Source organism: Calliopsis andreniformis, chromosome 10 (genome assembly GCF_051401765.1).
Source record: "Calliopsis andreniformis isolate RMS-2024a chromosome 10, iyCalAndr_principal, whole genome shotgun sequence".
NCBI classification, from domain to species: Eukaryota; Metazoa; Arthropoda; class Insecta; order Hymenoptera; family Andrenidae; genus Calliopsis; species Calliopsis andreniformis.
Window position 1 is genome coordinate 7,543,344 of NC_135071.1, and position 71,791 is coordinate 7,615,134.

General features: G+C 30.7%; 8 protein-coding genes and 1 long non-coding RNA gene across 10 annotated transcripts; 4 read left to right on the forward strand and 5 right to left on the reverse strand.

Moving 5' to 3' along the window:
• The first annotated feature begins 4,582 nt into the window (after positions 1-4,582).
• Y-y (yellow-y) lies at positions 4,583-10,407 on the forward strand. The gene is made up of 6 exons (XM_076386568.1): positions 4,583-4,721; positions 7,511-7,640; positions 7,917-8,079; positions 8,567-8,926; positions 9,539-9,727; positions 10,128-10,407. The coding sequence occupies exons 1-6, from the start codon at positions 4,583-4,585 to the stop codon at positions 10,308-10,310; spliced, it is 1,164 nt and encodes a 387-aa protein (XP_076242683.1). The 3' UTR covers positions 10,311-10,407.
• An 11,326-nt stretch (positions 10,408-21,733) lies between these two features.
• On the forward strand, positions 21,734-22,513 carry LOC143184395 (uncharacterized). The gene is made up of 2 exons (XR_013002765.1): positions 21,734-22,108; positions 22,315-22,513. It is a non-coding gene; the product is annotated as an uncharacterized LOC143184395 (long non-coding RNA).
• Positions 22,514-22,560: 47 nt separating this feature from the next.
• Emc4 (ER membrane protein complex subunit 4) lies at positions 22,561-24,102 on the reverse strand. Its single transcript, XM_076386590.1, has 3 exons — positions 23,907-24,102; positions 23,444-23,715; positions 22,561-22,797 (listed from the first exon to the last, which is right to left on the reverse strand). Exons 1-3 carry the CDS (start codon positions 23,969-23,971, stop codon positions 22,601-22,603), a joined length of 534 nt encoding a protein of 177 aa, XP_076242705.1. The 5' UTR covers positions 23,972-24,102; the 3' UTR covers positions 22,561-22,600.
• Positions 24,103-24,472: 370 nt separating this feature from the next.
• Positions 24,473-27,270, forward strand: LOC143185074 (EF-hand domain-containing family member B). Its single transcript, XM_076387799.1, has 10 exons — positions 24,473-24,535; positions 24,793-24,957; positions 25,038-25,218; positions 25,369-25,489; positions 25,555-25,728; positions 25,815-26,043; positions 26,125-26,317; positions 26,425-26,502; positions 26,615-26,724; positions 26,833-27,270. Exons 1-10 carry the CDS (start codon positions 24,473-24,475, stop codon positions 27,001-27,003), a joined length of 1,485 nt encoding a protein of 494 aa, XP_076243914.1. The 3' UTR covers positions 27,004-27,270.
• Positions 27,215-28,464, reverse strand: Mpp6 (M-phase phosphoprotein 6). Its single transcript, XM_076386591.1, has 3 exons — positions 28,111-28,464; positions 27,928-28,028; positions 27,215-27,645 (listed from the first exon to the last, which is right to left on the reverse strand). The coding sequence occupies exons 1-3, from the start codon at positions 28,156-28,158 to the stop codon at positions 27,348-27,350; spliced, it is 447 nt and encodes a 148-aa protein (XP_076242706.1). The 5' UTR covers positions 28,159-28,464; the 3' UTR covers positions 27,215-27,347.
• A 155-nt stretch (positions 28,465-28,619) lies between these two features.
• Mic26-27 (MICOS complex subunit 26/27) lies at positions 28,620-31,069 on the reverse strand. The gene is made up of 6 exons (XM_076386589.1): positions 30,894-31,069; positions 30,472-30,653; positions 30,208-30,332; positions 29,786-30,019; positions 29,399-29,535; positions 28,620-28,908 (listed from the first exon to the last, which is right to left on the reverse strand). The coding sequence occupies exons 1-6, from the start codon at positions 30,906-30,908 to the stop codon at positions 28,873-28,875; spliced, it is 729 nt and encodes a 242-aa protein (XP_076242704.1). The 5' UTR covers positions 30,909-31,069; the 3' UTR covers positions 28,620-28,872.
• Positions 31,070-32,343: 1,274 nt separating this feature from the next.
• On the reverse strand, positions 32,344-35,433 carry Wwox (WW domain-containing oxidoreductase). Its single transcript, XM_076386588.1, has 7 exons — positions 35,083-35,433; positions 34,900-34,964; positions 33,853-34,089; positions 33,597-33,792; positions 33,301-33,486; positions 32,954-33,209; positions 32,344-32,885 (listed from the first exon to the last, which is right to left on the reverse strand). The coding sequence occupies exons 1-7, from the start codon at positions 35,175-35,177 to the stop codon at positions 32,676-32,678; spliced, it is 1,245 nt and encodes a 414-aa protein (XP_076242703.1). The 5' UTR covers positions 35,178-35,433; the 3' UTR covers positions 32,344-32,675.
• Positions 35,434-41,647: 6,214 nt separating this feature from the next.
• On the forward strand, positions 41,648-46,969 carry Dlic (dynein light intermediate chain). 2 transcript variants are annotated; one of them, XM_076387441.1, is made up of 10 exons: positions 41,648-41,762; positions 42,362-42,435; positions 43,106-43,222; positions 43,305-43,535; positions 43,647-43,857; positions 43,936-44,124; positions 44,199-44,313; positions 44,377-44,517; positions 45,231-45,384; positions 45,460-46,969. In XM_076387441.1, the coding sequence occupies exons 1-10, from the start codon at positions 41,674-41,676 to the stop codon at positions 45,573-45,575; spliced, it is 1,437 nt and encodes a 478-aa protein (XP_076243556.1). In that variant the 5' UTR covers positions 41,648-41,673; the 3' UTR covers positions 45,576-46,969. The 2 variants fall into 2 exon arrangements, with proteins under 2 accessions (XP_076243556.1, XP_076243557.1); XM_076387442.1 differs by having other exon boundaries at positions 44,377-44,493.
• A 4,261-nt stretch (positions 46,970-51,230) lies between these two features.
• LOC143184670 (E3 ubiquitin-protein ligase MIB1-like) lies at positions 51,231-58,143 on the reverse strand. The gene is made up of 6 exons (XM_076387068.1): positions 57,928-58,143; positions 56,261-56,571; positions 54,089-54,263; positions 53,368-53,572; positions 52,470-52,627; positions 51,231-51,861 (listed from the first exon to the last, which is right to left on the reverse strand). The coding sequence occupies exons 1-6, from the start codon at positions 58,141-58,143 to the stop codon at positions 51,721-51,723; spliced, it is 1,206 nt and encodes a 401-aa protein (XP_076243183.1). The 3' UTR covers positions 51,231-51,720.
• Positions 58,144-71,791: the final 13,648 nt, after the last annotated feature.

A 71,791-nucleotide genomic window follows, 5' to 3' on the forward strand; every position in this document is an offset into this window, starting at 1 on the left:
AACATGCTCTAAATATCTTTATTTTCTTAATAAAATTAAATAACAAATGCCTAAATTCTAAATTAAGTTCAAGCAATAAAATAATTTACTTTTTAAATAAATTAATACCTATACGAATAATATTAATTGAAATAATGTAACCGAACATTTAGCAAATAAAATACAAATTTTATTTCATTAATCATTTGAATCAAAATTTACTTCGATAATGTTATTTGAGCATTTAAAATTTTAAGTTTTGATTTTGACTATCTTGGGAAAATAGTTTTAACAGTGAGGTCATTTTACTTTGAGTCAATATGCGAGTAAGTACAGTATCCCCCCGTTATAAGCCCGCGTTATATTTATCACGCCTTAGAACTACTTAGAAACTGCTGAAACAAGTTCTGGTTTTACATACTTTCAAGTTACATTTTCGATCAGATGAAAACCAGTTATTAGCATATGCAATGTCACAAACATATTCCTCGCTATAAAATTAATCATGTGTTACTATGTAACTATGCATATATATCAATCAGCTTGCACAATGTATATTTTCGTATTTCTCAGAAGCTTAAGAATAAATGAATAGTCCTATCAATCAAGTCGACTAACATGTTTCCATCTAAATTCATTCAGGTATGTAGTATTACAATACAATATCTTATTACCATCCAGTGTGTGATAATACCGTAAAATACTTTTACTTTTCATGGAAAAAGCATATGTAATTCTGGTTATGAGAAATAGTACACATCAAATATGATAATTGTATTTATAAGTTATTTAAAACATTAACAACAATACAGCAATTGCAACATTATACAAGCGAGTGAATAAATATTAATATCTATCGAATTTCTACATGTAACAGCTATTTCAATAATGTTAAAGCTACTTACAACGTTGCAAAGGTATTACAAAAAGTACCTAATTATTTATGCTAATGCCAATGTTTCGTTCAAATCTGTTTCAAAAGCTACAAAAAGGTAGTAATGATTTTTTATTGTTAAGGTACTTTATATTACTATATTGCCACTATAAACTCAGCTTATTGATCAAAATATACGTCTACATATTCAACTACGAGATAACTTATATCGTTACAAAACAAGGATACAAAATTAAACAGATCTGTAAAATGTATTAAAGTTCGTAAATAAATAAAAAATTCTCTTGAAAGAATTTTTAGCAAATCTGCTACTTTCTAGAACTCAAACTTAACTTCTCAAAAAGCTTAAAATCTGAACATTTGATATTTTAAAATAATTTATATTTTATTTTACTTTTCTTATAAATGTATTTTGTTTTTTTCTTATTTGTTCTGCTATCCAATTAAGAATATCTGTTGTATTTCTATATATGTATCAATAGATATAATCATTTTATCACTGTAAAGTCAATTTATTTATAGAAAAATGCTTTCATTCATTCAATTATGTGATAATAATTCATTTATATTCACTTTTAAGAAAAAATTGTATACTTTCTCAGTATCCTAGCTACCTTTCATGATACCGTACATAATACCACAAATAAATAATAAAGAAGCACTTTTTCTAGAGTCAATTAATATCAGGTGAACTCGATCCATTACGCCGTCAGGCTTTGCCATAAGACCGATAATTTCACGAGATACGTCGATTCTGACAGCGCCTAGCCATCCAGACATGTGCTATTTTCCATTTGCCTTCGCGGAAACATACTTGAAGATAGTTGCCACTGCATATACCGCGGGTGTAGCATTAACCATTACCATGAGTAATTTCCAGAATCCCACTATGCAAACCGCTTTAGATTGAATCGTGCCTTATAAAGAATATTGTGAATAATATGACACAAATGGTTTTCAGTAATTTAGTACATATGTTACATTTCACGCCGACATGTATCTCAAATGGTAATGCCAATTTCAACACTCCTGAAAGGCAAACCAGTTCCTATGACTGCTTATTACATTTAATATAAAATCTTTCAAAAGAGGTTTTCTTCTGGGTATACGCATCTAAGTGAAATTCCGTATTGTCTAAGTGCACTTGTACATGTGGGAGAGATTAAGCGTTTTATGTTCTGTTGTAACTAATAATAATTATTAGAGTAAAACATTCTTGTCATTTGTTTCTAATTTCTATATGGTGAAAATAGGAAATACTTCTTTGTAACGTACTTTCGTTCAAATGACATGTTTACCTCTTTTCAAATATATCTACATATAGTATTTATCTGTAATGAAAATGTAATATCTCATTTGACCACTTACAAGCAAAACCATGTTAACATATTCATACTTTTTACGTAATTGTGAAGATAAAATTATTTAAGTTTCAACACTATTAGTCTATAAGTAAGCAAAATGTTCTATTTCTGCTCACTTTGGTAGTAGTAGTCTAACATAGGATTAATATAAAAACAGCAGACAGACAAAATACAAATTTTTAATACTTGGAGGTTTGAATATTTAAATATCTAAGATTATGAATATTAGGGTAGCTGAAAATGTAAAATTTTAAATATTTGACTGTTTCAGTATTTGAACAGCTGAAAACCGAAATTTTGAAATATTTTAAAATTTGTTGTACATACCAAATCTGAAAGTCTAAGAACTTAGAGATCTAAAACTTTAATTTCAATATTAGAATATTTGAAAGTTTCAATTTTAAAGGCACGAGTTCTTGAATTTTTTAATATCAGTATGTTTTTAAGTTTGATATTTTTGATGCTTAAATGTTTAAATATTTGAAATTAAAAAATTTTGAATATCTAAATACTTGAATTTTTAGAAATATGCAATTTCGAATGATTGAATATCTGAATATAAGACAATTTTTTAATTTTCAAATTTGAATACTTAGAATGTTTAGACATTCTAAAGTTAACATGTTTGAATGTCCGAATTCTTGAGAAATAGTTTATCAAAATAATTGAAACATCTGAAAATTTAAAAATTTGAAAGATATACAAAATATCTGTTAAAGCTTTCTACCATTTAGTGTACTTTTTCAACTCCTCAACCTAGGAACAACATTTCAAAACAAAATTTCTATGTTTTTATGGTTCATCATAGATAGTATGAAGCTATTTCCCAAGTGCTCGCGTGCGTGTTTAGTTGCGCGACACTTAAATATACAGAAAATTCGTGATATCTACTAATTATGTACTTTTCTCTATACAAACAACGATTAAAACGAACAAGAATTTACATTCAAGTATGATTACCACATTCATTTGATACTTAATTAGAACTTCCGTGCTGTTGTTTACATTTCGTGGCTACTGAAATACTTCTTATTTGCTTTACCTTTCATTACTGTATAATTAAATTATCATATAAAGAAACTCTCGTACATGTACTTCTTTTAGAGTGATTAAACCAGATATTTATGTTGTTAATATGTTCTTATATCGAATATATCTACATACATGAAATACTGTAGTACAATTTATCTTTCAAGAAAGATTTAAAACACTGAACTTTCTTAAAAAGAAAAATATTTATCTATAGTTTTATTTTTTTCAATTCACTCAAAGAGAAGGGCAATAATATTTTGCATAGTTGACACTTTCACTGCCTGCACCCCATACTACCCGTGTCATTTATTCTTGCGCAATAGAGTGGAATTATAAGTAGGAGTGCTAGAATATTTGGTAAGCATTCAAGTGTTACAAATATTTATACCCACTAGCGATAGACATATTTAATAAATAATCCTAATCTTGGTTCAAGTACTCTTATTTATTTAAGAGTCCAAGTGGATCATACTAATTTATGTACGGTTTAAATTCTGAACCCAAAATTTTGGTGTATTTATCAATCTTTTCTATGCTTTATCTTTGAAAGGCTCACATACATATAATAATCCACTTTTTCAGAGATAAAAACGTGAAAGAGACTCGCACAGACGCACAGCAGGTTGCATATCTTCTGGCGTTATCTCACGTCTTTACAACAGGAACAGGAACAACATTAAAACTCTAATTTACTTTTTTAGTATTTTTGTCTTAAAATAGATGAACTTAATATTCTGAATCAAAGTTAAATGCATTTTACTCTTCAGGGATATGAAATATAAATATAAGTTATTTAACATAGTTTTACATATCAACTCTACCTGCTCAATCAACCCGTATCTCATTGATCATTTTTAAATGATTTTTAATTACCGAATAATGATGAGGTTGGGAACTAACTTCAAAAAGTATTTCAAACTACGGTAACAAAAAAGTTTTACGATAACATAAAACAAGGTTCTTGTAAAAAACTTGATTTTCGCAAGACTATATAACATTTTTGTATTTTGTAATGTAAACGTGATTGTTTGAATTTGTTTGTATCATATTTGAAAACCTACATTTAATTAGAATTAATAAAATTCGATGAAAATATAAATTCCACTATGAACAAACGATAAAGTCGACGATTTTTTGTTTTTAAGATACAACCACATCGAACGCCAACAGGCCATCACCTTCAATCATCGTTAAAATGATTCGAAGATTACTTTTCCTAAGTTTACTGTACTTGGAATGTGCAAATGCGCTCCAAAAATGGGGCGGGCAGTTTGGACAAGCTCCTCTGTTAGAAAGATTTTTCTGGAGGACCATGGATTTCGCCTACCCGGATGAATCTAGCAAAAAAATGGCTATGATGAAGGGAGAGTATATTCCAGAAAATGCATTGCCTGTTGGTATTGAAATTTGGAGAAACAAACTGTTTGTTACTGTGCCAAGATGGAGGAACGGTAAGTTGAACAAATAAGTTGGAAATTTTAAATTGAACAGTAACACTTTAACAACTTTATATGTATCTTTTATATTAAGTTTTATATTTTACATTTTTATGTGTTATACGTACTTATATTCAAACTACTCAAAGATTCTCCTATGTAAACACTGTTTAAGTAAAATATATTCCACCTATCAGTAAAAATTGTCATAATTATTAAAGCTGACAAAGTGGCAAAATTCGAAAAATTAAATAATAATAAAACAGAACTCGAATGTATCTATTACTTTGAAAACCCTCTTTTAGCTCTTTACTTTGAAAGAGAATAATTATAAAGTTAAATAAGCATGCCACAATTTTATCGTCGTAGCAAATGCTAAATTATTATCTACTTTGAAGATCTGATAACATCATTAATATTGTATGTCTAACACTTTGACTGCCATGTCACTTATACGTATTTGACAATTTTTACATGAATGTGAATATTATTAACTTACACGATTATGAATAATACTAACAAAGAATTATGGTGATTGTTATTAGAAAAAAGAACCTGCGTAGAATGAATATGAAAATGAATTAAAAAGAATATTTGTTAAATTAGAATCACAGCCCAAGTGACAAAATTATTAGTAGATTTAATTTATTCAACTGAGTAAGTTTCAACCAAGTTCTCAAGTTTTCAATTTTCGAAGTTTCCAAATTCCAAACCTTTCGAGTTTCCGTCAACTCGAAGTTGATCAACTCAGGTTCGAAAATTTCCAATTTCCAAAATTTAAGAAATTAAAACGACAGCTACTGAATCGAACTACTAAATCGAACACAATTTTTTTTATATTATGGGGTCAATGTATAAGTTTATGTCACATAATTTCTTTTTTCTTCGTAAAACTGTTGATTTTCATCGCAGTATGTTATTATTATAAATTATAACTATTTTGTAGCATAAAGAATATTTTTCATGCATGAGAAAAAGGGAAAATTGTCAAGGCACGAATTTATGCATCAAATCGATAGAATCATCGCCAACGTGATAGAATGTTTAATATATTTAAAGTGATATTTAAAGTGTGAAAGAGTGATACTCCAAAAATATCGCTAACAATCGTGAATTTGTGAGATATCAGAACACTCTGAGGCTGAAGCAGGAACCGGAAGCTGCTATGAACATAATGTACACGAAATCACCGCGGGTGCGCGTCTCGAGGCTCGTCTGGCCAACTTCCGGTTCGCGATAAAAAGTGCCGAAAATCGTGTGAGCGATTTCAATAGAGCATTTCTGTCTCCGTCGACCTCCGCCTCCGCGACTAAAATACTAAAATCCTGCCAACTTCAGAAAGGAACTGGGGGTGAATGGGCTTATTCACTCTCGCGCTCTCTTATTTCCTACTTCTCTTTGCTCTCGTGTTTATTATGCGCGATGGCGCGAGTCAACCCATTGTGCGTGAAATAAAAAAGCCTACAATGCCTGTCGCACACCATGCAAGGTATCCCGCGAATCGAGGCTTAACCCTTCGTATCGATACTCCGGACCTCTTTCTTCATCTCTACCCTAGGTTTCTTTTACCCCTTTACTTCTTACTGGAACACTGAACACTTTTGTCTCTCGTCGTACTTTTACTTGGTTCCGTTTACCAGGCTTTTGACTTCGATTTCTGGTGCCTCTTTTCCTTCTAACTTTAAATATTTACGTTTGGACATTGGAGTTTATAAGAGAATCGTGGCCAACGTTGCTTTATACTACCTAGCTTTCATGGAAGACTTAAGCACTTCAATGTTAAAATATTTGATTATATTTATATCGATGAATCTATGATTTTTGAATATATCTATATTTGAATTTATGTGCTTACAAATCTATCAACCTAACGTACAAATATTTGAATCCATAAAGCTATGAATATTTAAAACTATAAATATTGGGTTATCTGAATATTCAACAATTTTTAAATCCAAAAATTTGAAACGTTTTAAGTTTTTGAATATGGAAATTGGAAAGTATGAAAAACTAAAATGTTAAAAAATTTTAATATTTTACACTTATTGCACTTAAGGAGCTCTCCTAGTTAATAGCTTCAAGTGATACACAATTTTATAATCGTTGTTACATCAGATTAATTAAAAAATTAATAAATATAACATATCGACACGACCTCTGTGTATTGATGATTAATTCAATGTACTTTCGTATTATACAAGGTGCTCCAGTTTTTAGATATCGCTAGCGTAATCGGGGCGCAAAGCCATATTAAAAATTTAAATGCTTCAAAAGCTGTGTCAGAATTATGGCGTGTCGTGCGTGTTCAAAAGGTCAAAATTCCGTAATGTAACCGATCGAATGATAGTTTGGTCATGCAAAGGTGATATGTCATAAAACTGTTTCATGATTATCATTGCATTTCCAATCTCTTTGTCCAAGTCCGTTAAGATACACATGTCAAATACTTTTTAGGCTAACGTGAGTTCCATACCTTCTTGTTAGACACGCGAGCGAGTGACACGGTTTAATATCGATAAATCAAAAGTACTTTCTACACTGCAACTTTATAAAACTTAAACTTGACTCTGTAAAAAATAGAACATTCAAAATTTTTAAATTTAGATATTTAATTGTTTGAAACTCTATTTTTCCTATTTATAATAAAAAATATTTCATAGGAAAATAATTGTTTATAACTAATATTAATAACTAATTACTAATTACAAAAGAATTAAATGCATATGACTTAAGAAATATCATATGAGTCTATAAATGTAGTAATTAAACCTAAATGTTTATTATATGTATAATAATTTTCGCAGGTATTCCAGCAACGTTAAATTATATATCGCTTGACACGAATCAGGGTGGTTCACCAAAACTCACTCCTTATCCAAACTGGGCACAAAATAAAGCTGGAGCTTGTGGTACTGCAATTACTACTGCTTACAGGTACACTACACTGAATTTAGAAGTAAAAGAATATGGTCTAATATCTAAATACTTATTTTCAATTTCTTTTTTGTATTGATTTTTCTTAATATGACTGTATTATTACAAGCATCGTAAATAATGAAATAAGTGTTTGAGTCCAGCTGGATCTGAATATTGTTCAGTATACTCGATTTCAGTTAGATAAGATTTCTACTTTGTGTCTGATAAATATCTATGTTTAATAAATTATGTAGCTTCTACATGTACATTGTTACAGTAACTCTATTGTTACAGAATACACGTCGACGTTTGTGACAGACTTTGGGTGCTGGATACTGGCACTATAGGTATCGGAAATACGACAATACAGGCCTGCCCTTACACACTGAATGTCTTCGATTTGACAACAGATAAAATTATGAGGCAGTACAGGCTTAGAGCTGAAGATATCAATATGGTACATATTGCACTATATAAAGTTATAAGACATTAAAAGTATAGTTAAGTAATTTAAATTGAAAGCTTTCTATTTGTCAAGTTTCGAAGTTTCAAAATCTTCAATTTTACAAATTTCCAAGCCCCTAAGCTTCTAATTTTACAAATTTCCACCAAGTGCTCATATTTTCAATTTCCTGAATTCCAGAATTTCCAAGTTCTTACATTCTTAAACTTCTAACTTTCCCAATTTCCACCAAGTTCTCAAGCTTCCAACCTTCCAAATTTTCGATTTTCCAAGTTGTTAACGTTTCAAGCACTCAACTTTACAAGTTCCTGAGATTACACATTCTTAAATACACATTCTTAAACTTCTAAACATCTACCAAGTTACCAAGTTCACAAATTTTCCAATTTTTAAACATTTTAATCTATAAAAATGTTTCTATTCCTCCCCAATTAAAGAACGCTTTACATGTCATAACTAAATATTAAAATTTTGTTCACAGAACACTTTCATTGCCAATATCGCTGTCGATTTAGGAAAGGGCGGTTGCGAGGACGCTTTCGCCTACATGTCGGATGAGTTAGGATACGGTCTAATTGTTTACTCCTGGCAACAGAACAAATCTTGGCGGGTCACTCACAGTTATTTCATGCCAGATCCTTTGGCTGGTGATTATAACATCGGTGGTTTAAACTTTCAATGGGGAGAAGAGGGTATTTTTGGCATGAGCCTGTCACCTATCAATTCAGACGGATTTAGGACCTTGTTCTTCCATCCTCTTAGCAGCAGGAGAGAATTCGCAGTTTCTACGAAAATCCTAAGGGATGAGCAATTGTCTCAGGACAGCTACCACGAATTCCAGGTAAGTATACTTTGAAATCATTATTATAAGTGAGAACCATAAATCTAGTTACAATTTTCAGGCTTATGAATTGAATTTAATTATTGAATTTATTTAAGGAGTTATGTTTTAAAATTATTAACCTGAATTGTGTTATCAATATTATACTGTAGCGTAATGAAGAAAACAGTTTTTACCTAACATTATGGTCCTAAATTTATTTTTATTACTTTTATCTTAAACAGGTAGAATTAAATTTTCTCAATTTAAAAAGTTTTTCATAAGTAATTCAAGATTTAATTACCTAAAAGGAAGAATTTTATTTGTTATGAAATATTATTCGAGCTCTTCGGTTTAAATCTTCAATAGATATTACTTAATTAATGTCGCGTTATTTATAATATTTTAGCTACTGTAATTAGATACTCTTATTTTCATCTTGTCATGAAATTATTATTATGCTTATAAATAATTCAAGGTCTACAGCCTCAAAAAAAAATGTTATCCATTATCAAACATTTTTTAGATCCTTTAGCTATAGAATAAGCATAATTAGTGTTAAATTGAAGATAACTATTTTAGGTAATCAACATCCCACTACTTATAATTATAACTTAATATTATTCTGTTAAGGTTTTGCCTGAGAGAGGGCCACTAGGCCATTGCACAGCTTCCGTCATGGATGAAAACGGACTGCAGTTCTTTAATTTAATCGACCAAAACGCAGTAGGATGCTGGAACTCTTTGCTGCCGTATGCTCCAGAAAATCACGCAATCATTGCGAAACACGACGACGCCATTATATTCCCAGCAGATGTGAAGGTAAGACGCCTTATTCGTATAAACGTTCTATTTTTGTTTCTCTAGAATCTATAAAATACTCCTTCTATGAGTGTCATAAAACTAAGTCTGTAATTAAGATTACCCTCGACTGAATCAATTCGAACCATACTACTGTTAGATAATATTATAGTATAAATGCAACTTCTAAATTCTATAATTAAACTGTCTGATTTTTTCGTTAACAAAGAAAGAAAAAAATGTGACAAGTTCTTCTGAAGGAACATTCATTTTTTACAACAATGAATTTGAAAACATCTAACTGTTTTTGAATTAACCGTAAAATTGAATTCGTATTTTATTTTCATAAAAAAATTACATATATATATATATATATATATATATAATTCAATACTAAAGGAACATAAACTGTTATTTTTAGATAAGCCGCGGGTTATTGTGGATGATCTCAGACCGCATGCCAGTTTTCTTACTGTCAACTTTAAATTACACCGACATCAACTTTAGAATATTGACAGTTCCTGTTCGAGATGCTATTGCAGGCACCGTTTGTGAAAATTCTCCATGGGGATACGTTAGCAATTCCATTTGGTGGGAGAAATGACGTTCACCTAAATGATATGTTCGTTGTAATAGCAAAATAAATGTTTAACATTAACTAGCTCTTTTCAAAAATGAGCTGTTGAATACGAAATTAAACATGCAATGAATTATTTCCTTATTGACTATGTTATTTCTGCCTTTTATATTTTGTGTATTACATTAGTATATGTGCAACCATACACCTACTTATAAAGTATTAGAGTCTAATTTCTCAGAAACCAATGAAAACATGGATTTCATTTTTTTTTTAATTAAACGATTCAGGTAGTTTAATCTTTTAGTATTCAAGACACCTTCTTAGCAACATGTGGTTGCTAATTATCCACCCAGGTGACTGCAACTTAAAATAGTAAACTAAACCGTTCACACTTTAACGTTTCCATAACTTACAACATTCTTCACATTCACATTGACAAGAATGCGCACGCGTAACCGTAACAGGTAGCCACCACCTAGAACAGTAATTACTCTGCAAATAAATTCCAATCATGAGAAAGCACATACCGTGACCGACTTTTCTCAGCTGATGTAGCCACAATTTAACCAACATACGTGCAAATATACATCCTACCTTTACTTTATCTTTTTAGTGAAGTGAAAGTCTCCAAACGTATGACAAAAACAACGTCAGGAAAACTACTTTTGCTTTCACATAAACCCAGTCTCTAACTTCGAGGAAAACCATTGAGGTAATTACGATTAACGAGTTTCGTGATGAAAGTAATTTATCTACTTCCTTCAATCGAACACATTTCCATCTAAGATTAATTAGATACGAACAATTTGACGATAACTTAATGCCTTTCAGTTCCTCGGTTCTCCAGGCACAAAAAGAAGACGATTTCTAGAATGTCAGGTAAAAGATACAGTTCATGCTTGTTCAGGGCGATTTGAATGCCTTAAGTTGAACTAGCCTGTGAAGATCTCGAAATGTAGTCTCGTTCTAAAATATTAAAATACCTCTGCTAGGAGATTTTGTTCAATGAATTTACCTTTGCAAGGTAAATTATCAATATTACAATGTGATTTTCCAGAGTCGAGCTCTGGACGTGCCAAGCGGCCGGCACATGCCCCAGTAAGGACTCGACGCTAGATGCGTATTTCAAGTAACATTGTCAGATTGTGTAAGCCAATCGGATCTCTCTTTCTATCTTTAGGAGTAAGTGCGTCTTTCTCAGTGACTCGATAAACCAAATTCTTTCATCAGCAAGACACCCCATGCTAAATTGATCACTTTTTCGTATTCGTTTATCAATCTAAAGGATTCTAATACCAATTATACGGGCCTGTAAGAAGATACGAGGTAGTTTAAGACACTGTTTAACCTGTTTTGAATTTAAATTAAATGAAACTGAGTTATCCCATCTCTTTTCTGTGCGACACGAAGCTCCCTAAATTGCCAATAGAATTCGACACCCTTGTCAACCGCCATTGAAATAGCGCTAAGTGGACCCGCTGAGAAGGAAAGATAACAAACGCCAAACAAAGATAGAGAATAAGCAAGAACCTGTGAGGACCCACGACTAAGTACATATTCATAGATAATTGGTTAAGGCCCAATGAGTAGGACGCGCATCACGTGGGAGAAGCACCATTCACGTGTTAGAGAAGCAACATCGCAAGTTAGAGGATCCGGCTACAAGTGCTCAACTCTAGAAAATGAGACTGTATATCGCTTTTTTCATAAATTCTATTTCATTCTGTTCGCGTATGAGAATAATTTAACTATCTAAATTCTCGAAAATGTGAAATATTTGTAGAATACCTTCCTTATATTTCGTTTTGATATCCCTTAGAAATTAATAACTAAGAAATTCGGAAAAAAAAACAATGAAAAAATGTAGCCCAATCTAATGCAATACAAAAATTAGGCGTATGAATGAAACCATCGCTAATAACTTCGATGTCGATGTGACGTTAAACTCTTACACAAAAAAGGTTATGTGAAATACAAACAGTGGACCAAATAAAACGTCTCGAGTTGTTTTCTCAGAAGCTAATGAAAATATCGACTTAATTTTTGTTAATCATGTAGTTCAGAGGGGGTAATCTTTCAAGATGTAATACATTTTTCCGGGATGACTTTTAGAGGGATTAAATTCCCTTCCTTAAATTTTTTCCAAATATAAGATGGTATCCATTTTTGTTATTCAACCATTTTTTTATTATACATAATTTAAAAAATTATGGCGAAAAATTGACTGAATTTGCTAAATTAGCTAAATTACTTCGGTTTCATTTACAGATATTCATTTCTAACTGTGTGTTTTGTAATGGGAAGGGGGTTTCTTGGGGCATTTTATTAACAATATTACTTGCTTAAATTTCGTAGAGAGATGAACAGATAATGTCAATAGATCTAAGACTTCTTCGCGGACGAAATGTGTATGGTGAATTAAACTATTGGTGTTAATCAAACTAATTTTCTAAAATGGGTAACTTTAACGTGAGTGCTGATATGTTATTAGTCTTGCGTTAGGTGAATGCCTTCGTATCGCCAATAAGCTGCTACAGTTATTCGCTGAGTATTTCCACGTGAAGAAATCGTATATGGAATTTTTACGTTCAAAAAGTCACACTTAAGAAACTGGATCGTTTTTTAACAAAGTGCGCTATAAAACGATACGTATTACATATAATGACAATGCTACGGTAGCTTCGACACTAGCACGTGATAGTAGCATTAATGGTACTTTAATGTTAAGCATATTAATTTCTTGAAGGAGACTGGCATTAATACATAATTTTTACTAAATTCATGCATAATTATTATAGAAGATACAGAAAGCTCTTAAAGATAGATACTCCTTAATAAATTCCCCATTGTCTGTTGTCTTTGATTTGTTTGAATATAGACATTTTAAATAAATGTATCTTTTTCTCCCTTGCAATTACTCCTACAAAATTTGATTGTATACTAAAAAATTAATCTCTGACCCATTTAATCAACAAAAAATAAAAACGATGTTTCCATTAGTTTATAAGAAAACAGTTCATATCTCCTCATTTGGGCCACCCTATAGAGATGTAAAACATTAAATAAGTACTATCTAATATCGATGATAAGATATTTAATGGACTATTAAAATTGGACAATAAACTATGAATAATATTTATGGACCATAAAATTGGTAATTTCTCACTAAAGAAATAAATTAAATAAATGTCATTTTCGAATAAGGATGTAAATAAATAAAAACTGTTTATAACTGTGTCTAATTCACATTTACTTGGCATTGAAAATGTATACAGTTAACGCCGTTAATTTAACAAGCTTCTTGAAATTCTCAGAAAAGTACAGTACTGTTTTTACAGCATCCATGTACCTATGTACAAGCTCATAATAGAGAAACTGAGTTCGTGAAAATAACAAAATAATTTATGACCGTTAATAACATGCATAGAACATTTGTACTGGCACACGTCAAGTTTCCAAACTGATCAGCGAAACTGGTTTGCGGAATGATACTCTTTCCAAACCATATATTGCTCAATGCGTATTGAAGCCTGTAAAACAAGTGTCGAGTAGATTGCTATGAGATTGACAAGTACCAATTATAATCACAGGCCTCAATTACCAATTGTAACTAACTGTCACTTTTTCACTTATAAAAAATAATCGCTTAAGGCAATTACAATAGATCAACACGAGTGATTGTGCACATACTCCGTCTAAAGTGTTACAAAATTAGAAACTGGTTATCGTAAATCATTGAAAGTAACAACCAAGCTTTGTTCGAATATTTAAGAGATACTAAGTAAATAGGCTTAAGAACCAATTTTTGAAATATGAGTTCTTCAATAGTTTGTTCTAAAATGCTCTCGGTTTCTTCTGAATTTGTTTATCAAGTTCCTAAATTCCTCTAAGTTTCCACCAAGTCTCAAAGGATACAAATTTTCAAATTTCCGAATTCTTAAGCTACAAACGTTTCACAATTCCACTACTTTTATAGGTAGATTTCCTACTTTCAAAGAATCCTATTTCTTAAGTATTCAACATTTCGAGCTCCTAGGTTCTCAGATCTTTAACTTTACCAATTTCTAAGTTCCTCAATTTCCAAATTCATGAATTACGCTCTCAACTCTGCAACTTTCTACCAGTTTTCAAGTTTTCTATTTTTTAATTTTCCAAACCCTTAAATTGCAATGCTCCCAACTTTTCAAATTTCCACCAGTTACCAAAATTAATGAGTTTCTGAATTTTTAATTCACCAATTTCCTAATGCGTAAATAAAACACACAGTGTTCGAATAATTGAATGAAATTTTCGAGTCGTTGTTAAGTCAAAGTCAAAATCAAATATCTTTTCCCGAAAAACCTGTTTCTTTTTTTTTTTTTAAGTTGATGGCCACGGTTACAACAACACCTAATATGTCTACGAGATACACGCTCAGATGATTAACAAGACACGTTAGCAAAGGTATATTTAACACGCGGCTAATTCATGTGGTATCCGCGGGATGAAAACGGTAAACGAGTTGGCGTGAATTGGCCAGGCCCGTGGTACCAGATGGTTCGATTTGGCCTATTAGTTTGGCCCTTGTTTCCGATAATTTGAAGGCGACCGGCCGTTCTGTGCTTTGATATACGATCAGGTATTGCTTTCTCCCTCCTTCGAAAATTATCTGTTTTACACCGCCGACCGTAAAATATGGCCACGCGCCACCCTCGTATCTCGGAATAAACGGCTGGCTAGCACTATCTCTTATTTTTTTTACACTTTTTTTCTGGGTAACAACTCTCCTACTTCTAACACTCTCTTTGGTAGGAAAAGTCAGACCTCTTGTACCAACGCAAATAGAATCTTTGCTAAAATGGAGCATTCAATTTTTTAAACTCGAATACTGTTTAATGCACTCGATATGAATAGCATAAAGGATAGAAATTTCTCATCCTATATGAGATAACGTGAATATCCATGTCATCCATTCTCTTGTAAAAAAATACTTTTTTGTAAAAAATCTTGTACAACAATATTAACCCTCGTACATCGAATGCAGGGTTACTTTGACTATAACCCCAGTACAAGATAATATATTATACATATATATAATATGTCTATAACCATGGTACAAGAAAGCACATAATGTTCAAAGTACATTTTCCTACATAATTCCTTTCTAAAACTAGTTTGCAATAAAAATTCTATTGGGGGTCAAAATGACCCTGCATTCCTCTCCCGCGTCCGTCGAAAACTATTTACTTTTCGAGGGTTAAAAGTAGCACAAATGATAACAAGTTTAATGAGATAAAGCTGTATTTTGTAGAAAAATTGATCCATTCAAGAATAGAATTCCCCTTCCATTTTTGGTATCATATTGAATGTCTTAATCAACTTTGAGAAGCATATTAACTAAGAATACTCGAAGTTTACAGAAGTTGAAACTTGTTTTATAACAAAAGGTTCCAGAATACAGAATCTAAAAATTATTGTCATATTTTTATTTCAAAACAAATCTTTCAGAACAAAGAATAACGCAGACTTCTTGTAGGTCTTTCCCACTAAATTCCTCCAATCAACTGTTTTGTCCTCGCCCTCGCTGAAAAGCAAATAAAAAGTTCCAGAATAGAGAAACTTAACGATATTCCAAAATATTTATTACGAGAATTATTTCTGAAGAAAGAACATAACTTGTATAGATGCTTTCCACAATCTCCTACATCTCCACAATGAACTACTTTGTATTCTATTATATGTATATTATTCACTTCCAGAAGAACAGTAATTCACAAATAACGAGAGCATAGACCGCTTAGATAAAAATTAACGATTATAAATCAAAGCAGATCTCTCATCTGCATAGACTGCATGTAGATCTTCGCTTAGGGGGGCGAGAAATAGCTCGGAAAGCTGCTGGTGGGTCAACGAGATTCAGAAAAGTATTCATGGCTCGAATGCTAATTTCGGGGATCAATAGATGGTAGATCGCGATGCTTCGCACCTCTAACTGGTGATTAGAGGGGGAGCAAAGATACGAGGAAGATCAGTGCCCGCGATACGACACTGTTTTCAATTTGGAAAACACACCTTTTGGCATACGCATGCGTTCTCTCGATCATGATAAAGCAAAACCTTAATGAGCTCTCGAGCTGTCTCGTTAAGGTTCAGGTAACGTGAATCTTCCGGTGTGATACAGATCGGATCTATAATTGTTTCAAACGTGTAATAATTTTGAAAACCGTGTCTCCTTTACGTTTCGTTAGTATATACTGCATAACTGAATTCGTAGCATAAATTGCTTAAGATTTATATCTGACCTTAGACTATACTTAACAAAGTTAATTTACAAAAATTATATAAATCAGCGATAAATGATGTATGCGTACGATCTAGTGACTGCAAATGGTGCATGAAATGATTCAATTTAATTTAATATACATATAAATAATAAAGAAGAGTCTAATAATCTAACGTTACGCAAAGACAAATTAAAAAGTTACCTCTTTTCGATGTTACTAACACAAATTCCACGAAGTTGTATTATACATATAAATAAAGAAGTGTTAAAAAATGTGTCATTTTTTCATACTAACTTCATTTGCATATATTCCTCATAATATTTTAAATTAAAATTTGGTTATACAAGATTTATATTTATAACGATTTAACTTCCTTTTGTTATAGAATCTCTTACCTAGAATAATTGTCTATTGATTATCTATTCGTTATAGCATAGCCTTCCGAAACTAATTTTTAAATTACTATTATGATTAATATTGTTAATTGAAGATAGTCTATGCTGTCTAAATATATTTTCTGTATTTTTTCCGTATACATTAAGTCTCGATGCACACGAGCGACTTTTTGACGTGCGATCTCACTGCGATCATATATTTTCTTCTCCCAGTTATAAATAACGAAGACATACAACCGCAGTGAAATCGCACGTCAAAAAGTCGCTGATGTGCATCGGAGCTAAATTCTATTTACTCAAATCTGAAGAAAGCTAAATTAACAAATAACTAGAATTCCTTATGTATGTTATAAATTTCAACGTTTACTTGCGAAATCTAAACAATTACTTTGCAGTCACCAGTAGTAGAGGAATGTTATCCCATAAAAAAGAAAACAACGAAGAACGTAGTGGAATAGAGAATCCAAAGGTTCGCCCGACAGTTGTTACAAAAACAATGATCGAAATCTTGCTAATTACATGGTTCGCAACAAATCTACAGTTGCAGCGACGTCTTGCCAGGTCACAAAACCCATGGCACATTTAACAATATTATAGTTAATAACCATACAGGAAATTAGTTATTATGTAATTTATAAATGAAATTTTTTCACGATAAAGATTTAATCCCACATGAATATAATTTCGCAATAAGTTCGTCAACTTATATAAAGATTTATTATAACATAAATAAATTAAAATAATACCATTTTTAATATATCATGCCTACGCTAAACGTGATTCAACTATTTTAACTAAAGTAAGATATTTGATGTCAAAGTGAACGTTCGGTTCATTCTGTTCCTTTAATTGATTTAAAATTTACCTAATGTATAAATGTTATTCTTGCAAATGCATTGTTACCTATTTCGAAAGTTCTAGAGTAGATGTACATATACATATATCTACTTGAAAATACTCTAATATCTTGTGTAACCTGATTTCCAAGAAAGTTCCGCACAATAGAAAACCACACTAATACGTTACTGCAAACAATAGGTAATTTTACTTTTTACACTACTAACTATATATCACGTTTAATCACACTATTAGTACATTTAACCTTCTAATTACTATTAACTTTCTATTAACTTTCTACTATCTTACTTTAAAAAGTTTCAGATTTGTCTTATTGTTACGCTTGTATTATAAAACATTATAGCTGCTTAAAATTGCATTATATAAAGTACTACTGTACTTCAAAGTAAACAGCAAAATATTTTAACAATAATAACCACAATTAGTTATACTATATACTCAAAATATAAAATTATTATGCACAGGAATTACTAATATATGAAATATACTGCGAAGTTTCAAAATTGCAAAGTAAAAATAAAAGTATTCTAACGAAAATTAGCATACTTGTCTATATGTATAGTTATTTGAAAATTTTTGAAGAATTACAAAAATAAAATATATAAAAATTAATGTACACGAATATATCCAAAACCTAAAATTATTATACTAATCTAAACTATTGTAATTCCAGCTAATTGTAATAGCTAATCTAATCTATTGTAATTCCAATATACACACGAAGGCACCGTAAATTTCCTTTTTCTGCTTTATTTCTTTCACTCTTATCCTTCTTCCTTCCTCGTGATATTAGATATAGGAGGAGTATGTTGTTTTACGTATCACATATTATTGCAAAAAATATAGTAGTTATAGTGTATCAATTAAGCATAATCATTGGATATTAAATAAGGTCATAATATGGTCATAATAATAAAGACAATATAGTCCATCCTAAATGCTTTTAATTTCAATGTGTTCCTCGATATTTATTAATCACAACATTTTCACGTAAAAATATAAGAACGAATTCTTAATGGAACCTTTACAAAAATCCTATAAAAAGTTTTGCAAAAATGTTTCACATAACTCCTATTAGATTCATTTTTAGACTGCCACTCGAAATTTTTAAAGAACATTATATGTTTCCAAGTCCATTAAATTTTTTTTTAAATCACCTTAGTGTCTACTTGTTTGATACGCTACTGAAGAATGTGCCCTATTATCGTAGAGGCACAGAACAGACAGTCCCCTTAGGATTTCAAGTCGCGGCTATCCTTTGGTTTGTTTTAAATTAACACCTAGCGGCATGCTTTAACACCTTTTCAAAAGGTGGCTACTCACCGAGCCCCGCTTCCTACACCGGCGCCGGTAATTACGGGTTTGGAAGACGGTCCACGTCGACATCGACGTGATTCTCGTTACGAGATCCTCGTGGCTACTTTCGGATACGGATGTTGCTCTTTTTTCGACTATGATCCTATCGTAGTCCCCCATTTCTAATATAAATTTCTACACTGGAAAGGAAAGATTAACGTTTAACGCGGTGCTCCTATTAAGAGACTCGATTCTAATCAAATTTTTGGCAACTTTTTTGTATACTGTAACACGTAATATTTTTAAAACATTCTCTAACTTTAAAATATGTAGGGAAAGATTGCCAAACTTGGACTACTAAAATATTTTTTACTGTAGGCGCATAATAAAATGTGTTAAATATTTAAGAAATAGCGGAAAAAATGTTACTACTTATACCTTCAAGATAATATAATTGATTTTTTCCAAAATATAATACAAAAAGTTAGACACATAGTTTTTTATAATTGTAACATCAGTCCACTTAAAGCAACCGGTTTCCTAGGATGAACCTTTGGTTTCCTAAATTAGACTACTGGGTGCATAAACTCAAATACAATATTATATGTACTTTATCATATTTTCTTCCTTAATTTATGCACATAAGATACAAAACCACTCAGAATGCTTGTTTTGCCTTTTGAAATGATATTGCTCTTGTAACATCCTACCATTATGTATATTGAACTGATCTAATGTAAGCAACTACTTTTCGTTCAATCTAGACAGCTTGATCAAAGAATTAAAAATATTTTACCTAATCTTAATTTTAGGTAAAAATTTAAAAATGCATACAGCAAATTGTAGCTTAAAAGTTACCAATAGAATTCGTATGTCACCTAAATGGATTAGTCCTGTCGCTGTTGCATAAATCGGAGATCAAAGATTTAGGAGTACATTTTTCATCGCTCTTAAATTTTGCAAATCACTATCAACAAATCGTGAAAAAAGCCTTACTAACACTCGAGGTTTTAATCCGTATCTCAACAAATTTTACTAACATCCAAACAATTCGGCTTTTTTACTGTACACTTGTAAAGCTGCTTCTCGAATATACGTCTACGATCTGGTCTCCTGACCAAATGAAATACAAGCATCTACTTGACAGTGTGCAGCACAAATTCCTCCAATATGCATTTTATAAGTATACATTCCCAATATGCATTGTGCAAGTATATCCATAAGTACCTATACATATATACGGCGAATATATGTAAGTACCTATACATATGTACGAACATAATAAAGCGTCGATTAACATCGATTTTCATTAGCTTATAGTAAAAGTTATTTTTGTAATTATACGTACAAATGTGTAGTTAATCACTGCGGAAGTATAAAAATCGAAGGTTCCGGAATTCGTTTCTTCCAGTGAGTATTATATTACTTTCAAATTGTACAAAAAAGTTTTATGTTACACTTTACTTGAAACCTAACTTCTTGCGTTGGAAAACTTCAAGATTTTCCTTAAATGAATCGTAATTATTGTTAGCATTGATGGCAGCAATAAACAGAAAAAACTGGTAAATGCATGAAGTATAATTTGAGCGAAACATTTTACATTTTAGATCTACGTAGAATTTAGACACCACAGAATTTAACCCCTTGCCCTCGGTTGTCTCCTCTAAGGGGACAAAACGAATGGAAACTCAGACCCTCAGAGTGCAAAAGGTCAAATTTTGTCACAGATACAATAACAATCTTTATTGATATATATTATAAATATATTATATGTATAAATGTATTAAACAGTATTTATTACACAATATGGTTACAGCAGGTCTGCATGTTTTAATATCACAAGAAAGTCTGTAATCTAAATAATGAACATGAGAACGATGAAAATATTTGAGGTATATATTGTAATGTATGTGAATTGTAAAGTTATTATTATTTGTATTGTATTGTATACACATGTATTGTTATTTACATTCCAATAAAAAACAATTTATTTCTTTTACAATAAAATATGATATTATTAATAATAAGTATTACTTGCATCCAATATTTTACTACGTTATAAAAAATTGACTTTTAACATAAATACATATTTGAATGCACGTTCAAATTTTAGCGCTTCTTTTGCACTTTCTCGCCGCGCATGCGCTTAGGCTATATACCAATTCATACATACATAAAGGTTGGAACGCCTCACAGCAAAAGCTAGCAGTCTACTCTATTATATAGAAGTTTGTCTATTCTATATCTTGTAAATGGTAAAATTGTTAGAAATTATACAGATTTTACTCACTTTCGCTTAACTTTAACTAATTCAAATTTTCAATAGAATGTCAGCCTAGTGCTACACTGCTCATCTAATAATGTCAACGTCTATGGTACTAAAAACAAACCAATCATCGCATCTAAATTTTTTTCATTAATTTATGTATTATAAAGAAAGAAATATTTCTATAAATATTATATATTTATATTCTATAAATAAATATTTATTCTGCAAATATATACAACTTTTATTGAATATGACCAAAAGAACGCCAAAATTCGAATCAACCTTAAAATAATTTAAATATTCCCGCTTTTACTCAAGAAAATATGGATACAAATTATCTACATAGTAATACAAAGATATTTTTACCTTTTTGATAGAGAATGATAAACTTTGCAAAGTTCCATATTCAATGAATTCGCGACTATTTTCTCTTATAAAAATATATATTTTCATGTGATTCAAAAGATTGTGTATTTTTAAAAAATCAGTAATCTAATGAAACTTTAGTTTTCCAATTTAAGTAAATAACCTCATCCATCAATTTAATTGCTTAAAACCATAAGTTACTGATTTTGCGTAAGAAGTAACATCAAAAGAAACATTTATGTCAGATTGATTATGTACAAGATACGAGGAACTTCAGTAGAATCTACTTCAGTGTGCTGAAGCTACATGAACGACTAAAACGCTGTGCTGAACCAGCGTTACGAACACTTCGATCAAAAGATGTTGAAGTTTCTGGTACGATTAAATGATCATTTTCATAGCTACTAATATTCCACGTTAAATAGGAATATTAAAATACGATTTCTCTTTTAGATAACCTTTAGCATTGGAATTTATACTGGCATATATATAAGTCAAAATTATGAAGTATGTTTAGAAATTTGTCATTTCCAAAAATAAACTATACTTGTAAACATAAAGCTAATTTATTAACATTTTAGGTACCTCGTGTCGACGATCCGTCTAAAATAATCGAACGGATAAAAGAATTTGTAGATGACTATAAAAAGAAGTAATAATTAGCCATAATTTATTTTAAGACATGTACATTATGTTTACAGTGTTTTAACACAATATATTATACACATATGTATATAAGCATGTAATACTTTTGATTTCAATAAAATCTTTTTTATGCAACCTGTGTGATTCCTAAATAGATAAAATGTACCAAAATTCATAACAAATCTGGTGTTCATAACATTTTCAATTTTATTATACTGTAAGTCATACATATATAAATCCACCACCGGAATATTCTAATCGAGCTTGTGGTTCTACAAATGCCAACCAGTCAGATGCATGTGTGGGAAGTAACCCCATTGATTGACATTTGTATAATGCCAATACAATATTTATTAATTGTCCTAGGAAATATACAAACTTTTGACCAAAGGCATGTGTTCCCTCTATCACTTTAAATGCTGGAAAAACAATTTTCAAGATATTAATACTTTTCTTTTCGAAGACACTATTTTTAGAAGTTATACATTAATTTTAGGAAAAATTATATACAGATCGAATTTCTCTAAGTAACTCTAAGTAGTGATTTTGATTCTATAACTACAGATACTTTAACTCTGGCTACACGAATAAGAACTCTTAACATAAGCTGTGCGAGGAAATTTGCTAAAAATGAACCACGATGGGACAGACACAGCTTTTCTCTTTTTTTCGTTCTGCTGTTTCCTCTCACATCCACTGCCACTTCTTCAGATCTGGCATCCTTTGGTGCTGCAGCTTCTTCTTGGTCTATGTATATATATATATGAAACATATATTATTTTTTCGACCATCTTTTGGACAGATCTTTTGTAGCGTATGTTGAATAGACTATCGATGTCCAGCTGGTGAAAACATAGAAAGGAGGACCTGTAGCACCAGAGGTTGCCAAGCTTGAAGATGTGATGGTCGGTGTAGGGAAAGTGGCAGATAGGAGGAAAAGAAAAATCTGTTCCCAGAGCAGCTCTATTTTAGTTATATGCATTGACTATATATCTCGTACATGCATATATGCGTCCACAGTAGTCAAAGAGCTAACAATGACTAAAATGAATGAACTATACTTACTCTGTTGAAGGGTAAAGAGTGCTTTCACTGGTCTGATGATTAACATACCAACCATCATAATAGGAAATATTGCTATGGAATTACCAGCCATGTACATAATAAATAGATTCATTGGAACTTGTTTAAGAGGACCCAAAGCTAAGTCCCATGATTTTTTCATTATTAAGTGATTAGAATAAGTTTCTCTAATTGAATCCGCAACATGAGATAAAGCTACAGCTGGTGTGTAACCTGGTGGAGAAGGCATATCCACATTTTTATCCTGTTTGCTTCTAGAAACATCAAATTATAGGTTGTACTTATAATATCAGAAACACTAATTATGATATAACTACAAATGAAATAATTCATATCATATGGTACTGAAAGCATTTATATATAATTCTATGTATTCTATAAAAATTGTATTTAGTAAATATAATGATTTATACTTTAAACTTATAAATCAAATTAAACTACTAACCTGTGAGCGAAATCCAAGGCCCATTTGGATCGTTTTGCGTTCTGTTTAACTGCCGTCATGACCATTAGTTGTGTTTCACGTTTTCGTAATATTATTACTTTTATTATTATTATTGTTATTATTATTACCTCTTCTCAATCTATTACTACTACCATAGACAAACTATAGACTAAAATGCTTCCTTACTACAATCTCATCACCCCAGTCTACAATAAGATGGCAACGCTACTAGAGGTAGGAATTTAAATTAATCATTTTTAAATCGAATTCTGTACCTACAAGTAAATTTCAAACCAAATTTTAATTTTAGTTATGTTATAAATTCTTGCAATACAAAAAATGTAATATATGTCATTTTCTTTTAATAGAAGTATACAAATTTTATCATTAAAGTGAAACACAAAATCTAGAATTTTTTTACGAATTGATTAAAAATTATATAATAAAGTTATTGCAATTATTTTGTTTTTACTCTTTCCTTGTTATATTATTAACTTTGATTACCTTGCTTATTAACTTTGGTTAACACGTTAATTAATTTATTATTTATTTAATAGAGAATAAAAATGTATTGCATAAATAGACAAAATGGAATGTTGGATAAAACTGAAGAAAAGAAAAGTTCTTTCGTAAGACTGCGTCAAATTAACAAATCATAATTATATTATATTATAATTAAATAATTATTTTACAATTACACCTATTAATTCTATTAAGATTATATAATTATTTTATAATTATTTCCTTCATACAGAATATAATGGAGAAATGCTTAGTATATACACGTTTAAAAAATTCATATAAAATATATGATATTTTTATTGTTATACATTATGTAATACTTCTTCACTTTTTGCATTAAAACATTGTTATCTTATGCTCTCAGAGAAACGATAAAACTGCACAGGACACTGTTAAGGAATGTCTCAAAGAGTACTCATTAGAAGACAAAATTGAAGCCTTAAAACATATGCTTGCTTATAACGACAAACATGCTCAGGAACGATTGTTACAGAAAGAACCTGTATTCAGTGCTAAAAAAACAATTGGTGTAAGACTAAATGTTATACTAACAAATTTTTTACATACTACTGTTTAATAACTACTGTAAAAATTACTTCCATGTTAAAGGTAAAAGAATGTTTACAAGGGGATCAAGAAAGTACATTTCAAACTATTATTACAGAATTGAGAAACACAGTAATGAATAGTTATTGGAATAAAGAAGTTGGTAAAACTCGTTATCAGATACCAAATCTTCCAATGGGTATGGACCTGTGGGAAACAACTTTTGGAAAAAAGACTGAATGGAGTATGAGCTGTTCTTCATTATCTTTAAAAACTGATATGTTAATATGTTTAGTATTTTGCATATCTTTGTTTACTGAATAATTTAATTGCCAAACTAGTTTTCTAATCCTACAACAATTTTGTTAGTAATGTATTGTTTATTAATAATTAGGACCAACTATGGCAGAGCTACTACAGACAAAAGTTATGGAAAATACATTAGACCAAAATATTCTTGACATGTACAAAAAGAGTCACAATAGTTATCAACCTGCTGAACAAATCAAAAGAGAGTACGATACAAGAAATAAGTAAATAAATAAATGAACGTAATACTTATTATTTATGTTTTTTATAGTTATAAGGAACCATTCGATCACAATCGTTACTATGGAAAATCAAAACATGCTGATGTTAATGGCACAAGAATAAAAAAACTTTTGAAATCGATAAACTCTGATCCTACTACCATAGTTAATTCTATTTTAGCAGATTTTATGGAACGCTCCCATTCCCGTGTTGGAGAAATGCGGTAACAAATATTATAGAATATTTTCCTAAACTCTAGAACTAAATTAGTTCTTCCCTAAACTACTAATAAAAATATTTCTTTTCAAGAAACTTGAAGAATATACAGTTATACATGGATATGATGCACGGTAAGCGCCGTGAAAGAAAAGAAAAATACAATGTGGCAAATGTTTTAAGTGATTGTGTTATACATGGTGATGTAGCACTGCAGCAAAAATATTTGCAGTATATAAACACTTTACGTCACAGTTTTAAAAAGCGTGTACCAGACAGTCTTTTTGTAGATATATCTGAAAAGCTATTCTGCCTTGATAAAGTAATGTATTATTCTCTTAACTAATTTTGGCTCTTTCAAAAGATTGACTTACATAAATAGACAGGTGTGTTATGTTTTCAGGAATATATAGGACTCTTATCAGAAGACAAAGTTTATTCTATTTTAGCTGAACACAAACTATATATAAACAAAATGCTTTTAACACCACTGTTGGACCTTCTTCAGATAAGAAAAGGAAAAGATGTGAATTACAAAGAATTATTAAATCTTCTAAATTGGAAATATGATTTTCCTGAGCTACCAAAAATAGAAAGTAATATATTTTTATTTTATTCTTCATTAATAATATTATACTATTAATATGTTTGAACATAAAATTGGGTTAAAAAATAAAAATAAAAATGTTATATATTTTTTAAGAGCTACCGGAAGAATGTCAATATTACACCACTATATATAAGGAAACTATTGGAAAAGTAGAGAAAGTAGATGCTACAAGTTAGTATATTTTTTATACCAAATTTTTATGCAACTTTACATATACTACAAAGTAAATTTTTTGGTAATTTATATTGAAATATACAATTTTAATAGAAATACTTATTATTAGGTATTCAAACAGCTGGAATTCCATATGACACCTTAGGAGATACTGCTTATAGTCTCATATTTCCAAGTATCTTCACGCAATATGGTTTAAGCCATACAGATCTCTCTAAAGTATATATTAAACATTAATTTATGTAAAAATATTTCAAAATAATAACTATGTAGACAATTTGATGATAACATATACTTAAAATCTACAGTCATAATAATTTGTTGCAGCTTCGAAGTAAAGAAGAAATAAAAAGTATATTTGAAAGCATTGGAGTTCAATTTCCAAATAATCATTTTGATTTACTTTGGGAAAAAGGTATAAAGGAGAATAATACAGAAAATTTGTCTGTGGAAACATTTAGAACTCTGTTTGAACAATATAATCCTAAGGATAAATAGTTTACAATTAACATTCCAAATTTTTTAATTATAAATTTATTATTTCTACATCAGATCATACAATATTTATTTTTGAAGATTAATACTGTGCATATATCTATTTAAATCTCGTATCAAATATTTAACAACACTTAACATATTATAGAACTAAAATTAATAATTGCTTTAATGATGACCTATTGTAAACATAGTTTATTGTAAATGTACAAGAGACACTAAATTGTCTGTATTGTAATACATTATGGAATTGTAGGAATTTATATATTAATGAGTTGAATATAATTTTTATATGAAGAAACTAAAATTATTTATTACATGTATATACAAATAGAAATCATTTAATACTAATCTTGTGGCTTTAAGAATTTTGGCTTTTTAGAGGAAGGCTCATGCTCATTATTCTTTTGTAATGGTTTCTCATATTTATATTCAGATTTAACGTTTTTCTTTAAACCTGTATAATGTTCTGCCATTTGTTCATCTGATATATCTGTCTCTCTCTCTTTCTTCATTGAAACTCGCTCATTTTTCTTTTCAATTTCCATTAGTTTCTCTATCTCAGGGTTCATTCCTTGGTAACTTACCCTACCATCAATTAATTTCTCGCAGAACACATAACTAGGTTCAATGATGAATCTTTCTCTTAAATAAAATAGGAACACGTGAAATTACAATACTTATTTTATTTTACTTCAAGTTTATTTATTTATATGTGCAATTTTATACAATTTTACTCTAACTCATATTTTATTATGTCAATGGAATTCTAATTTTATTATGATAATTTTAAACTTAGACTTAAACATTATCTATTTAGAAAATCCAATATTTCCAAAAATAATTTAATGACACGTAGATATCGTATATAAATAATATAAGTTATACAGGAATTTAATATTGTATTAAAAATTAGGAAAAACTTACGATTCTTTTTTCATGCGTTTCGTGAGTTCATTTCCGAAATATTCTTCTCCTTCTTGCTGGAATTGTTGCTTTTCTACCTTTTCTTTAGTCCGTTTCATAAACTATTTACATCAACAATTTAATTGAAACAATTAATAAAACAAAATAAGTAAAATATTTTGACGCACAGTAACCTCAACTTACTTTCATATCCAAAATACTTTTTGACAATTTTGCTTTATTTGAATTCATTGTTATATTATGAAAAAAGAGACTTAAAAAGAAAATATCTTTCTTATATTGTCCGTATTATGTTATAATACACGTAAATACATATATCCTTTTATTATGATTTCAATCCCACCGTAACATGTGTTACGTTAACGCGAAACTCATTTGTTTTAAGTGATAAAGAATTACAAAAATACAGAATTTTAAAATAATTACTGTCTACTTTTTGCTAACTTTATCAATTATATTTTTTTATTTTTTAATATATAATTTTAAAGCGTTTCCTACGAGGTTAGAAAAGTGGATTTATCGCAGTGTGTTGAAGAAATACTGACACTCTGACACTATATCACGTGCTCGGCAGCAAGAGTAAAATATACTTGAATTCATACTACCACAAATTAATCCATGTCGTCCATTTATATGATAAATAAAAGGAACTATAATAGGAGATGATATTTTAAATACTAAAACAATTACACTCAGTTTTTTGATGATTTTTATTTTCTCAGTTTGCTTCCCTATTTGCAGTATTGAAAATTTTTACACCATGCCACACACAATGAACTATGCACAAAAAATTTATTACAAATATTTCTCAGAACTCTAATTTGACATCATTTGGTGTTCTCAAACGATGTTTTATCAAGTTTATTTACAAATATATTATGCATTATGCAATAGATATGTACTGCATACATATTGTAAAATTTATTGACTACTAAATACAATAATTCATTCCTTTTTTGTTTCTGATTTAGCTGTATCCCCCTAAAATATAACAAAGATATGTGATATCTGTATATTAATACTTAAATGATAATTATGTGGAAGAAATAGTAATAGAGAGACAGGAATGTGGAAAGGAAGGTACCTATATAATCACTTCCATTTCATCCAAGTTTTCTGATTTTTGTGAATTTTCTCTGGATTTTGCACTTCCGCTGAAGGCGGTGTTTGATTTAGCACTACTGATTCTACAGGTTTCGAACATTCTTCTTCATCATGATGAAATGAAACACATCGAGCTTCTGCTACTTCATCTTTGTTCAGTTTTCCAAGAACTGTTATTAAGTTTTTTTATAGCAAACGCTACTTTTATGAATAAAAATTATAGAGAAGAATTCTATAACTTTTATTGCGTTCCAAGAATTCATGAGAAATAATTCTCATTTTTATATAAGAAGGCAAACTATATTAAACGTGATCAAGAGGTACAGGAGGAATGATGCAATAGGAGAACTTTGTTGTTGCATCCTACCTCCAGTTTGTCTGTTACAATAACCATTTTCTGTTTAAAAGATTGAGATATGCTTTGGTAAAACTCTGACTCAAGCAAAGTTTTCATTATTGGAAATTCTTTAAGTGAAATTTCCTGTTTGCAATCTCCTGGTTTCACTGAAATTTTAATTTTATGTTTTATATTTTGAATTAGAAATTTATAAACTGATTAATCACATATTGTCTCACAATAACACAAATTTAAATAGTGAGTAAACAATGAAGTTTATATTGTTTGCCATTTATATCAATTCTAATTTTCAACAGTGGTATTTAAAGAAATGAGCACTTGTACTGAATTAAGTATAATTTAATATAAAGAATCTTAAGTATTAAAAAATTTTAGATTAATAATACAAGTACATACCACCACAAACGAAATTGTATCCAATATTTCCACAATACTCCACCATGTTAAGTGCTTCTTTTGCTTTCCTAGGGAAACAAATAGTTCCAACAATACCAGCACCTGTAGTAGTATAAAGCAATTTTTTGAAGAAACCTCCTCTAAGCCCAAGCACCAACCCTGATAAACCACCAATACCAACAGCTCCTACTCTTGGTAAAAAGTTAGTCTCATCCTGAAGATAGTCAACTACAGCTGTAAAAGAAATAATTATTACATATGTAAGAATTATCTTGGTGCTATAATGTTATCATGTAAAAACACTTAGAATAGGACAATATTGTTTTTGGAATAATATCACTTTTTGCTACCTTTCCTTTCTTATTTTTCACATGTTTATAGTAAGACATTATTAACATTCAATATCAGATGCGAATACATACATTTAATGTTACCAAGTCTTGTGGAAACATTATGGGCAAACTGATCATAAATAAGTTTCATTTCCATGACTGATTTACGAACTTTCCTAATGTTATCCTCCACAACAGAAGGATATTCTTGCGCACTGTAAAAAATTATTACCATCATTCCTTTATATTCCAAATTCATTGCACTTATTACTAAATGAAATCTATATTCTTGACAAAATATGTTTATGGAAGCGAATAAAAATAAATTCATCAATATGAAATTACTTGCGTTACCATGGCATCTGTTTAGAATACCCATCTTCAACAGTGTAAATGGGTAATTCAGATGGTTTTATTAATTTTTTCGGTTGTGCATCAGTGTTACATGGCACTGTATGATCTTCAGGTGGATTAGCAGGTTTCATTGCTGGTACTGCGGCGCATAGTCCACATGGCATCAAGAATTTCTTAAACAACTTTATATAAACATATTTCTGATATCTTTGTTATATTTTAATAAGAATTAAGAAACAACTATTATTTGTATCTATCAGAGCTACTTTAATTACTGATACTACTTTCAAATGTTAAATTATATTACTATAGAATATGCATAAAATTAAACAAAAAACAACTGTTGAATTGAAAATTGAAGATAACAAATTTATGTAATTGGTAATTCACATAATGCATGTAATTCATAACCACATAATTACCATTGTTCGCTGCATTTTAAAATAGTTAAATGGTTCAATTAAATAATAATTTTGTTTATAATTTATTCAATAAATAAAGTATTCAGACGTTCACGAAAATTTTTAACTATTACATCCAAAATTAGTGTGACACTGGTAATGTTTTACAATAAAATGACCATATTTTTTAGCTTGAAATCCGGGATTGCCGACCGAGAGGCAAAGAGCACGCGGGAAATTTGAAAATGTCTCTTGAACCAGAAACATATACAATTACTAGGTTCAGTTACGCCCCCTTTAAATATAACGAAAAAAGAGACAAAAAACTAATTGCAACTTTTTCAAAACTTATTAAAATAATAAGTTGGTTTAGTAATGAAATAAATATCAATTTAATTCTGGTGTCTCGCAGAACTAATAAAAAATAGGTGAAACGCGATTTCCATGGGACCCGTGGGATCGAGGGTTAATTGGTTCTTTTATAGATTATGAAAACAAGGGAACAAATAGAGAGTTTATGAGAGAATATATTTTTACTAGTCATTACGCATAGATGTTAAAATGAAACTTTTTATTAAGATGACGAAGTAAAAGATATTTTAAGAAACATAATTTGAGAAAAATCGGTACTGAATAACTGAATTCCAGAAAAATAGGCTGTTAATGAATTTGGGGCTATCTCGAAAAATGCGAAACATATGGACACTCTATAAGAATGCAACGTCTACTGCTAATTTCGAACGGTAGAGTCAAAATTAAATAAGAAAATAGAAAAGAAAATAACTAACAACAAATATCTCTACTATCTTTTAAGATTTTATAATCTTGTAAAGCAATTATAATTTTCTAATATGTATCATTCCTAAAATATCTATTTTTATAATTTTATTGGTTCCCAATGCCCCTTTAAGTTGAAATCTAAATTGCATTACAGTCAAAATTTGCGAAAAATTTCAGAATTCGTTGAAGACCACAAGCTTTAGTAAAATATAATTAAAATGCAAAATATAAGATGTACTTACCATATTCACACATAGACCTTACAAAAAAATGTCACTGAAACGACGCAGAATTTAATTATTATAAAACTACAGACTTACATTGCTTCGTACAAAATCGAGATACGATTTTTGGTTTAAACAGTCATTTGCAAATATTTGTAATGGTTAAAAAAAAGAATGTCGAAGAACTGCTCGAATGTAATCTTTTTTTATAATACATACATCTTGTTACATATAAGAAAGATTGAAATTATTAGTTCCTTAAAAAACGAAATGAATTTTGAAAACCTATAAATTGTGGTAATTATGAATTAAACACCTACTTTTATACCTGTTCTTCCGAATTCTATAATAACACCTGGTTGATAATCGTCGCAACGATGTACCGGTTCCCTGCAAGTTACGTCCTTACCAAAAATATTACCGACAGTAGACTCCAAAAATTTATGTACGTAATTATGCATAACGATCTTAAACCGTAATATAATAATACTTTCCAATTTTGAAAACCAAATTTTGAAATTTTTACATATTAAACATGATCGAAAAAGTTAACCGAATCATTTTTTAATATAGCGCTACTTTCACACATATCCGTAATTTGTTTGAAAAATATACATATATTTTTTTACAGATTCGATAAAAATATGTTAACATTTAGAAGACATAAAAACGATTTATTGAACGTATAATAAATTTCGTAATAAAAGCGAATGTATAGATATCTTTCTTACTATATAGTTAAATTTCTTTTTGGTTTGTATGTTTTACTAAATGTTTTTTCCAGTTATAATGATATATTTTATTTTAATGCTAATGTCTCCCATAGTTTGTCCTTTTTCATAATGTTTATTATCATTTCTTGACTAACAGACCATAGTCTTGCTGCGAGTGCGGAATTTAATGCTTCATTCGATGGATCACAACGATAACAATTATTAAAATAGATTCCTGTCGCACCTTCCAGCTCGGGTGCAGTTGCACAAAATACTGATGTGCTCGCAGCTTGTTGCTAGAAAATTTATGTAACTATAACGAAGTGCTTCATGGATTTTAATTTCAAATAAACATATACTGTACCAATGATTTTGTGAATGGTCGTACTAGCATGAACGTTAATCGCAATATCCATGAATAGCGGGACAATGAAGAGTAAACCATATTCCCAGGATGACAGCTAAAGACACTCACAGATGGCCATCGTTTTGCCAATTCTTGGGCAAATAAAATATTACACAATTTGGAGTCATTATACGCTGCCATAAACCAATATTTATATGCAGGTGGGGAAAGAGTTAGTTGGTGGAAATCTTCAACTGATCCAAGAGATGAGAATCTGTTGTAAAGTGAAAATGAAATGTTGAATCAATTTTACTAGTAAAAATTAAATATTTTAACTACTATTAAAATTAGTTACTTAAAAATACCTGTGGGATTCACTTGAAACCACCACTACTCTGGAATTATGGCAGCTCCGAATAGGGTGCTCCAACAGAAGAGTGAAATAAAAATGAGCAAGATGATTCACTTGGAATGTTGTTTCATATCCATCTTCCGTAAGCTTATAAGGAATTGCGAAAACTCCAGCATTCAATATCAGAATATGCAGTGTTCTGAAAATATGATGCCAGTATTATTAAATAAATCCTACAATTAAATTAATTAGAATATCATATTACTATGATAATATCATACCTATTGACTTTGTATAATGCAAATTTACCTATATTTTTGTTTGAACTTCTCAGCTGCTTCTTTCACGCTATGCAAAGAAGATAAATCTAAATATAACGTTTCGCACATCACATTTTCTCTTTCTTGCTGTATTCTTTGTACTGCTTCTTCTCCCTTTTTTAAATCCCTACATGCTAGAATAACTTTGCAACCATGTAATGCTAATGATCTAGCAGTTTCAAATCCTATAAAAATAATATTTTAATGTTAGGATAATATAATATTAAGGTATTATTATTATTTACCTATGCCAGTATTAGCACCAGTAACAATGGCAACTTTGCCTCGTAAATCTCTGCCATGCAAAACAGATAGTGCAGTGCTACTTCCATCAAAGCGTTGCCGTACTGGTTGTGACAACTCTCTATATTCCGTAGCAAATGCCAATCTAGGATCTGTGTATGTTGTTGTACGATTCATGTGATCAATAAATAATACTTTGCCATCATCTGACACACATCTCTCCCATCCAGATGGTAGCTCTTATTAACAAATAACATTGTCAAGTTTTTATAAGTTTTTAATACTTACGTAGAGTGATTCTAGATTGATATTCTCAAGAACTCATAAATTGTGTAGAAGAATATTGCAGACAAATATTGCCTAAATATAATATATATAAATTTAATATTTTTTCCATTATTAATTATTTAGAAATGATTAAGATAGATTTAATTACATTTATATGAAAATAATTTAACCATATCTAATTGCTATTTTTACGTCTAATTCTATTCTTCTAAGTTTATAAATATATTATCATTTATTGATTTCTTTAAATTAATAATTTATTCCATCATATAATGTACATATGTATAATAATAATATAAACCCCTAAGTAAAAGATACATACTAATAACAATTTATTATTATAAAATAGTCTACATTTATTTACAGAAATTAAAAGTATATTGAAAATTGAATATAAATCTCTATATTTCTTACATAATTATTTTTATTTTTACTAAGAGTTTTTCACATGCATTGTACCTAATAAAATTTCTGTGTTGATACACCTGCAGCTGTAAGGCAAGGTGACTTGTGTCATATTTTCAAAAACTTTGAGTTAAGACCTTGATTGAGATTTAGAATATGGAATTTTCATTTTCAGACAAAAGGAAGTGTATAAAATGAATTTTTTCATTTAAAAACAAGGATTTAAGAAAATACAAATCTATAGGATACTACTGAAGTTAAAACTTTAAATGCCATTATTTCGAAAACAAAAACATGTGACTCAGATTGCTCAGCCTTATGACCACAGATATAAACTTTTTACATTATTATTATACCTCCTTCAACAATCTTTTTACGGCCAGTCCTAGGATGTGTCCATTGCGTTCCTTTCGTAAAATGACTAAGAAAAAAAGTATACTGATTCGTAAAATGATATTTTAAAGCACACGCAACGAGTTGCTAAATAACAATGAACATTATTGCACACGATATTCTAACAACAGTATAAACAAATTTACTTCACGTAATAAACGTTTCCATCAACAGTTGTCATTTCTTCCCAGCCAGGTGGTAATTCATCTTCACTATCAGAATCATTTAAAATGCCTACCATTTTTAATAATCAATTATTTTATACATCAGTTACTTATATCATATCAATGTTTTAATTTGTTGATAACACGTTTGCTATCGGGCCTTAGAAGAGTATTAATCACCGTATGCTGAAGAAGTACTAATGCTTTGTACAACAATGTTGGGGCCACGCGATATCGCGCGGCCGGACATTTAACGTTAACGACCAAGTTGCGATATTGTGATATTGCGTTTTGGCAACAAACATTTAAACATTATCAATATCAACACCATCGTATACATGTATACATATGTACACATACAGGGTGTCCAATTTAATTGGAAGCACTCCAAAGTGCTGCCTCTATTGGCCAAAGGTAGAAATACAAAAGTCTTGTCCCCATTCTAGATACATCTTAAACGCTGGCTGTAGTCTATTATGGAACTGTCAATTTTTTAATCTAAACAAATGTGAATGAATCGATTCCTTGCTAATAATTATTTGTTTCGTCAGCGCACAAAATTTTTAATTGTAAAATGTATGCAAACTATTTGCTTGGTTCAATTTGAATTTTTTACTTAATGTCATCTAAAGAATATGAATATAATAGTAATTGGTTAAACAATGTATAAGAATTAATGTGCTTAATTAATAATCGTTTGGACCTGGCAATATGATGAAATAATAATTTAATGATTGAATGACTCCTGGAAATCATTGCCCCCAATTGTTTTCAGAGAACTTCTCATGAAACCAAAAACACAAATAGTAGGTTATCGTTTCCACCCGAGTCATTCAGTCGATGAGCGCAAAGGAAAAGTTGCGTCGGAGAGTTGGAGTTAGCATCGAAGTTTGGAAGGAATTTCTGATTACTGAAATCAGAGTTAGAGTCGGAAAAAGTATGTTGACACCGACTCCATGTTAGTAAATATAAAAATGAGAAATGTCCTCAAAATAAGTGAATAATTTCACTGTTCAACACGGGTCTGATTTTGTAAACGTGAATAAACATTTCTTATAGATTTCGACGTGCTGATTACGAATCTGCAAACCGTTTTTTTCCAGAACGTACAGTTTTTGAAAAAATCAATTTTGAAAAAAATGACAAATTCTCAACTTTGGGATTTTTTTCTGCTTTTACCGTAGTAGTTATTTAGTTGCTCTTTGCACGAAATGATTCTGTGGACTCTCCCGAATAAAATAATATAAATAGTTATTAGATTATAAACATCGAAATAGGTTTAAATAACAATTAAAGTGAAAAGGACACCCAAAACGCACCCATTTTTGCTGATATTTTTCACTTTATTTCAAAAAGTAAGGGTCTAGGAGAAAATTTGACTATATCACGCGATAGAGCAAACCTTTCTACTAAGGAAAGCATCAGGCGAATGTTCAAAATTATTTTTGTTTTCAATATAAAAATAAAATAGTTTGGCGAAACGCGCGGCGGAGACAGTGGTACTCAATGACAGCGGCGCGCGCAGAGGACGCTTCGCCTATCGCCTGCCGTTCAGCGGTCCCTATGCGCATTGACGTCATTGAGTACCACTGTCTCCGCCGCGCGTTTCGCCAAACTATTTTATTTCTATATTAAAATCAAGAATAATTTTGGACATTCGCTTGATGCTTTCCTTAGTAGAAAGGTTTGCTCTATCGCGTGATATAGTCAAATTTTCTCCTAGACCCTTACTTTTTGAAATAAAGTGAAAAATATCAGCAAAAATGGGTGCGTTTTGGGTGTCTTTTTCACTTTAATTGTTATTTAAACCTATTTCGATGTTTATAATCTAATAACTATTTATATTATTTTATTCAGGAGAGTCCACAGAATCATTTCGTGCAAAGGGCAACTAAATAACTACTACGGTAAAAGCAGAAAAAAATCCCAAAGTTGAGAATTTGTCATTTTTTTCAAAATTGATTTTTTCAAAAACTGTACGTTCTGGAAAAAAACGGTTTGCAGATTCGTAATCAGCACGTCGAAATCTATAAGAAATGTTTATTCACGTTTACAAAATCGAAAAAAAGTCAAAATTTGTCGAACAGTGTTTTCTTTACGCACGCATAATTAAGAGTATGCAATTTAATTTATAAAATACGAACAGATTGAAATGTTGCTTTGTCTTATTTGCCTTACTTATGATTATCATAACTTTAGCCTTTTAATATTAGGAAGTTCCGTCTATGTATACATATGTTCATTATATTAACAATCTATTATAAGTACAAGATTCGGTGTCAGAACCGGAGATCGAAGATAAAGAGGAGTCGGAGAATTTTGACTGTCAACTCCACTTTGGTAGGCTTTCCTTCTTCTCAAGCGTAATGCGAATTCTCTAATTGCACCTTCCTGGCCTGTTATATTCTCGTAATGTACAGGGAAACACCGAGGTATTCATTGCCAATCGGAGAATTCTATACTCCTTTCTTGGTGGTTAATTTTGTGCTTCATATGGTAGTAATATGATTATTACAATCATAAATGTTAACTAGATGTTATTTTGAACTAATTATACGTTTGTGTAGTTGAACATGAATATGGTATTTCTCTGATTAATTTTGTAGCTCTAATATCTTTTTTCTTATTTGATATAAATTTTTCTTTAAATAATTTCTCTAGTACTGTCGAATTTTATTATTTTAACATTATCAAAAATTGGCAATATCCTGTAACTTTAACCACATTTGAATATTATACGCCACATTCCCACATCGTCCCTCTTCCTCGACTAAATTTTTTGAAATGTAAGTAGTGTCAATGTTCCGTATACAGAAGCGATTTTTTTTATAATGGGCTTAATGTCGCATAAACAGCTGGGTTATTAGTAATAGAGTCATTCAGTTACACTATGTTTGACAATCTTGGTTTTTTTAATGTACTCAAGGAGGTCGTGAATTTTATTGGTTTCGATGTTATCTTTAACCCTTTCGACCCTAGCGTCAACTCTAGTCGGCATCCATGTGAAGGCCCGTGGGTCCGAGCGCTGATTATAGTCGGCATTTACGTAATGAACCGTTGAATATAAAAAATAGACACTCGCAGCAGAATTCCCTTTACAAGAAAAGCACGTTCGCGGACACTTATATCGAAACAAAAGGGTTAATTGTGGGTCCAATTCTATATTTGTTGAATGTGGTATAATTCACACATTCGTTCGGTTTTTTATTTAATAGGTAAGAGTGGGAGAATTTGGCGTGGCCGATTATAATGCGGGTGATGGCAACTTGATTTGTCCTCTATAAGAGGAGGGAGCGAATTTTTTATTTTTCAAAAAACGAATCATTGATGTTCCTGATGCGGTGTAAAGCAGATTATTTCCATACTGAGTCCTACTGTTACCTTAGGTGCTCTTTTGTGTCCCTGGTAGGACCTTCCATGGATGGGGAATTGTCGTTATTGTTTGGGTTTGGGAAACAAGCTGTTTGCTTTGCAGTCGGATCTACCATCTCGTTCCTAGGAATGCAAATGGGCCCAGGGATCTATATAAGTTTGATTTTATATCCTTTTTCGAGAATTCTGTAGTGTATTTTTAACGTTTGGAGGATGGTGTCGTTATTTGATGAGAGATTACTTAGGGTTTCTATAGCACTTTTGGAATCGATGAGAATGGCGGTCTGGTCATAAGAGTGTTCGTATGCCAATTTCATGGCGTGATTGAGAGCTAATAGCTCGGCTGCGAAGATAGATGTATTATTAGCGAGTTTACCGCCAAATGTTTCGCGATAACTGTATATCCTGTACCTGTCTCTGATTTTAAGCCATTAGTATATATTTGGGCATAGTTTTTATGCTGATTGAGGATATCTAATGCTAAATAGAGAAGAATTGCTGGATTAGTGCTATCTTTTTTATATAGACATAGTTCGCAATTAATTTCTATGGGTTGATGTAATGTCCAGGGAGGAATCTTTAAGAACCTTCTTAGGACTGTTAGCGAGAATTTCATATTTAGTTCAAGTTCCAATTTGTTGATTGTGTAGTAAACAGATTTCGGAACACTAAGTTGCTGATCATATTTCTCGATAAGTCGTTTAGTGAAGGTGTAGCGTGTGTTGGTTTGTTAAGCGTGGTTGAGATTTTAATTACTTGCGTGATGCTTAGAAGGCTTCTTCTTACTTGAAATGATGGTTCATTACATTCTTTCATAATACTGAGTGTAGGGCTAGTCCTAAATGCACCCGAGATTATTCTGAGGGCAGCGTATTGTATGGGGTCCAGTTTTTTAATGATGGTTTTGCCTGCGGAGTCGTACATAATTGCTCCGTAATCGAGTTTAGACCTAATTACCGATTTGTATATGGTTGTTAATACCTGCATAGCTGCTCCCCATGAGTTGACTGAAATCGTTTTTAACGCAGATATATAGTGAAAAACGCCAACAAACATACATGTTCAAATAAACCCCCTCACTCCCGCGACCAAATTTTTTGTAATTCTAACGGTATCAATGCCCCATATACAGAAAGTATAGTTGACAGCGGGATATAGGGATTTCAGTAAAACAGCAGGGTATTGGTCCTTCATGTTTTTAACAATTGGCGTTGCGATGGCCAACTGGGGACCCTGGTACGAGCCAACGTATTTTTTCCTAATTTTTACCAATTCAGGGCGCCACAGTTAGCAAAAGGGGTAAACAAATTTTAATTCTATAGAATACACTATTCAACAACTTATTATTATCAGTACAGTATTAATAATTAATCAAATATTACAAATAGTAAAGAACGTAACGCAGAAAAAAGTATGAGAAGACAATACAGTATTAAATGGTGAATTTTAGCAATTTTTACATAACTAGATACTACGTAATTAATTAGCAATGTTGCATTGATGATAACAATGCTCCTTCTGCAACTTCTGGAGCTTCAAATTGGGGGGACTCAGGAAAAAATACGTTGACGCGTACCTGAGTCGTCAGTTTGTCATCGCAACGTCGATTGTTAAAAGTGTAAAGAACCCATACCCTGTTTTTACTGGAATCGCTATATCCCGCTGTCGATTATAAAATTATTCAACCGAAGCTCGTTTTGGGCATCGCGATCGACAACCACTGCTCTTGTATCTTGTTTATATACAATAGTGCAAAACATTTGTACGTCATTCATATAATGGAGAAACATACTGTTAATAACAACCCTATAGTTATCGTTGAAAAAGATTGAACGACTAGGGCCCAAGATATAATCTCTGAGGGACAACCAAACTAACTAAACTAGTGTATTTATTATTAAATTTTACTATTTGAGATCTACCTGTTACAAAACTTGAGATCCAATCAAAGGGGGCATGGTTATAGCTATTAGCAGATAGTTTAGATAGTAATATGGAATGAGAGACAAAAGCCTGTCTAAAATTGGTATACATTGCATCAACTTGATGTTTCGCCTCAATGGCATCTGTAATGTAAGGACTATAATTCATTAAGAGCAGCCAGCTACATAACCACATTTTTCTTCAGTTTGATATTTTTTAATACTGATGACAATTTATCAGAAGCATAAAGTTTGACATAAGGTTTCCTTTACTTATTGGCCTTTAACTGGTAACCAAAGGTATGTCTTTACCCTTAAATATAGAAGTAACAAGATGCAATTTCTATGCTTTAGGAAAGATACCTGACATGAGAGATTTATTATAAATAAGTCGAAGTATATGAGAGATGATAAATTTACAAGTTTCATGATGTAACAATATAACCTACAAACTATTAGATTGGGAACCTATCCTTCTATCCTTCAAAATTAGGGAATATAGTGCTTCATCATCTCATTCCTATGCTAATGGGTCATTAAATTATTATTTTATCATATTGTCATGTCCAGGCAATTATTAACTTTACACATTAACCTTGTGCACTGTTCAACCAATTATTATTGTATTCATAGTCTATGAATGAGATCGAATGCAAAATTTAAATTAAACCAAGCAAAGAGTTTGCAAACATTTTACAACTAAAAATTTTGTGAGCTGACGACGCAAATAATTATTAACAAGAAATCGATTTGTTCGCACTTATTTAGGTTACAGAATTGACTTATTTAGGTTCCACAATAGGCTACAACCAGCGTTTAAGAGGTATCTAGAACGGGGACAAGACTTTTGTATTTCTACCTTTGGCCAATAGAGACAGCACTTTCGAGGGTTTCCAGTTAAATTGGACACCCTGTAGATTGATAGCAGTGATATCAACGATAAGACGAATTTTTTAGTTTTCAATCTTAATATTCTTATTCTAGAGTGGTTTCTATACTTATAAAGAGTAAAAAAAATAGTCTTTATCGCAAATGGTAGTTTTTTTTGTAATATTTAAATTTCTTATGGGTATATTTATGAAGATAAATTTGTGTGAAATTAATATTCTTAAAAAATCGAGCTAAAACGATAAAGTATGTTCCGAAAATACAAAATGAGCACACTAAAAATTTCGGAATTTAAATTCTTTTAAGATTCAGTTCTGAATGAAGTTAAGTACAAGCCGCACCCGCAGTTCGCGCAGAATCGATAGCAAATTTCATTTCTGTCAAATGGATAATGGCAGCGACAGCGATTGGTATGATGTTGCAGAGCAATGGATTTCAGTCGAAAAAGAAAGAGGACGTGGATAATAAAGACAACTTATGGTATGTTCGATGAGTTTATTTCGACAAACGTTTTAGCGTAATTTATCTCATATATATTATATTATAATTATTACTCATACATAATCATAACACCTGAGTGTTTTGACGTGTTACCATATATTAAAGGCGAGAGAATTAGTCACGTTTGAGTACAGTTAGTAGGACCTCGATTAACCAACTTAACACGTTTGCTACCAAACTTCGACCTCGATCGTCAATGCTGAATTTTTATTTAGATCTGAATTTTTTTTATTCGACCATGCGATACCGCGTGGCTCCAATAGATTGTTTTAATGTGTCAGTATAGAAATAGTAGGCTGAAGAACCAGCACACTGTGACTGACTCGTTTTTCTGACCTGGTAGCAAACATGTTGGCAGGAGTCTCAAACCTCAAGCAACATCCTGACGACTATTTTCATTTTTTGAGATAAAGTATTAATGAATCACAGTCCAAATCTCAATCAATATTCTAATATATTGTGATCAAATAACTGTAACTCTGAATAAAAGAGACTCTGAGTAGTTAAGGTCTTTTAATCAAGATCCTACTATAATTTTTGTTTACTGTTCTGTTACTTTATGATATTTGTCTTTGTAGGTCCTCTATATTGGCTGAAGTACAAAATAGTGGGAGCAACAAGTTACCATCAAACAAAAATATCCTTGTTTTAGGTATACTTTTTCTTGGACTTATTTAATATAAGTATTATATGTGTGGCATATTCATCATTCTTGATTTTCATTTATAAAGTTATGACTGATAATATATTCATTCATTTCTTTGAAGCTTCAAAAGGTTTCAAATCTTGGACTGTTTGGAAGTATTTTTTTTGTCCTTTAAATTATGGTTGATTAGTGAAATTAATTTATTCCTTTATAATTTGCTAAAGTAATATTACTTATGAATAAACAAATTATGAATCTGTGTGATTTGAAAATTGTAAATACTATATTAGAATAAGGGACTTCGTCCCTTTCAGTTACATATTGTTTCTAAGGATGTAATGTTTAATGATCTGGAATTAACAACTTCAAACAATTTTCCAATATTAGTCCAATATTAATTCAAAATAATTCCATTCATGTCTAAGTGTGAATTTTGTTATATGTACAGTGTTTTACATGTAGTCTATAGTTTGCTTTGTCAATATTGAAATCATTTGGAGCAACTGAATTTTTCTGTTAAAGTATTTTTATTTATTTTTTAACATCTATTTTTGCTCATTTCTTTTTAGCTTTTGAAGCAGTCTATTTTTACTAATTTTTTGATATTCTAGCTCAGAAATAGATCATACTCTTTTTATTGCAGTTTTTGAACTCTGACAAATTTATTTATTTGCAGGCGATAATGAAAGTGGAAAAACAACACTTATTGCTAAGTTGCAAGGTGTGGAGGATCCCAAAAAAGGTTCGGGTTTAGAGTTTGCGTACATTGATGTGAGCGATGATTACAGAGATGGTAAACTAACAACTTATAATTAACAATTTTGCTGTACTATAAAGTAAACAGTTATGAATTAATAATAATAATTTCCAATTAGATCAAACAAGGCTGTCTGTATGGGTATTGGATGGGGACCCTGGTCATGCAAATCTTCTGAGATTTGCATTAAATGCAGAAAGATTCCCCCATACACTGGTTATGCTAGTAGCTGCAATGACGACTCCATGGGCTATTCTTGATCAACTTCAATCTTGGGCTGCACTCTTAGGAGATCATATTGATAAATTGCCATTAGATAATGATACTAGGCAACGATGTAGACAATTAAGTGAGTAAATTTCAATATAATTAAACTATATTTTTTGTAAATCTTATTAACTTACTGTGTTGTATGTATTTTATATTTTAATGTTTTTTAATTAATTTTTTCTGTGTTTAGATGTTAAGAAATGGCAAGATTATACAGAGCCTGGAGATGAATTAGATCCTGGCAGCCCCTTAAGACGTACTAGTCGTAATCTTGATGATGAAACACTTGATAATTTACCATTACCAGAAGGAGTACTTACAACAAATTTAGGTTTAGACGTTGTTGTTGTTATTACAAAAACCGATTACATGTCCACTCTTGAAAAAGAACATGATTTCAAGTAAGTCTCATGAATAAAAAGATAAAATGTTATTTTCTCTAGTTATCAAGCTAGTTATAAGTTCAATTTATTTAACAGGGATGAACATTTTGACTTTATGCAACAGTGGATAAGGCGATTTTGTTTACAATATGGTGCAGGATTATTCTATACATCAGCAAAGGAAGATAAAAACTGTGATTTGCTTTATAAATATCTTACACATAGAATTTATTCATTACCATTTAGAACGCCTGCTTTAGTTGTTGAGAAGGACGCAGTACTCATGTATGTAATTTTTTTTAGTTAAGAGTTTATAAATATCGATTATTTATTATATCCTTAATATCTTTTTTAAATAGTCCTGCTGGTTGGGATAACATGAAAAAAATTAGTATACTTCACGAAAATTTGCAATCAATGAAACCAGATGATTATTATCGAGATATTATTGCTCAGCCGCCAATAAATAGAAAGGTACGTATACGAAAATTGCTATCCAATAACAAGTAAAATTTATTGTATATTTTTGTTAAATAGTGTGTTGCTAGAGAAGTAGAAGTACAAGCAGAAGAAGAGCAAACTTTCTTAGCGAAACAACAAGCTGCATTACTGGGTTTAAAAGATCCAACACGTTCTCCAACAACTAGGAACCAGGCAAGCATTGGATCAGTTATTCAGGTTATACCATTTATAATTGGAGCATGCTCTTCATTCTACATTCAGTTGATTAATAATCATTCATCATCGAACAATAAACTTTTGTGGGCAATTTGATCATCAATATCATGTGTGCAGTCACTGTATATTCAATGTATAATAGATAAAGCTTACTCAGATTAAACATAATGAATTTGGACATATCTAGTATACAAAGGATATTTGTTTTCGATCTCAATAAATGACTTTAAGTGAATGTTGCCTTCGACATTGTGACATGTAATCATTTAATATATTGCATTTATACATCACTATTAAAATCATCATGTGTCTTGTGTATTTGTTCACTCATATATATAGAAATAGTTGTATCCAAATGTCTATTTATGTTTTCATTCGTTTCAGTTAATATCTTCTAATTAATTTAGGACATACATATATGCCTTACAGCGATAAAAATGCTAACATGTATTCTATTTGTTATGGGTATGGTGGGTATAATCTATTGAATTTAGAATATATAAAAATATATCTGCATACATGATTTGTAAATGTTATGTTTTATTAATGGTACTATGAATTAAAAATAATGTTCAGTAATCCGTGGAATAGGATCGCTGTATGCTTTCTTTTTATAGTTAACATTCGAAAGCATGTTCTAATCTATATGGTATGATCTGTCATGGACATGGCAGGAAATTTGGTTTCGCGAATGTTAAATGTTTCTTGTGCAGGTGGTGTCGCCGAATAAAAAATTAGATCCAAAAGGTACTGGAACCACGCAGTCTGGGGAAGGTGTTCTAGCGAACTTCTTTAATTCTCTCCTTCACAAAAAGACTGGATCGCCTGGATCACCAGGCAGTGTAGGCACGAGTCCAATAAGAATTGGTACATATCACGTTACATAAAATTTGATTGAATTTTTCAGACAGAAGTATTTCATGTGTTTATTCTTCATTTCAGATACTGTGCCAGTGGACAAAGCGACTATGTGTAACGATGCAGCAGTAGAATTAGATCGTTTAACTAGAACGAAAAAGATTTCTCCTCCTAATTTAAATTCGTCATCTGACTGTTAAAAAAATTTGTCTTCTTTGCGACCCATTTATTGAGTTACAAATCGGCCACAACTACGCACGCATGAGTTATGTTTATGTGTATCGTATCCAGAAAGGTTGTATTCGTGACGTTAAGTTAACGTCATGATTTGTACTTGTTAATTGTTTACGATACGTACGTTTAGTAATTCATAGTAATTTATTAATTTATAATTATTTAGTAGAATGTTTCTTCCTCGTGCTTTATGCCACATATTGTAATTTAATATACAGACTTTAATACATTTTTTATTAAAACATTAATTTTAATAAATAATTGAAAATTACTGACAAACATTTTCTAACGAATAATTAACATATTCTGCGAAACACAAATTACTTAGATAAATTTCATAATTAGAAAATAGCTTGACAGTAGATCTTTAAGCAACTGTTGTAGCATATTATATTAATCTATAAATGAAGCACAATTGCATACAGTGGTCTTTTTTAAATAATTTCTTTTTTTACTAAAACAATTTCTTTAGATTGTATTGCACTATTTTTTATTTGTAAATAACTTTTCTAACATTACATTTGGTATTGGGACAGTGTAGAATTAATTATTCGTAACGAATGAGTAGTACATTTAGCATTACATCAGAATGAGTATCATTTATAGAGCTATCCTTATTAAATAAACGAATTTAGTTGATTTTAAAATGGGTCGCAGAGAATAGAAACTTAATTTAAGGTGAAATCACATACAATGCCGCTTGTGTAATTTCACTTTGATAAAAACAGCAGTTTAATTCTAATTGGAAACGATTGAAACAACGGAAACTGATCATGTTTCACACAACTTATTAGTAGCGTTAATTGTTGTGTTTAATTAACTACAAATATTGCTACGAAATAATAATGAGAAAGTTATTAAATTAATGAAATTAACTGTTTAATATAGTAATACATTCTGATTATGCTTACGCACATGTCCTAAATCTTGTAGTAAATTATTTAATATTCACCTGTGAATATTATTTTTTCTTCCTTCTAATGAATGCTTTTATTTATGTATTGCCGTTCGTGACGGTGAAACTCGGCTGATAAATCTTCTGTATTCGGTCTAATTTCTGAAGTGCCGTTATTATCGTAAATGAGTCATATGAATGTGTGAGATAGAATTTTATACGAGTTGTGATTAGATTTTCTTTGTCGAAGACACAGGATTGTCTTTGGCTTTAAGAATACAACATGCTATATGAGATTGGAGTGTATGTTCACGAAGCGAATGGAAATTTAATGTTATCGCTCCTTTGTCAACTTTTAGAAAGATTTTATGTAAAAGGGATCTGTAAATTCAATTACGATAAACGTGGCTTTCTGTATATGAAGTAATTTAAATTCTTGATCAAAAATAAATAATTTTTCAAGAATTCAATTTTTTCATGACTGTAGTAGCATCCCTATTAATCATGAACAAAAATTAATTTCTTTGTTCTATTAATTTCTTGATTTACCGATTTGATATTTTATTTATTTAATCAAATTATTTTTCCTCTTCTTCAGTGATTGGTACGTAGTTAGCTACAAGATTAATTCAATTTTAATTATTTAATAATATTCGACAATATTTGTATTTGTAAATCATTAATTATCTTGCAGTACATATTTGTAAATAATAAAAACGTGGTGTTTGCTGCAAGGCTTGACAAACGTATTTATTGTTACAGTTTTGTTGAATACAATCAAGATAGATGTATATGTGGTAAAACAATATAAACATAATGTGATACATGTAAATCTTTATGATTAATATTCACCGTAGAATATTATTTACTGAAAGACACAGATAATACAATGGGATTGTATGTAAATTGATTAATGAAATATATTATATTCAAATGTAATTTGTCAGCTTAATTTCAGATTAGAAAACAAATTTTGTGAAAATGAAGACACAAACAATTACATATATTTTATGTTAACTATGTATACTGCAACAAAATTTTATAAACCCATTGTACTATCACAATTTACAATATTTCTTTCAAATGCAAGATGTTAATATTTCTACAAAAATCAGTTTTGAGAAATACTATATAACAGCAGGAATGACTTAAAAGCTACATGTTTTTATAATTTATTTTACCTTATTTAAGACTCCATATTAAAGAATAATTATTAATAATTATAAACTAATACTTATTACATGATGTGTTGCTAAATATTGTTTTACATATCTAAGTAATTTCATTTTCTTCGTAATTAATAATTGAAACTTTCAGATTTAATTGAATGAAGTAATTTTAGGCAACAAAATATTCACAAAATTTGGAGTCTTAAATTTAATTTCATGATCTAATGATTTCTAATTATTGATCTACTTATTTCTAATTTAATTGAACTGAAACTCTTATTCTAAGTACAGTAACTGCTTTGCAAAAGCTTCTAAAAACGAATTGTAAATGGAAGAACAAGGAAACTGAAGTATGGTTCACAAAAAGTTAGAAATGAAAATTATATTTCGTATAAGATCGTGGTTGCTCTACTTTGTGCGTTATTTATTATCAAATAATTGTGATTAAAATTTTTCCAAACGTACGTTCAGTCATATTCGCTTATTATTTATTGTTCTCACTATGCATGATATATTCAGTATTGCCAGATTATTTTGCATTATCAAGTATGTACATATGTATCGTCTTAAATTGTGAAATGTATATTTTATTCGTAATGGTAAACCAATTCAAGTGAAGTATTCAAGTAGTCAATAAGATCTTACATTATAGAACATACCACTGGTTGTAGATACAAAACGCAATTCAATCCTGAAGAAACATTTATTACTGTACTTAATAATCCATATTGTTATTAACAGATTAACACATTGACTGCTGTGGGATACTTTTCTGATCGTCATTCTTTCATTTATTCCAGTATCTATTACTATAAGCAGAGACATTCCATAGTTTTATGATTTATACTCACTATTTTTTAATATTTCTATGCAATAAATATTTCCAAAAATTGATAAATGCTATTGTTCATTAAAACTGCTCGCAAAAAGACGTAAATGCAAAACACCATTGATCGATAATCTCATAGCAGTTAACATGTTAATTGGAAGCGTTAATTTCTTCATATATTTCGCAAAGCAAAATACAGGAATTCTTACAAAAGTCTTAAACGAAGAGGGAGAGAAATAATTGAAATAAAACACTTAAAACTAAGATTATAAAATATACGTTAACATGTTTGATAATTTTGCTTATAATACCGAATATTTTTTCTGAGCTCTGAATAACATCCTGTTTGTGGTACACTATTAACAGATAATATTTTCGTTTATACTTTTTCAAAAATAATCTGTAACATCTATGGAAGGCCCTAAGGAAAAGAATACTTAAATATATCTTTTTTTAACTTAAATATACTTAAAAGTGCGTGGAAGAAAATTTAAATGCGATTATCATTTTAAAGTCCGAATTATCGAGATGTAGCAAACTATTTCTGTTTATCTATGTAAATTAAAATTGTTTAAATTCTTTCTGTATATGGTATGAAAAATGCAAAGAACATGCATGGAGTCCTTTACATTTTATGAAGCAGAAAAAGAAGAAAATGCAAGACTGAAAAAATGTACATAAATCAATAAACAGATTAATTGCTTTCTGTTAATTTTATTATGGAGAAAAAAATCATTATTTTTGCTGCTTAATATTTACATAAATATTTGCATATATTTTATACTTATAAATTTCATTTGGACTAATTTTTATCATCTTTTAAACATGAATTATGCAGCTAAGGGTTTAATAAATTAAATCTGTTAATTATATCTTACGGAATTAATTGGCACACTATGCGTTTAATATTGTTGTACAACTGTGAATGATTGTGGAATGTGTACAATTTTAAATGAATTATATTAATATTATACTGATTTATAGGCAATATGGATATAATATACTTCTAAAAATTTTATACAAAATTTAGAATTTACAATCGTAGTAAAAGAGTATGAAAATATACAATATCTAAATACAAATGTAACAAAAAAGAAAAACAAATTTTGTCAAAAAAGTATTATATCTATATACAAAAATCTTCTATAGATTATTGCATGCATATGATTCAGAAAAGTAATAACTTTATAAAAAGTTTAGCATCTCGATCTTCGATAGTACATATACATGTAATAGTGTACCACAAAAATTGTAAATATTAATACGGATGTTTCGATAGAATACTACTAATTACTAAATAGAAGACAGTTTACTTATCGTTTCATGTGCCTGTGTCAGTGAAATCCAATTTTAAAAAGAAACAAAAAAAAAGACAGAAAACTGTTAATACTGTCACATCAATTTTACGACTCACTGAATTCTTGATCAAGTAAACTTTTATATGTATAACTTTGTTGCAAAATTAAGAAGTTCTTAATTTTATAAAGAAACAAAGTTCTCGTTAATTAAATTATTTTCTACTAATAAGGAAAAGAACAACTAAATATTGCATTAAGCTTTTTTAGACATACAGGGTGACCTACATAAACCAGTCCGCCTAAATATCTTCTCCAACTGTGGCGATACAAAAAATATTGTACACGCAATTTGAATGGTTTAAAGCGAATGTTGCTAAAAATATTTTTTTTGCGAGGTAATTTTTTTCGGAGTTTTCAAAGTCATCGATGTTATTTTTGCTTATAATTACATATTTTTTTCTATTATGTAGCTGATATCAAAATACATTTAGATACCTACAAGACATTACCTTGAACTGATTTTTGACTTCAAAAATTGAAATGAAGCGAGAAATTTTTGTTTATCGAAATCGCAGACTTTAGAGGTGAAGATGATCAGCAGGAACCTGTGAGTGTAAATGAACATGCTTACTATCGTAATACGAACGATTTCCGATACTGCAGAGGCCTAATCATTTTGAGACAATTTGTCAGTTTATCGATGTATTTCGGTATTGACGAGTTCCCACTTGTCTTCGCCTCTAAAGTTTGCCATCTCGATAGACAACAATTTTTCGTTTTCTTTTAATTTTCGGAGTTAAAGGTCATATCAAGTATGTACCTGGGCATATGTTGATGTTAGTTACATGATGCAATAGGAAAAATACATTTATATGCAAAAAAAAACATCAATGATCTAGAAAACTATGAAAAAGATATTTCATGCAACACATTGATATCTTTAAGCTTTTCAAATTACATACAAAATATTTTTTGCATTACCATAATTAGAGAAGATATTCAGGTGGAACACCCTTTATAATCATCTTCCGTAATCTGTTAGGCATCATGATATATATTTATCATTAATATATATTAACAAAAGAGTTTACAAATACGAATTTACCTATCAGTCCAAAATTTCTCTCATTATGTACCAAATATTTGCGTGTACATACACTGTATTCCCTTACTGTAAGCACGCTGGGATTTCGAATGAATATACTTACAGCAAGGGATGATTATACTTGGAAAAATTATATTATCAAATCAAGAATAATCAGCTTATATAAATGTTTCAAATTTGTATAATTATTTTAAGAAATATCAGTCAAAATACAGGGTGGCTTAATAACTTTGATCACCTTGAATATCTTTATTATTTTTAAAGATATAGAAACGCTTTATTTGGAAAAGTTGTATGGTTCAGGAGACCCATAACGTCCAAGCAATTACTTTTCTTTTTAGTGGAGCGTTTTCGGATATTTCAAATTGCTCCTTCTTTTTTAAATGGTATATTCTATTTTTCTAATCTTACTTACCTATTATCAAATAACCTCGTTTGAGGGCTTGCAGAAATCGTCTGAACACCCGCTATTTTATTAGGAAAATTATTACTTCCTCACTATAAGTTCCTTCATATTATACAACTTTTGTGAATAAAGTTTTTCCATATCTCTAAAAATAACAAAAATATTCAAGATAGTCAAAGTTATTTAGCCACTCTGTATATTGAAAAACGAGATTTGATACCAAATAGTGATACTAATTTTTTTAAGGAAACTTGAAGTTTTGAGGACAGAATGCAAGTTTCCAAACATAGGAAAGTAATCACATTACAAAATTATAAAATATAGGCGAAGGAATGCAATATTTAATCATTCTTTTATCTTTTACCTCGCGGTAAGTTTCAGCTTCGAACGGCAATCGTGGTTCTATCATTTAATATAGTAAAATTCGCCTATCCACTGCCTTCCTGCATATTGGGCACTCCGACATCTGGTCACCGCACATTTGGCAGGTTCCGTGGCCACAGAGAAATATCATGTTCTTCAAACGATCCAGGCAAACTGGGCACATGGTCTGCGAGAGAAGAAAAGAACGAAGGAGATTAAATGCATTTATTTGTTTAATTTATTCGTTCATTTCTCTCGATTCGCTTTAACGGCCGAGGTTCATCGAATATTATGATACCATTAAATTAGACTTAATTACAATTAAAAACAATTTTTTTTTGTATAATTTTTATAACACGATTGAATTTCTCTTGTAAAAGAGTGTCAATGTCAATGCATTAAGGAATTTAAACATAGAGAATACTAGAATGCTTTGAAATTGAAGTAAAATCAGAAACACTTAATTACATTAAGCAACGATACTTTTATTGTTTCAGTGTTTTAAATTATATTGGATTGAGATATAAATAAGTTCTGATGTACATAGATCTACTTGTCATTTTAGAATTTTATGCAAGTGGAATTGATAATTTGCTTAAAAAGTGTCAAAAAATTGTTAATACTCAAGATAAATATATTTAAAAAATCAAGTTTAATGTAGCACTTTTGATTAACAAATAAATTTAATTTTGTAAAATGAAAGTTAACTCAATATTACTGCAATAAATGTTGACTCTCTCGGTTCCTATTAGTATTACTTAATTTTTGCTAGAATAATATTTAATATTTATGCACCTGTTCCTTAATATCCTGAAGCTGTTGTTCAAGTTTCTCTATATCGCTGAGAGTTTTATCTATGCTTCCGTTGTTCATAAGGGGTTCGCCGGTTCCAGCAATTTGTTTGGCTGTTATTAATTCTTCTTCTAGGTCATTTTTCAGCTCTGAAATAGTACCTATACAAAAATAGGAAAAATTAACAAAGAACAGTTTCAAATGTATTATTAGAAAAAGAAGATACATTTCGCTAGAAAATGTCCGTCGCTACTAATAAGAAACATTACAGAGGAGAAGGTGAAGAATTTTATTTTAATTTTGTTCCAATTTTTCCAATTTTCAATTCTTCAGTTTTTAAATTAACAGAAAGATGTTTCAAAAGTGCACTACTGGAAGAAGAACATATTTATTGATAAATGCCGATTGCTACTGATAAGAAATACTTGTGCGGGAAAGGTGAATATTAATCTCGTTTTAATCCTTCAATTTCTCAAATTAATGAAAGGTCGCGTGAATATGCGAGAAGATATGAAGAAGTTTATAAACTGCAGTAGACTTAAGTATTTTAGAAATGCGATAGTCTGTGAAGTAAATGTAAAAGTGTGACTGACACAACCATAAAGATTTTTCTGTTACTTTATCCTTTTAAAATTTGATGTTTGTCAAAAGTTTAAAACTACAAATATAAAACTGAGTTCAGTAATAGTAATAACAATATTTAACGATATACAAAAACTAGACTAAATTATGTATAATGCAACAGCTAATTGGCTATGTAGAGAACAAGATATGCTTACATAGAATTAAACAATACTGTATCCAAAGACATATTTTATCTATCGATTAAAAAATAAAGTACTGTGTATATTATTATATCGTTGAATTTTTTAACTTTTTAACTTTTATTATTCCTGTGTACCTGAAGTGTTGGTTCCTTTAATATAAGTAACATCACCACCACCACCACCACAGCAAACAGATAGCGGTACCATGTGTTGAATTTGAGCTCTACATTGTACACATTTCTTCATGAGAGCAGCACAACTCTCACAAGCACACATATGTCCACATGGACGAAACAGGACTCCAGCTTTGCGATCGGAGCAGACAACACATTCTTCAATCTGCAACAGATCATTTACTCTCATTTTTTCTAGTTTTACCCAGAAGATTATACTCTTCTTTCAATGATTTGTTATAAATCACAAGTTTTTTTATAAGATAATACTATCATAATCCATCAAAGAGGTACTAATTCGATTCGACCCTGAAGTCGATACAAGGTTCACAGAATTATTAAAAATATCAAGCAAAAGAAAGTGAAGAAAGAAGAATTCATATGTTTTTAACGGATTTTTATGCAAAATCAAACTTTTATAAATGCATTTAAAAAAATAGAATTTGAGTAAAAACCTATTTTACTCTTTAAATATTGTAATACCTACTTGACTTGTGATATGTTTTATATATTCGTATATTTTTAAAATTTTCCGTAAGTGCATAAAAATCCGCAGTCTACTAATGATAATACCGTGAGAAATCATTGTTCAAATACTTTCGACCTATATGTGGATCGTAGAACTACGAGCATATTAATATGACGTAACATAAACTATAGAATTACAATGGGAAGACAAAACCTTCACTCGCGTCAGAACGTTCTCTCTGCAGATCAGGCATTTCTTCACCCTCGGTGCGCAAGTGTTGCAACAAGCTACGTGTCCGCAGGGGTTGAAAAGCATTTCACGTTTTCCATCCGAGCAGACCAAACACTCGTCGATCGTCGCTGATGGGGCTGTCGTCTCGATGTTGTGTCTGAAAGTATAATTACTCACGTCGAATACTTGATAACATGGATTTCGGTAGGATTTATTCGTAACGAAATATACGTTCTATATATACAAGTGTAGTCAGGAGAGCCTCAATTAATTAACATAATATAAGACACAAACTTAAAGTATCTTCCTGATAACGAATTTTATTATTCGAGGTACATTATTATTTAAATTATAATACAAGTTTCGTTATCAGTTGATGTTCTACTGTACTCTTATTGTCAGTGCACCGAATAGACGTAGGTAATTCTGAATAAAATGATCATACAGTAGTGCCTTGTTAGATTGACGCGTAAACGAACTCGTTAGATTGACAGGAACGATTCCTACCACTTTTTGGGATCGATCCGAGCGAGGGATCGTTCGTGTCACTTGCACTCGACCCTCGGACCCCCTGATGTTCAAACCATGTGTTAGGCGATGAATCAGTTATGTCAAATGGAATTTTTATAATTTCTATTTTATGTCAATGAGACAATTGCCATTATCGCTTCGCGAAGACAGCCACCGAAACAGATGCTCCAGATATTCCACTTATTCCTTTCACAGACGCAAACGAAACGTTAAAAAAAGCAGCTAAACTCAATGTAGAAAGACTAGTCAAAGAACAGGGGGCCTCCAAAGGAAAAACATACTTTGAACAATATTACACTAACACACAAACCCCATGGTATAAAAATAAAAAAACTGAATAGAGCTTTCATCGTCACAATAAATCGGATTAAAGCAAACCATTATAACTTAGCGGCCTCTCCTGTACGCGTGGGCATCACAAATAACTCTAGATGTAAATGTCACTATGAGAGTGAAGACACAGATCATGTTGTTTGGTAGTGCAAGCTATATGACCGTCAAAGAAATGAATGAAGATGAATGAAGAAAAAATAAAATTACAACTACCTCTCAATATAAATCTAATAGTAGCAAAGCCAAATATACCAGCGTGTCTCTACGTCTTCTCTTTTCTAAAAAATTGTGATTTAAACATCTAATATACATTGTAAAGGCACATGTAAAGCAAAATAAACCTCCATGGAGGATTCAAATGTTATAATAAATAAAAAAAAAAAAAATTGTCATTATGTTGGCAATATCTTGCTGATAAAAGTGAATTCAAACACGACCACAAACGGATTATTTTGAGTGAGTAGTGTAATCTATCGTCACGAAGATAGCATTCTATTTCTCTTGCTACCATTTTCTATCTTTTTCATGATTCAGGAGTAAGGCTAACTTGGATATAGGCCTTCCTTGAGAGTAGACCCTTGAGGGTAGGCCCCACGGGCTCGATAGTTTGACGCTATTGGTCCGCAATCGGGACAATCTAATGGGGCACAACTGTATAGGATTAATTAGAATTCAGTTTATTTAGGCTTTACTGTAATTTTAATTTTTAAGTTTGTAATTTGTAATTAACAATTTTTATTTTGTTGTAAGCTGTACACAAGTACAGTAGTAATGAAAAAATTATTGGAATGAGTATAACAATGACTATTCACGTTATTAAATTATTCCAAAGCAACCGCAAGTCTAACAATTTATATCCCAAATTTTTGTATCCAAATCTTCATCTTTCTATTATTTCAATTGAAATAAACCTTACACTAAAAAGCAGAGATACCTACGTAATTCATATTCTAAATTTATTGATTCTAGTTGCTCTAATTCCTATTATCACTTCGATCAAACACAACAAATAATAAGAACAAGAATGTATAGACAATTCCTGTTTGCAAACAAGCTTAAGTCAATTTTACTTGAAATAAAAAGAAAAAATAACATTCTGACGAACTAACAATTTCGGTTACACTATTATTAAAGTTATGTTACTCAAAATCATTTTTAAAATCTTTTACTTAAGTAATGTTCAAGGCTATTTGAAGCATCCTGAGCCTCATTTTCTGAGCGTCTCAGGATTCCCCAAGGGAAAGAAAGATATCTCGTATTTCAGGGACAAAATAGATTAGAATTACTAACGACTCTCTGTCCTTGTGGCAAGTGGTCAGTGTCTTGCAAAGATTCGGATCCGGGCAGAGATCAAGGGGCGTTTGGCCCTTCTTGTTTTTCAACTCGAGGTCTGCCCCGTGGGCAGCTAAAAAGCAGGCGATGAACGAGCTGCTCTTCTTGTCCTGGCCCTGCGCGCCTAGACCCATCAGAAGTCGCCCTACATCCTGAACATCCTGCAGCTGTCGCAGCTGTGACAGTGTGTGGTATCTCAGGGCTTCGTGAAGAGGCGTGTCGCCGTCCTTGTCGGCTACGTTCAAGTTGGCACCTTCGCGAACTAGCAGCTGCAGCATTTAATTAATATACATACTTGATATAAAGTTAATTAATTATCTCAACGATCACACAGTGTGTATCTTGACTCAATGGTTTCATGAAAAATGGTTAATAATCGCTCAAACTAATCAAATTACGAATTCATCTATGAGGATCAAATTATCGCGAGATAGGTACTCTCAGAGTCAAAATCAAGAGAAGAGAAGACAATAAAAATTGTGGAAAAGTTGAGGACAATGTAATTCATTACATATGACCGATTTCTTCACCTCCAGTTATCTTTTAGGTAAAGTTAATTGGAAGTTCAGGTACAGTAAGTCGCATCGATTTGCAATTCCCTATTAAGCTAGTTACGATACATTGCTTAAAATGACAATATTAAGCTACTGTTTTAAAACCGAATTGATGGATTTTTGAAGTATCATCATTTATTAGCTAATATTCATCATTTTTGCTTTGAAGTAAGCTCAATATTAATATTTTTGGGATGTATCTAGCCTTAGGAGTCGTGAATCGATGAGACTCACTGTAAATATCTGAACCTCCACTTAACTTTAACTGGAAGGTAACTGAAGGCGAAGAAAAGGAAAGAAAAGAAGCCGCTAGAGGGTTAACATGTTCGCTGACAGGTTTGGAGAAACAAGTTGACCGTCGTGAGCCGAAGAAATATTGAAGTTTTGAAATAATGTATTAGGGCCACGCGATATTACATGGTCGAACACTGTGATGACGATCAAGCCCGTAATAGCGCGTGTTCGGTAGTGAACATGTTCAATTGAATCGGTAGGCTGAAGAACAGCACAAGTCCAAAAATCACATTTTGAAATGTTTGAGCTCATCGAGTACTGTTTATTTTCCATGTCTGGACCCCACAACCAGAGTGTATTAAGTCCACTTGTTTTCTCTGTGGCTTCATATACTTTATCTCTAGGGTCCAAATATAATTTCGAGATTCTTTGAAAATGGCTAATTTTGCACTTGTACTGTTTCCCAACTCACCGATTCAATTACAATTACTAACAATGAATAAAGTTTAATATCTGGACTATATGAAAATATTCTATTACAAATAAAAAGTGAATGTATTTCAGTAAGGAAGAGATACTGGACCTAAATATATTTGTGACCTTTTCCCGCCCTGAGAAAGAGTAAAATAATACTATCAAAGTGAAACTGTCTATTTGAGTGTTATACCGTATAATGATTAACAAACTAAATTTTTTTCCAACTCAGATTCGACCAAAATGGATGCATACTGTCCTTTGCTACATGATAGCATTTCGTGGATCCTAGAAATCGTTTTTCAAAGGGAGCAGGAAATGTTCGGGTCAGGGATGAAGTGTCTCTCGGTGAAATGAACGTACACGAACGATCTGCGTGTGTTGTCGTTCGACGGCGAGATGCAGGGCTGTCTGCAAATTGACATTTTGCAAATCCAGGTCGGCTTTTCCAGCACGTGCCAATTGTTCGGCGACTTCGACGTGGTTGTTGAGGGCGGCTAGATGGAGGGCCGTATAACCATCGTCCTTTTTCTCGTCGACTATCCATGGCCTCGGGAGTTTTGAGAGGAGTACTCGCATTGCACTGCAATCAGAAGGTAAATCGTTTTAATTGACACGATAAAAAAATGTGTGTGTAGAATATATAACTACTATAATCTACTCTATAGGTAGAAGTAAACTATGCTGTAGCCTATGAGATTTGATCAGAAAGTTCTTAGAATATTTATTTTAACAAATATTTATTTATTTTACAGTATTGATATGGTTCCTTTGAAAGTAAGTAGTCCCCATTGGTTATTAATAATAACTTATTACATACTTATACTAGCATTTTTCCCCATCCTCAAAACATTTTTGATGCCTTTAACTCTTCTATGATCGCAAAATGTTGTCTTTTCACGTTTAGTAAATAATTTGCAGTTAATAAGATATATTATTTACAAATTTTACACCATTTGTGTGAAACAATCCGAAAAATGGAGCAGAATTGTGGAAAAACTGGAGTTGTGGTACCAACATACTTGTTAGTGAATTTTTATCCAAAAACAAGACCGTAGTAACGCCTCAGTGATTGTATTCGTCGGAGATAGCTCCTCGTAATTTTTTCTTTTTTCGAAAGGTGAAAAAAACAGAAAACAATGAAGGGACAACGTTTCATGACCATAGAAGAGATAAAGACAAAATCGCTGAACGAGCTGGGGGCTATACCAAAAAATATATACGTTTCAGAAATGTTTTGAGAATTGCAAAAAAAAACGCTGTATACATACTGAAAATTGATCCACTATGTCGGTATTGAATCGTAACCTTCGTAGATTTAATATTGTAGAATAAACAAGCATCTTTTGAAATAAATAAAAATTCCGGGAACTTTTTGATCAAATCTAGTATTATTTTCATATGTTTCAAATTAAGGATTCACTGTGTATTTCTTATGTTATTAAAATAAATTTTTAACACTTGTTGTAAGAAAACCATATAACTATACGTAAGTGTATGTAACATTTGAACTATCAGTTTTTAAATTTCATGGTGTATTTAGACTAACGGAACGAAGATTCGTTCCTTTTTCACCTTAAAAAAATTCAATTGTTATGGATAAATAAAATCGACAACTGAATGAAAAAATGCTGGTATCACTTGAATTTTGTCGAAGTGGGGGAAGAACAACCATTCGCTCGCTTGGTTTAAATTTGTAAATGCACCATCAGTAAACAATTTTTTCGAACATCTACTTTTCTAAGTTTTCCAAAATTATACCTAATACATAGTCATAAAGGAAGTTCTTCCTATTCTTGTATTTTTTAAACATGAGCCTTCTCTTCATAGTTTATCAACGTTGTTTATTAAGAAATTGAATACAGATTTATTGAGTGGAAAAATATACAGTCGATTGTGCTGTTTGGTGTACGACTATATTATAATTTGATATTGTCATTGTTACAGTTTCGCATTAGTGTCGCCGCATGCAGTTAACCAAAGGTGAATTCGTGAAATCAAATTTGTCCGTGGGAGCAGTTCATGCAGAAATCAGGCGAAATCCATTACCTGTTTATGACCGTGGCATGGTATCATTAACAAACGTTTTGTTGATTAGCACACTGGGGATCTGTTGATTCACAAATTCTGTAAATTGTGATTTCTAATTCCCGTGTTCGCTAATTACCCTAACCGATGTTGATAACAGAGCATCGATAATGTAGAGCAAGTAAGATAGAGATATTATTTTGGAAGACTTTTCGTACATAAAAAGTCATGTGAAAATGTAGAATATTTTTAAATAATATTTAATGCCCGGTTTCTTATTCATTTTCGAAATAAAAATATAGAATATTCATATGAAATTGATATTTCAATAAAAGAGAAGATTATATACTTCTGTTTTATGAATTATGATGTAGAAGACCATCTTATTGTTAGTCGTGAAAATAAGGGGAAATTAAAAAAAAATGAAAACAAAAGAAAATGAAAACTGAAACCAAATTGTTTATAGACCAGTTGTGTTAAAATATACTTTTCTATTCGCATTTTGTAAACTAGTACAAATAGTAAATAAAAATTACTTTTTCATATCCTGTTTATCACAGTTTCAGTCAAATTATGAATTGATACTGATTTTCAACTATGAAAAGAAATGGAGCATTTATACTTATTCATACTTCAAATTAATTGTGCTTATAAATTTCAGAGAAATTTCCATATCAAGCACGTAACGAGTAAAGATTGAAAAATAGTTTATTACATTTAACATGTCAATGGTGATTTAAGACTCATTAATCTCAAAGTGACTGTGTTATTATAGAAGGTAATAATGAAGTACTTATGAAAGATTTTATATATTTACATACATTTATAATTCATGTTGGTCATTATTTTGACATATTGACACTGACTCTGACATTAGCGTAATTTAATAGCTCTTCAGGAGCAAAGAGTTATTGATATTATAACTGTCCACGTACATATAATTTCGATCATAATGAATTCTTCAAAAGACAAAATCTAAATGTGCAGAATCAACTTTTTAAAAATAAATTGTAAAGGTTTAATATTCAATCAATTATGAATATATTACTACCATAATATGTTCAAAAAACTATAACTATATTAATAATAAGTAGATAACTCTATTTGATTCACGAATTAAAATATTGTTTTTTAAATGAAATTAAACGATTAAAATATAGGATAGAAGAAAATTTATTACAGTTTTAATTTGTTAAAGTATAGCAATATTTTTTTTAAATTGTACATTATAATTTCAAGGGATTTGTTTGAATACTTTGAATGCTTACTTAACCGCTATGAATATTGATAAATAATATAATTTATTACACCACATAAAATATAAATTATATATAAATAAAAGGGTTTAATTTAATAAAGAAATTATTAAAGCGAGTCTTTTTAAATTGAGTTTAGTAACATCGCAAGCATAAATTAATAAAATTTTTGGTATGTTTTACTTAAATCATTAGTCAAACGTTTACATATTTATTTTATAAGTACATTAATTAAGGACATGTTGATGCGTTTAAAGCATTGGCACACGAATGGAAACAAAATTTCTCTTATTTATTTTTATTAAAACATTCTGAAATATTAATTTATTTAATTTCAAAAAGTTTCGCAAAAAGAAGAGAACATTAGAAAATTAGCAGATAAAATTGATGGATCAGAATTTATTAATTAATTTAGATAATAAGAATAAGTTCTGTTGTCAAGTTTTCAACCAAATTCTTCTGTGATAAAAACTTGATGCTTTATTTACAATAAACTATAGCTTATATTCACTATCAGAATCAGATTCAATGCAGTTATAAACTGTCGACTGTTAAAGCTGTCTTGAACAACACTCGAAGCGCAGTGTCGATTCTAGGTCACAAATAAAAGCAGATACGAGCCAATCACGTGTAACATTTAACAATTCGTTAGCATCAGTGATATTCGAAGCAACTCGATGGAAGTGTTTTATCCTTGAATTGAAGCATTCCCAACTTATCCCAGTTGTATGATTGGCAATCGCCAATTGTTTACGCAATGCATACATAAATAAATTAGCGAACAATCACACGGATATAAAGGAGTGTGCGAATTCTTGAACTAAACAGAAGCTTTGTAACAATGCTGATTTTGTTGATTTTTCCTGGGAATGTCAGAGTAATAATTTAAGTATGTATCATCTTTAGGTATAATACATACAGGATGTTTCCAAACATGTGGGATATTTTTGGAGGGTACATTCTAGACATGAAGAGAACGAAAAAAGTTTATGTGTATATACGCTTTTTAGTTATATGCTATTCTATATTTATTTAAAGTCGTATCATTGTGTATTACACATTCAAGGGGCCGGAATACTCCTGGGCCTAATAGGGCCTTAAAGAGGATAGCACACCGTGCAGGCAAGAAATGGGCCAGAATTTTACACGATATAAAATAGCATGTAGCTAAAGAACTATGTGTTTTAGAGCATATTTGCATTTGAGCTTTCTTCGTCATCTCTGCATCTAGAACCTATCCTCCGAAAGTGTATCACGTTCTTTTTATTTTTTACGGGATTTAAGCCAGCGTTTTACGCAACACAAAATAGCGTATAACTAAAAAACTAAGCATTTTCAGACACATATTCATATAAACTTTTTTCATTGTCTAGATATGTAGAATCTATCCTCTAATAATGTCACACATGATTGGGAACACTCTATATACTTGGTCCTAGTATAATCTCTTTCCTAGACCCTACTGTTTCTGACATCGGATATGTCAGTCTGATCGTATTTTATTTATTTATAAGCAGTAATTAATGTACCGCGACCCAATATTTCATCAAACAACTATAGCAGGACCTCGATTAACCAGTTCAACCCATCAGTTTCAAATTTAAAGCGTCCTCTCGATGGGTAATTACATTTTTATAATAGACTGATATTAAAGTTTAATCCACACCTCAAACGATGTTCTAGTGTTTTCATATTATCAAAGTGACAAATAGCAGTTTACTCATTATCAGAACAACGAATAGAGTGTGAATAATTTAAACCTACTGAACACTGAAATAACGAGAGTCAATACCATATCGGATCCAAAAAGTCAGCTACGTAATAAATTATTATTCAGGGTAAATTATTCTCATAGTTAAATATTTACAGTTGTAGGTGGACACCTCCTCCCCCTTTAAAAAAATCTAAACAATCATAACGAGTTGTTATTTGCATGGTTACAAATTCTAATTACAGGATCAGAAAACCTAACGTCACTCCCTACATAGCACAGAGAAACCGTAAAAACGTCTTAGAGATACCTCGTGAAGTCCAAAAAATATTCAGATGACGTTTTTGAAACTTTCGAAGGAACGCCTTGAAGACGTTCAGACAAAAAACAGATTCTTTAAGATGTCCTGTAATGTGTCTTTAAGATGTTTTATGAGCGTAAATTACGGATGTCTTTAAGACGTTTAAGTTTGTCGAAAAACGTTCAGGCATAAATTGGACATAAAACAGACATCTTCAAGAGGTCGTTGTGTACTGTATGGATCCTAAATGTGCTAATGCAGAAAATCATACTGTTACGTAAGAAAAGGATATATAGTTATTGATGAATCTAGAAAAAGAAGAATCTGTAATAATTTACCTATTTTTAAGCGTTGACATATTCAAGCTCAGTTCAGGCGACATGTATTGGATATTCTAGTCCATGAGATGCAATTCTCAGGGATTTATGCAAAGTTCGTTTAAATAATTAAATAGCTTTTTTAATGGAAGATTGTCATTTTCTCATTGTATATGGTTCAATTAAGATTTCTGACAGAGTACAAAGTTGTTTTTGTCATCTGATTTTCTAGAAGCAGAAGAAATATATGAGGCACTCGGTTTTACCCTACTTTCTCCTAATAATTGAATTTTCCATTCTATACTCAGGACAGGATCACTTAGAGTTAAAATAAAGATTTCCAAGAATTGAAATTCAGATAATTGAAACAGGTATATAAGAAGAACAAATCTTGGAAAATTGAATGTTTAAGGATCTTCAAAATTTAAGAATTTGAAAATTACAAAATATAAATATTTAGATACATATGACACCTTTAAAAATGTAAAATTTGTGGACTCTAAAATAGAAATATTTAAAAAGTTCAATTTTTAAAAACTTAAGGATCTGTCAATTGAAAATTTAGCAATTTGAATATTCTATACAAGAGTTTGAGATTAGAGACTTTAAAAAATTGAAAACTCGAACTGTTTCAGAGAAACATAGTTTTATTGCTATACTAAGGGTTAATGTGATTATCGAAGAAGTTTTACAGACACGTTGATCGCAATAATATCGTTGGTGGAATGAGATAGGTTGCTCGGTTGCTGTAGGTGACACTCACATGACGTATCTTCTACCCAGTGCTGTGATGTGACACGCTCAAATATCGAATATGTCGCTGTCACACACGATGTCTCGTTCTGTTAGATGCACGTCTGTGACGTACACCCACGCCGATGCATCCAGGTGTAATTCAAACGTTCGCAAACGGTAGATATCCCTGCTCAAGTGTAGAAACAATACTTGCAGAACAATGACAACTTAAAAGTCAATCTTTAAAATGTATCTTGTGATTTTAAGTTAGAAATCTGGCCATTACATTGGTTTCATGTTTAAAACTTGTCTTATTTCGCTACACCTTCATTAATTTTAGGTATTATGCATTATAAAATAACAGTAATATATATAATAACACTATAATAACTTTCTTAGAATTACAATTAATATATCATGTATTTAATCATGAGTTTTGTTCTTCAATATTAACTTTTACTTCTTTGTAACTATATTAACTTTGAAATTGTTAATATTTATAGTTTTAGAAAATGACAAACAGGTACGTTAAAAGATATTTGCTTACTCTTCAACAAAGCGCTGAAATTGGATCAGAATTAATTAATTTGTAATTGTTAATGCGATATTATCGATATTCGATCGCCTTTAAATATTTATACCGCGAAAATGGTCCGATTCACTGGTCCGTGATTGTAGTTGCACTCGAACGACCAGCGTAGATTCTTAAAAGCTGGGTTTAATAAAAAAAAGAAAAAATTGCCACCGAAGCACCGTAAAAATGTTATAGTCTGTAATGGCGGTCTTCCTGGCGCGAATGGAGAGACGTAAACTGCGTAATGACGCTGAGAAATCGAATAAAATTGGAGGAGGAAGGAGCTGTTAAGTGTGAGCAAATCGATTCTGCGGCAAAACGACAATAATATGGAGTGATACAAGCGATGGATCGTTTGTATTAATTACATATGCATGCACTGTGCGTTTCCATTTTTCTTTTTTAGTCGAAACGTTTACGTATGATACTTTATCTATATACCTATTTTAATAAACAGAAATTTGAAAAATTAAGAATTTGACAAAATATAAATATTTTTAAACTCGAAAAAGTGAAGTGGGTGGCTTATGTTCAAATCTAATTTTTTTCGGTTTTTAAAAAATCTGAAAAATGGTTAAATCTTTTTGCGATACAAATAAAAATTCGAGAAGACACACACAGTTTTATTGGTGATATTAACGATTCAGAATTTCTGCATAGGCTCACGTAATTGAATATTACAAAATTTGAGAGTTTAAAACTTTTTAAAACTTGAAAGATTGAACGTTTCAAAATCTGAAATTTGCAATCTTATGATTTTGAATATTTTTATTTAATATTTAACACACTAATTGTTTTTAGTAAAATATTTGACAAAATTCACTGACTACATATATTTTTTAGCATAAAAAATGTTAGCCCTATTGTTGTTGTGCTAGATAAGTATATTAAATATTATATAAATACCATAAGTATGACAAATTCCATGACAAAACGTTTAGATAAGAAGTGTGATACTACGGAGACAGTAGCATATCTATCTGGTTGAAAATGTTGAATGTCTATCGAAAGTGACGAGTTCAAAACACGTGTACATTCGTGCGGCAAACATATGCATGGCTGTCGTACCCCAACCGTGCTGGTGCCTCGAGGAGGTCCTGTCAGAAGACAGCTGTCACATCTCTTTCTGTCTGCAACCTCGCGGAAAGTCTCTCCGTGAGAGCTCACCGGGTAGGTAACCATAGTTGGAAGTGCCTTTCAGGCGTACTGATGAAATTGTCTTTATAATTAATACACAACCAAGATAAGAACACATGGGACCGATTATTTAGACTGTACGACTGTCGAAGTGCGCGGGAATCTATCCTATATCCCTTCTAAGTTGTAAGTTCTTTTTTAGGATGTATGAAATCTTGAATGTATAATGTATCTGGAAATCCAAATATTAAAATAGCGAAATATTTGAATATTTGTAACTTTGAATATTTACATACCTACTTCTAGGATATTTGATGATTTGAATATGTACAATAGAAAATTTGAACGATAAGAAATTTCAACAGTTAGCTATTGGAATATTTGACTGTTTAAAACTTTGAATATTTGTATATTCATTAGAATGCTTGAAACTTTGAATATTTCAATATTGGACTAATCTAAAATATAATATTTAAATGTTTATACATATATAAAATATTTAAATATTTATTTACTATGTAAGAATAAGTATTTGAAGACTAGAATATTTAAATATTCGAATATCTCAAAATTTGAATGTTTGCTTATTCATTACATTAATTGAAAATTTGAGTATTTAAATATTGATATATTCTAAAATCTGAATATTTACGTATTATAATAAATGTAGGAAAGGGGAATAGAACATTATATTGGTTAAAGATATATCTCTAATTAGTCCCAGATGTAGTATGCTATTTGGCTATACAAGTGTACCAAAATAATTTTCTTAAGTGTTGAACGAAAGGTAATAATTAAAAAATTATAAGAAAATTATAATAATTAGAAAAAAATAATTGGTCACATACTCATAATGTTCATACCCCGTGCAAGATACTTCTTGCCTAATGGGATATACAACTATTTATTTCCGATAATTGACCAGTTTAATACCTAAAGCCTGCGTTTAATAATTCCAAACTAGTTTTAAGTTTAAATGGTTGCTAAAGATTTTTTCCTCCAACGTAGTTTGGAGAGTAACTGCAAGCTTCAAGCAGTAGCTATTTTACGGTAGCTCATTTTCTTTTCTATAACGGCTTCAACGGCTTCCTGCATCGATATCTCAGACCAATTTTGTCAATCTGTTTTTCTTTTATAAGTTCGCATCATTTTACCTGAAAATGAATATTCATCTGGAAGTATCCCTATCTTACCCCAAACATTGCATCGAAATATAATCAATGATAATATTTTTATTTCTTTATGAATAATTTCAACAAGCATAAAAAAATATTCCTTAGAGTGCACTCTAATTGATAGTAGTCGATAATTAATTCGATAGTATTCGATAATATAAATTGTAATTTAATCGTTGATATTAACGAAATTTAATTATTCTTTTTTAATTTTACATAACTTTGATATATGACAATAATATTTACAAAAAATAAACGAAAAATTGTCCACGTACCCATGTTGCCACCCTTTTCCCGCTCCTACCTCTATTTAAAAATAATATTTGAATATTTATATAATGGAATATTTAAAAATTTGAATATTCGAGTACTCGAATATTACAAAATCTGCATATTCAGACTCCAGAGCCAAAGTATATTAAGTCACACACTTAATCTGGCTCTAGGGTCCAGATATTAAAATATCGAACTATCAGAAAATTTGACAAAAAAGAATTATGGAGATATTAAGCATAACAACTACAATCTTAGCTGAAAATTTACAACCGCGAATATACTTCTCTGCGAACCTGTTTGCTACCTATCGCGATAAATAAGTTCCTCAAAACTCAAACATAAATAGAAATAATCCTTAACCATCTGAAAACTCGATAAATCTATTGTTTCTGAATCGCGTAAAGCTACGTTTACATTAGGCTACTTTTGCTTGGGCAACTGAGTTGATCAAGTTGAAGTTAATCAAAGTTGTCCGTGTAAACCCAATTTCAACCAAGTTGAAATGAAAATTTTGATCAATTTTAGGTTGATCAACTCGGTTGCCCGACCAAAAGTAAGACCGTAAGATGTTCATGCAACCATACACGGCAAAATAATAACAAAGAAGCAAGCGATAACTGTGGAGGGGATGAATTTTATTAATGAATGGTTCAGTTCAGCGCAAGAAACAACACACTCACTCGAACCTCGTCCACTTTGTGTCGTCCTACACGCGAGCACATATATTGTGCATTTAGTGAGTCACTGACAAACGAGGCATCATTGCAGAGCTTACTGCGAACTCGATGTACACGCGCCTCTGTTTCCGATTCGCGGTCGCGCGTTTCGTTTCCGTTTTTCTTTCTCTGTTCGTTACGTGCTCATCAGATCGCTTGAAGTGCTAAATATAATCGATGAGAGTGCAATATGTTGAGTGTATGAGATGTGTAGTGACTTCTCGATGGATATGAGCGATTATCAAGTTGGATGATCTTTATCTTTGAAGATTCTGAGGTGAAGATGCTTGAAGAAGTTAAACTTGTGAATATTGGATGTGTATGCTGTGAGATCACGCGAGATTTCTTTCTTCTTTCCTATCTCATATTGCTCATACGTTGTGATAATGACATAACTTGGAAAATGACTCAGATATTCCAATATGTAGCTATGTTCAAGTATTCAAATATCGTATTAATAAAATATTTCAATATTCTACGATGTAAATATTCAGATATGATAATATTTACACATTCAATATTTTTGTATACTAAATACTTAAATGTTCTGTGCTTCAAATACTCCAGTTTTTAAATAACAATTCTAACATGTAAATATCCAAATACTCAAATACCCTGTTATTTAAACATTCCAATATATAAATATTCAGATATCATATCCTTCAAATACTCCAGTTTTCAAGTACCAATTTTAATTTTTAAATATTTACATATTTAAATATTCTATTAGTTAAATATTCCAATATGCAAATATTCAAATTTTTTTCTCCTCATGTGTTCCAGCTTTCAAGTACCAATTCTAATGTGTAAATATTCAAATATTCTATTAGTCAAACATTGCAATATTTAAGTATTCAAACGTTCAAATATTCAAATATTTCATTACTTAATTATTCAAACTTCAAATGTTTGAATATTCCAGTATTTAGATATTCAAAATCTCTGATGTTTGAGTCATGTCACTGTTGCAGTAAAAGAGTGATGGTCCTTCTGCGCTTGCGCTGAATACACAGTGGATTAAGTGTACCTTCAAGTTGTCTTGGCAGGACTTGAGGCAACACACTTTCAGGACTCAGAAAATTATGTATTATGTTAATTTGAAGATTCCTTCCTGTGGTAAAATATTGAAATAATATTTTGCAATTTTCTGCAGTCACGTCAATTTACATTTGAATTGCAGTTTCATATAAATCTTGATAACTTAAAGTTTCAAAATGGCAGGATGGGAACATTGTTTGTTATCATATTTGGTAGAAACCATTTATCCATTTTTCATAAAAATTGTTCCTCAATTAACGTTTGTAATCAATTGCATGTATGTGATTATACGTGAAAAATTTTAGTTAGAACGAGCAACAATGTTTGTGTTTATGTAGCTTAGCAATATTAAATAATTGTTTATTTTTATAAATTCTTAGCTAAATATTGATCTTGGAATATAGTTAGAACTAGAACTGACTTTATAATACCTATATTTGTATATCAACCTTATGTTGGAAAAAAAATATTAAATTGAAGCTATTGAAGTCTGTTGTAGAATTTTCAAAAGTATTCTAACAGGCCTGAGTGTAATGAATTCAGTAAGAATCAATTATGTATCTATCTTCCTTAAATCTATTTAGGAGACTTTTGCAAGATCTGTATGACCATTTTCTTCGTGTGTCTTTATATTAAACTTCCAGGGTTTCTTCCAACAATTTCTCAATATATGTATAGACAAGGTAACTCCCGTTTTATGCGAATATAAAGCTTACATGTCTTAAATTAATTAGAAAAATATCACAAAAGTACTTTTTGGTACTCTTATTGAAAATCACTTCGAAGTTGACATTTTTATACAAAAAATTCGGGTGAATATCAAATCAAAATTAAAGTCACAAACTTTTTCACAATGGTACGTGTTTAAATAAACACACCGAAATCTGCAATAAAATCTGAGGTTCATTTTTGCCAAAAAATTGATAAACTCAGCCAAAATTATAGGTGATATTAAAATCTAAATTCCTTTAATAACATTTTAAGGAATAAAAAATTATGGATTAGTCACTTCAGTTTTCTGACTTTTATTCGTTGCTCGAAAAACTGCATCAGCGAAAAGTTGTGATAGCGAATCACTAAACCTCGAGACTGTTTATCTCGGTCGGTTTACGCGGTGCAACGACAAAATTCCATTTATCTTTCCTTTCGTTTTGGCCCCGCGATTCCCTCCGTGGATTGTTCCAAAGTTTTCGGGTTCCCTATCAGTCATACGCGTCCGTCGAGGAGCCAGTTCGATCAAAACTCCACGCGATAAATAAACCTTCAGTTTCTCGTTCCATGCCTCGCTGTCCGTCAATTTCTCGATTCAACGTATCGCCGACACGCGGACAAATAAATTTTCTCCTCGTTTTCTCGAGAATTCATTCTTTTCAACGAGACAGCGGAACAGGTCGATCCTACGAACTGACTGTTCTCTAAATCTTCACGATATGACGACTTTATGTATTCCTGTTTTTATTATTTGCGATAGTACGAGCGCTCGAATCTAGGAATATTTGTAGATTTGTCGACTGGAGTGATTGAGAATTTGGGAATTTAAACATTTGGATACCTGACGATATAATTTGAGAATTCGGTACTGCAGAACTTTAAAACCTTGAAAATTTGTAAATTTGATTATTTGAAAATTAGAAAAAATTGGATATTTAATGACCTTATTTGATAACAACAAAATGTAGAAACTTCAGAATTGTGTTACTAGAGCATTTGAAGATTTGTATTTTTGATGACCTAAAGACTGTAGAATCTGAAAATTCTTACATTTAACAGTTAGAAATTTTAAATATTTGAAGATTTTAGAATACAAATATTTGAGAATTTGAATATTTAAAAATTAGAAACACTAAATATTTGGATGCTTGAAGGTATGAAGAATTAGGAATTTGAAATGCAGAGAATTTCAATGATCAAAAGTTAAAAATTTAAATAATTGAGAAGCAGATTTTAAAAATTTGAAAATTTTTAAACTTGAATCCTGGAAAATTTAAAAATGAGTAATTACTAATTAATAAACATTTCTAATCAAAATCTTCTAAAATGAATTCCCAAACATCGATTGAAATCAAATAAACTGATACCACAAAAAAAGTATGAAGAGTAGTTTTACTTGTACCAACAGTCTATGCTAACACACAGGTATCAATATCACGATTTCAAATCGAGACCTATTTGAAACGTGTAAATCGCTCCATTGAATGACGTATTTTCCATTGATTCGGAAATTTTTCAAGGGGAAAAGCGGGTTTGGGATCGGTTAATGGAACTTTCAACGACACGCAACTATATCGACAGTGTCAATCGACACTGGCAATCCCCGTGGCACTGTTAAATACGCTTGATTTACTCGGACTAAAAAAGAGTTCCAGACTGATGGGAACGGTTCATGATTGTGTCGGTGCTTCGATTCCGTTCTTAACAACGGAAGTGAATCCATGCGTCGATTCTTTCGCACGGAAATTAATTTCAACATACGAATTTTCATTTTTCTTATTCATTTTCGTTTTTGGTAGTAACAGACATTCGAAGGTTGAAAATTTTTAAATTTGAAAGTTTAAGAATTTAAAAAGTTGTACTCGCATTTACTGAGTTCTAGACGACAAGTATATGTTAACCCTAAAGATGTGAAACAATCAAACTCATCTTTAATTACATATGATGATACGTAATATCAAATTTTTGCAACGATTGATAAAATAAATTGCTTTATGCACAAACGAGAACACTTTAGGATCTAATAAGCCAGCTTTTAGAAACATAACTTTAGAGTTCATTCTAATTTGATGTTTCTAGAATATATTTTTAATCATAGTATGAGGGATCACTGAAGTTATATTCGATAACTTTAGAAAGTTTAGAAATTAACAAATTTGAACATTTACGTACTTGAGTTGTAAATATCTTAAAATTTGAATATTTCAGCAGGGAATCCAATGTGAAAGTCTGAAGTTTTGAGCATTCGAAAA

Excerpts from the sequence above, each read along its gene's own strand:
- Y-y (XM_076386568.1), top strand. The coding sequence starts at position 4,583 with ATGGATTTCGCCTACCCGGATGAATCTAGCAAAAAAATGGCTATGATG. Across the intron at positions 4,722-7,510 it reads TGTGCCAAGATGGAGGAACG|GTATTCCAGCAACGTTAAAT; the intron begins GTAAGTTGAACA and ends TAATTTTCGCAG. Across the intron at positions 9,728-10,127 it reads TATTCCCAGCAGATGTGAAG|ATAAGCCGCGGGTTATTGTG; the intron begins GTAAGACGCCTT and ends TGTTATTTTTAG.
- Emc4 (XM_076386590.1), bottom strand. The coding sequence starts at position 23,971 with ATGGTCATGACGGCAGTTAAACAGAACGCAAAACGATCCAAATGGGCC. Across the intron at positions 23,716-23,906 it reads GCCTTGGATTTCGCTCACAG|AAGCAAACAGGATAAAAATG; the intron begins GTTAGTAGTTTA and ends TGATGTTTCTAG. Across the intron at positions 22,798-23,443 it reads ACTCTTTACCCTTCAACAGA|CATTTAAAGTGATAGAGGGA; the intron begins GTAAGTATAGTT and ends TTGTTTTTCCAG.
- LOC143185074 (XM_076387799.1), top strand. The coding sequence starts at position 24,473 with ATGTATTGCATAAATAGACAAAATGGAATGTTGGATAAAACTGAAGAA. Across the intron at positions 25,490-25,554 it reads GCTGAACAAATCAAAAGAGA|TTATAAGGAACCATTCGATC; the intron begins GTACGATACAAG and ends TGTTTTTTATAG. Across the intron at positions 26,725-26,832 it reads GCCATACAGATCTCTCTAAA|CTTCGAAGTAAAGAAGAAAT; the intron begins GTATATATTAAA and ends AATTTGTTGCAG.
- Mpp6 (XM_076386591.1), bottom strand. The coding sequence starts at position 28,158 with ATGAATTCAAATAAAGCAAAATTGTCAAAAAGTATTTTGGATATGAAA. Across the intron at positions 28,029-28,110 it reads AAAGTATTTTGGATATGAAA|TTTATGAAACGGACTAAAGA; the intron begins GTAAGTTGAGGT and ends TGATGTAAATAG. Across the intron at positions 27,646-27,927 it reads AAACGCATGAAAAAAGAATC|AGAAAGATTCATCATTGAAC; the intron begins GTAAGTTTTTCC and ends ATTTTATTTAAG.
- Mic26-27 (XM_076386589.1), bottom strand. Across the intron at positions 29,536-29,785 it reads ATACAATTTCGTTTGTGGTG|TGAAACCAGGAGATTGCAAA; the intron begins GTATGTACTTGT and ends TTAAAATTTCAG. Across the intron at positions 28,909-29,398 it reads TTGTAACAGACAAACTGGAG|GGGGATACAGCTAAATCAGA; the intron begins GTAGGATGCAAC and ends GTTATATTTTAG.
- Wwox (XM_076386588.1), bottom strand. The coding sequence starts at position 35,177 with ATGGTAGGCATTTTAAATGATTCTGATAGTGAAGATGAATTACCACCT. Across the intron at positions 34,090-34,899 it reads TAAAAAGATTGTTGAAGGAG|AGCTACCATCTGGATGGGAG; the intron begins GTATAATAATAA and ends TTTGTTAATAAG. Across the intron at positions 33,487-33,596 it reads AAGTTCAAACAAAAATATAG|AACACTGCATATTCTGATAT; the intron begins GTAAATTTGCAT and ends TCATATTTTCAG.
- Dlic (XM_076387441.1), top strand. The coding sequence starts at position 41,674 with ATGGCAGCGACAGCGATTGGTATGATGTTGCAGAGCAATGGATTTCAG. Across the intron at positions 41,763-42,361 it reads GATAATAAAGACAACTTATG|GTCCTCTATATTGGCTGAAG; the intron begins GTATGTTCGATG and ends TTGTCTTTGTAG. Across the intron at positions 44,125-44,198 it reads GAGAAGGACGCAGTACTCAT|TCCTGCTGGTTGGGATAACA; the intron begins GTATGTAATTTT and ends TTTTTTAAATAG.
- LOC143184670 (XM_076387068.1), bottom strand. The coding sequence starts at position 58,143 with ATGCGAGTACTCCTCTCAAAACTCCCGAGGCCATGGATAGTCGACGAG. Across the intron at positions 56,572-57,927 it reads AACACACGCAGATCGTTCGT|CTGCTAGTTCGCGAAGGTGC; the intron begins GTACGTTCATTT and ends TAAATGCTGCAG. Across the intron at positions 51,862-52,469 it reads TTCAGGATATTAAGGAACAG|ACCATGTGCCCAGTTTGCCT; the intron begins GTGCATAAATAT and ends CTTCTCTCGCAG.